General features: G+C 47.5%; 1 protein-coding gene and 2 long non-coding RNA genes across 3 annotated transcripts; 2 read left to right on the top strand and 1 right to left on the bottom strand.

The window, feature by feature from the left end:
• The first annotated feature begins 30265 nt into the window (after positions 1-30265).
• Positions 30266-37138, top strand: LOC119272869. The gene is made up of 7 exons (XM_037554229.1): positions 30266-30452; positions 35419-35733; positions 35803-36015; positions 36108-36200; positions 36318-36401; positions 36589-36976; positions 37077-37138. Exons 2-7 carry the CDS (start codon positions 35419-35421, stop codon positions 37136-37138), a joined length of 1155 nt encoding a protein of 384 aa, XP_037410126.1. The 5' UTR covers positions 30266-30452.
• Positions 37139-37499: 361 nt separating this feature from the next.
• On the top strand, positions 37500-38797 carry LOC119270190. Its single transcript, XR_005133977.1, has 2 exons — positions 37500-37543; positions 38529-38797. It is a non-coding gene; the product is annotated as an uncharacterized LOC119270190 (long non-coding RNA).
• A 1770-nt stretch (positions 38798-40567) lies between these two features.
• Positions 40568-41002, bottom strand: LOC119272853. Its single transcript, XR_005134799.1, has 2 exons — positions 40883-41002; positions 40568-40792 (listed from the first exon to the last, which is right to left on the bottom strand). It is a non-coding gene; the product is annotated as an uncharacterized LOC119272853 (long non-coding RNA).
• Between the last annotated feature and the right edge of the window lie 31087 nt (positions 41003-72089).

Genomic DNA, 72089 nt, shown 5'->3' on the forward strand with positions numbered 1-72089 from the left:
AAAAGCTACAACTATTTTTTTGGTTTTTCTTAAGGTTTATTAAACACACAAGAAGAAAGCATAAAAAGGAAAATAAACTAGCATGGATGATACAATGAAAAAGTATGAGCACCGACATCTAGCAATGAGTGTGTGAACATAAATGTAATGTCGGTGGGAAATACGTACTCCCCCAAGCTTAGGCTCTTGGCCTAAGGTGGTCTATGGCCACGGCTGGCCTAGCGGATATCCATAATAATAGTTGGGGCCATACTGTGATGTAGCGGCTATCGCCTGCTGAGCTATAGCGTGGCGACGAGCGGCCTCCGCTCTCCTCTCATACTCATCTGCCTCCTCTCTGGTAATAGTATATCCTCCTCTTGCCTGATAATCAAAGAAAGCAGGAGTAGGGAGAGTAATACGGACAGCACGACGTCTGTCAAAGATTAGTTGGTACTGGAGAGGTGATTCATTCCTCTCAACAAACTGGTGGTGAACCATAGCATTAAAATCTAGATTAGCAGGTGGTAATTCAATATCATATTCGCGTATATCTATACCAAGAAAATTAGCTATGCGGGTTGCATAAATTCCACCAAAGAAATCTCCATTACGTCTATTAAGATGCAACCTACGTGCAACAATGACTCCCAAATTATATGATTTCTCTCCTAACGCAGCACTCCTAAGAATACTGAGGTCAGGGACACACATCTAACATGTCTCATCTTTACCATTTATGCATCTACCTATGAAGAGAGCAAAATAATGTATAGCAGGAAAGTGAATACTCCCTGTGGTAGCTTGTGTAATATCCATAGATTCTCCCACAGTTATATTAGCAAGAAAATCTCTAAATTCAGATTTGCGAGGATCTCTTATACTACCCCATTGTGGAAGTTTGCAAGTAGTGGTAAAATCCTCTAAGTCCATGGTATAAGATTTATCATAAAGATCAAACAGGACAGTTGGAGAATTACGTGAAGTTGAAAATTCAAACCTCCTCACAAAGGAACTAGTGAGATTATGATACTGACTGCGCTTCTCTTCCTCGAAGCTCGTGAGATCAGCGTTACGCAAATATGCGTTGCATTCTTCTTTTATTCCCGCTCGATCCATAAAATCTTTAGAAGGCCACTCACAAGGACGCACTAGAGCGTCTCTTGGTGGCTCTTCATCAGCATCACGCATTGCAAGCCTGGATCCTTGCTTCCTTGAAGAACCACCTTGGAACATTTTCGTAAGCATTTTTCTTCCTCTGAAAAATTCTGATTTTTTTAGTAACTTCAAAATAAAAGTAAACCAAACTCAATAATATTGATAGCAACTACTCCTACAAGTGCCTAGGGCCTATATCATGCATCAAAACTACTTTTGACCATATAAATTTGGCATGCAAGCTCAAGAACAGAGCCACCTAAGCAGCAAAAATTTGAAATGAATAAAGCACTAGAACAAAAACTAATTGGACCAATGGAGGAGTAACATACCAAGGAACAATCTCCCCAAGCAGTTTTCTGAGAGGTTCTTTGAGCAAGGAGATCGAAAATGACAGCAAAACGAGCTTGGATTTGGGTTTGAGCTGGTTATTCGTGTTTGGGGGAGGAAGATGAAGTGTATGGGTGAAGGAATAAGTGGAGGAGGGCCACCATGGGCCCACGAGGCAGGGGGCGCGCCCTAGAGGGGTGGGCGTGCCCTCCACCCTCGTGGGCAGGTGGCTGGCCCCCCTGGTGTGTTCTCAGTTCCATCAATCCTCAAATATTCTAGAAAAAATCATATTTAATTTTCAGGGCATTTGGAGAACTTTTATTTTAGAGGTATTTTTATATTGCATGGATAATCAGATAACAGACAGACAAATATTTATTTTTATTTTATTTAATATAAATAACAAAAAGTAAAAGTGGGATACAGAAGGTTGTCCTTCTAGTTTCATCCATCTCATGATAATCAAAAGGAATCCTCTAACAAGGTTGATCAAGTCTTGTTAACGAACTCATTCCGAATAACATGGAACGAGAGAAATTTCGAATAACACTATGTTACCTCAACGGGGATATGCACATCCCCAATAATAAGAATATCATATTTCTTCTTGACAGTATGAAGAGGAAATTCAAAACCTCCAAATATAATCGATGGAATTTTTCCAATGGAGTTGATACTATGAACTTGAGGTTGTTTCCTCGGAAAGTGTACCGTGTGCTCATTACCATTAACATGAAAAGTGACATTGCCTTTAGTGCAATCAATAACAGCCCCTGCAGTATTCAAAAAGGGTCTTCCAAGAATAATGGACATACTATCGTCCTCGAGAATATCAAGAATAAAAAAGTCCGTTAAAATAGTAACGTTTGCAACTACAACAGGCACGTCCTCACAAATACCGACAGGTATAGCAGTTGATTTATCAGCCATTTGCAAAGATATTTTAGTAGGTGTCAACTTATTCAAATCAAGTCTACGATATAAAGAGAGAGGCATAACACTAACACCGGCTCCAAGATCACATAAAGCAGTTTTAACATAGTTTCTTTTAATAGAGCATGGTATAGTGGGTACACCGGGATCTCCAAGTTTCTTTGGTATTCCACCCTTAAAATTATAATTAGAAAGCATGGTGGAAACTTCAGCTTCCGGTATTTTTCTTTTATTTGTAACAATTTCTTTCATGTACATAGCATAAGGATTCATTTTGAGCATATTAGTTAATCGCATACGCAAAAAGATAGGTCTAATCATTTCAGCAAAGCGCTCAAAATCCTCATCATCCTTTTTCTTGGATGGTTTGGGAGGAAAATGCATGGGTTTCTGAACCCAAGGCTCTCTTTCTTTACCATGTTTCCTAGCAACAAAATCTTTGTTATCATAACGTTGATTCTTTGATTGTGGGTTATCAAGATCAACAACAAGTTCAATTTCTACATCATTATCATTACTAAGTTGAGCATCATCATGAACATTATCATTAACATTATTACTAGTTTCAGGTTCATTACCAGATTGAGTTTCAACATCAGAAATAGAAATATCATTTGGATTCTCAGGTGGTTCAGTAACAGGTTCACTAGAAGCATGCAAAGTCCTATCATTTTTCTTTTTCTTCTTTTTAGAAGGACTAGGTGCGTCTATATTATTTTTCTGAGAATCTTGCTCAATTCTCTTAGGATGGCCTTCAGGATACAAAGGTTCCTGAGTCATTCTAGTAGTTCTAGTAGCCACTCTAACAACATTATCATTATTCTTACTATTCAATTCATTGAGCAAGTCATTTTGAGCTTTAAGTACTTGTTCTACCTGAGTGGTAACCATAGAAGCATGTTTACTAATAAGTTTAAGTTCACCTTTAACATTAGCCATATAATCACCCCAAGTGTTCAAGCATATTTGAATTTTATTTCAATTGTCTACCAAAATAAGCATTAAAGTCTTCTTGCTTAGCCATAAATTTATCAAACTCATCTAAGCATGGGCTAGCAAATTTAGTAAATGGCATTTTTGCTTTATCATATCTATAGAGAGAATTTACCTTTACTACCTGTGTCGGGTTATCAAGACCATGAGTTTCTTCAATAGGTAAAGGATTTGGATTATATGTTTCTTCAACAGGCGGTAAATTAAGTCCATGCATTTCTTCAATAGGAGGTAAATTCTTAACATCTTCAGCTTTAATAACATTTTCTTTCACAGATTTCTTTGCCTCTTGCATATCTTCAGGACTGAGAAATAGAATACCCCTCTTCTTCGGAGTTGGTTTAGGAATAGGCTCAGGAGGTGTCCAATTATTTTCATTTGTCAACATATTATTCAATAGAATTTCAGCTTCATCCGGTGTTCTTCCCCTGAAAACAGAACCATCACAACTATCCAGGTAATCTCTGGAGGCATCGGTTAGTCCATTATAAAAGATATCAAGTATTTCATTTTTCTTAAGAGGATGATCAGGCAAAGCATTAAGTAATTGGAGAAGCCTCCCCAAGCTTGTGGGAGACTCTCTTCTTCAATTTGCACAAAATTATATATATCCCTTAAAGCAGCTTGTTTCTTATGAGTAGGGAAATATTTAGCAGAGAAGTAATAAATCATATCCTGGGGACTACGCACACAACCAGGATCAAGAGAATTAAACCATATCTTAGCATCACCCTTTAACAAGAACTGAAATATTTTAAGGATATAAAAGTAGCGAGTTCTCTCATCTTTAGTGAATAGGGTAGCTATATCATTCAGTTTAGTAAGATGTGCCACAATAGTTTCAGATTCATAACCATGAAAAGGATCAGATTCAACCAAAGTAATTATATTAGGATCAACGGATAATTCATAATCCTTAGTAACAAAGATAGGTGAAGTAGCAAAAGCAGGGTCGGGTTTCATTCTAGCATTTAGAGATTGCTTTCTCCATTTAGCTAATAATTTTTTTAAGTTCAATTCTATTTCTGCAAGCTAAAATAGCTAAAGAAGCATCTTGATCCAAAACATAACCCTTAGGAATGGCAAGTGGTTCTTCATCATCACTTTCATCAGTATCATCAGATTCAATATTTTCAATTTCTCTAGCCCTAGCAAGTTGTTCATCAAGAAAAGCACTAAGTGGCATAGTAGTATCAGGCATAGAGGTAGTTTCATCATAAATATCATGCATAGCAGAAGTGGCATCATCAATAACATGCGACATATCAGAACGAATAGCAGAAGCAGGTGTAGGTGTCGCAAGCTTACTCAAAACAGAAGGTGAATCAAGTGCAGAGCTAGATGGCAGTTCCTTACCTCTCCTCGTAGTTGAGGGATAGATCTTGGTTTTTGGATCTCTCAACTTCTTCATAATGATAAGAAGATATATATCCCAAGTGACTCAAAGAATAGAGCTATGCTCCCCGGCAACGGTGCCAGAAAATAGTCTTGATAACCCACAAGTATAGGGGATCACAACAGTTTTCGAGGGTAGAGTATTCAACCCAAATTTATTGATTCGACACAAGGGGAGCCAAAGAATATTCTCAGGTATTAGCAGCTGAGTTGTCAATTCAACCACACCTGTAAACTTAATATCTGTAGCAAAGTGTTTAGTAGCAAAGTAATATGATAGTAGTGGTAACGGTAGCAAAAGATAACAGTAGTAAAAGCAATGTTTTTGGTATTTTGTAGTGTTGATAGCAATAGCAACGAGAAAGTAAATAAGTGAAGAACAATATATGGAAAGCTCGTAGGCAATGGATCGGTGATGGAGAATTATGCCGGATGCGGTTCATCATGTAACAGTCATAACCTAGGGTGACACAGAACTAGCTCCAGTTCATTGATATAATGTAGGCATGCATTCCGAATATAGTCATACGTGCTTATGGAAAAGAACTTGCATGACAACTTTTGTCCTACCCTCCCGTGGCAGCGGGGTCCTTACTGAAACTAAGGGATATTAAGGCCTCCTTTTAATAGAGAACCGGAACAAAGCATTAACACAGTGAATACATGAACTCCTCAAACTACGGTCATCGCCGGTAAGTATCCCGATTATTGTCACTTCGGGGTTAACGGATCATAACACATAATAGGTGACTTTTGACTTGCAAGATAGGATCAAGAACACTCATATATTGAAGAAAACATAATAGGTTCAGATCTGAAATCATGGCACTCGGGCCCTAGTGACAAGCATTAAGCATAGCAAAGTCATAGCAACATCAATCTCAGAACATAGTGGACACTAGGGATCAAACCCTAACAAAACTAACTCGATTACATGATAGATCCCATCCAACCCATCACTGTCCAGAAAGCCTACGATGGAATTACTCACGCACGGCGGTGAGCATCATGAAATTGGTGACGGAGGATGGTTGGTGATGACGATGGCGACACATTCCCCTCTCTGGAGCCCTGAACGGACTCCAGATAAGCCCTCCTGAGAGGTTTTAGGGCTTGGCGGCGGCTCCATATCGTAAAATGTGATGATTTCCATATCGTAAAACTCAATATATGGAGGTGGAGTTGGAGTCGGAGAGGCAACAGGGGGCCGACGAGGTAGGGGGGCAGGCGCGCCCCCACCCTCGTGGCAAGGTGGTGGGCCCCCTGGCCTCCCTCTTTTGTAGGTATTTTTCTTATTTTCTGAAAAGTCGCTCCGTGAAGTTTCAGGTCATTCGGAGAACGTTTGCTCCTGCACATAAATAACACCATGGTAATTCTGCTGAAAACAGCGTCAGCCGGGTTAGTTCCATTCAAATCATGCAAGTTAGAGTCCAAAACAAGGGCAAAAGTGTTTGGAAAAGTAGATACATTGGAGACGTATCATCATATTGTTTGGAATATATATCCTTTAGTAGTCAGGACGATCCTACATGGTTGCTTGCTGGGGTTGCTCTCTTCAGTCTTCACACTCTCTCGTACAAAACGACTGTGGCCACATCTCTAACATCCAGGCGGATCAGGCTGTTTGGTTTTAGGACTAGCATTGCCACACATTTTTGCCAAACTTGACTAAGGTTAGTTCATCAAAATGAGAGCCACAAGTTGGCAAGCCTAAGGGAATCTTGCCACACTTTTTTTGTGTATGCCATGTGGGGTCCAAGTGTGGCTTACCTAAGGTGTGGCTTGAACCAAACACTCACCTAAGTTGGTCACACTTGCCTAACCTTAGGTGTGGCAATCTTTGGCAAAGTTAGGGGCTGTTTGGTTTTAGGCCTAGCAATGCCACACTTTGCCATACAATGTTGCCAAACTTGCCTAAGGTTAGTTCTTCAAAATGAGAGCCACAAGTTGGCAAGCCCAAGGAAATCTTGCCACACTTTTTGTGTGTATGTCATGTGGGGCCCTAGTGTGGCTTGCCTAAGGTGTGGCTTGAACCAAACACTCAGCTAAGTTGGTCAAACTTGCCTAACCTTAGGTGTGGTAATCTTTGGCAATCTTAGTCGCAAACCAAACAACCCCTTAGTCACAAACCGAACAGCCCTCGGGAAGGGGTGGATGCTTTTAGTGTAGATGCGGTCACCGTCGCCGACGATGAAAACCCACTGTCGGCACGTCCTGATCAGGGGTCCCCGCCGTTCTCTCTCACAAAGCCGGTGAGGTTGCCTTCGTCCATTCCTCACTGCTGTGACGTGGGCAGTTGCCTCCTCCCGCCGCCCTCCTCTAGGTTGAGCTACGTCCCGACATCCCTCAGGTACAACTCCCTTTACAGCCGGCTTGCACCACTGCTCCAGTTGCCCACATCACTTCACATACCTCTACTGGCTTCTACGTACTATATTTGTGATGAGTTTATGTCTCATAAACTAGTCCCAGTAATCTTATTCTAATCACACTTCTTCAATTTCTTTGCCACAGGGATGCTCATCTCAATTTTGGTGAAACTGCACAAAATGATCCGATGGTCAAAGGGTTGCAAACTTCATTTCTTCGGAAGCTCCAACTTTGCCAGCAAATTAAAGCCTGGTTAGGCCTTCTTTTGTTCATATGGTAGGAATTTATAGGAATAGGGAAATCATAGGAAGTGAGATGACATGCATGTTAATTCCTATAGAGAAAGAGATGCCATTTGGTGCATAGCATAGGATTTTTTCCATTGAGTCTAGGCTAATGTTTTTTCCCTCCAAAACGTGAAGTATTGGTTCCTATCCTACATAGGAATAGGAATCCATTCCTACAAACCAAAGGGCTTCAAAGGAATTTTTCCTTTGCAAATCCTATCCTATAGAATTCATACAAAAATCCTACAAACCAAAGGAGGCCTTAGGGTTTATGGTTCAAGGGCTAGGGACTGCATGGATCGTTTTTTTCTTTAGCTGTCTCTGTTCCAAAATAAGTGTCAACTTTAGTAGTAGTACAACTTTTACTAAAGTTTGTATAAAGTTGAGACACTTATTTTGGAACGGAGGGAGTACATATTGGCTATGATCTCTCAATCATTGAGATCCAATAGCATGCATGTTAGTCTCCTTTGTATTTGATGAAATGTTGCAACGGGCAACCTTGGACGGAAGATACATGAAACAGAAGCTGGAAGCTTCATAGCATTGTACAAATTTATCTCGCTGATAAATTACAGTACGTACTATACTAGTACTATGTAAAGAGTTAGGTGCCGCACTGTGTCCAGAAAATATGGTGATAGTGTGAGGTGGGCCATGTAATAACTAAGCCTGCGTGTTTTCACTGCTGAGGGAGTCCTAGATTAGGGGCTCTCCAGACAGCCGGACTATATCCTTTGGCCGGACTGTTGGACTTTGAAGATACAAGTTTGAAGACTTCGTCCCGTGTCCGCATGGGACTCTAGTTGGCATGGGCGGCAAGCTAGGCAATACGGATATGTATATCTCCTCCTTTGTAACCGACCTTTTGTAACCCTATCCGCCTCCGGTGTCTATATAAACCGGAGGGTTTTAGTCCGAAAGACAACATACAATCATACCATAGGCTAGCTTTTAGGGTTTAGCCTCTTTGATCTCGTGGTAGATCAACTCTTGTACTATTCATATCATCAAGAACAATCAAGCAGGACGTAGGGTATTACCTCCATCAAGAGGGCCCGAACCTTGGTAAACATCGTGTCCCCTGCCTTCTGTTACCATCTGCCTTAGACGCATAGTTCGGGACCCCCTACCCGAGATCCACCGGTTTTGACACTGACATTGGTGCTTTCATTGAGAGTTCCACTGTGCCGTCACCATAAGGCTCGATGGCTCCTTCGATCATCGCTAGCGATGCAGTCCAGGGTGAGGCTTTCCTCCCCGGACAGATCTTCGTATTCGGCGGCTTCGCACTGCGGGCTAATTCACTTGGCCATCTAGAGCAGATCGAAAGCTACGCCCCTGGCCATCAAGTCAGATTTGGAAACTTGAACCACACGGCTGACATCCGCGGAGACTTGATCTTCGACAGATTCGAGCCCATGTCGGATGCGCCGCACAGTCGCAATGAGCATGACATAACTCTGCCGTCGGACAATGTTCGGGAGATCGCATCCACAACTACTCCGGCCGTTAGCCCAGAGCAAATCGCGCCATCCAAGAGCGGAGGGATAGACCCCTCCATGGAGGCCGCACTCTCAGTGGCGATAGAGCCAAATACTGACTTCACCCCTTATGAGAGCCGTGTCGCCGAACCACGGGATTCATCTCCGGCCACGGACTCCGAGCCGCTCACATCCGTGCCCGTCGAATCCGACTGGGCGCCGATCATGGAGTTCACCTCCTTGGATATCTTTCAGCACTCACCTTTCGGAGATGTGCTAAATTCATTAAGGTCTCTCTCCCTGTCAGGAGAACCTTGGACGAACTACGTCCGGCTAGAATGGGATGCGGACGACGAAGAAATTCGCTGCCCACCCACCACCCACTTAGTAGCCACTGTCGATGACTTAACCTACATGCTCGACTTCGACTCCGAAGACTTCGACGGTATGGACGATGAAGCCGGAGACGAACAGGAACCACCGCCCTCAGGGCGCTGGACCGCCACCTCATCATATGATATATACATGGTGGAAACCCCCAAGGAAGGCAATGGCGACAAGACAGTGGAGGATGACCCCTCCAAGAAGCAACCCAAGCGCCGACGTCAGCGGCGCTGCTCTAAGTCCCGCCACAGCAAGAGCAGCGATACCAACACATGAGATAATAACACTCCGGGTAGCGCCGAAGACAAGAACAATCCCCTCTAGCATGGTGTAGAGCTAGAGGACGAACAAGCTAGCCCTCCAGAGCAGACAACAGATGGAGAACCGGAGGATGACAATTACATGCCTCCCTCCGAAGACGAGGCGAGCCTCGGCGACGATGAGTTTATCATGCGTGAGGACCGCGTCGAGCAAGAGCGCTTCCAGCGCCGGCTTATGGCCACGGCAAATAGCCTTAAGAAAAAACAGCAACAGCTTCAAGCTGAGCAAGACTTGCTAGCAGACAGGTGGACCGAAGTCCTTGCGGCCGAGGAGCATGAACTTGAACGCCCGTCCAAGAGTTACGCAAAACGCAGGTTGCTTCCTCACCTCGAGGAGGAAGCATTGAAACCTCATTCACCAGTGTACGATGTAGCTGACCGGCCACTACGTGCCCGAGCCAGAGAGGCGTTTCAGCCTAAAGTTCAGCCCGCACCCCGTCGCCACTCAGTCAAAAATACTAAGGCCCGGGGCAACACAGAGGACCTGCGAGACATATTGGACAGTAAGACAAAAATCGCAAGGTCAATATATGGGACACGGGCACGTGCGCCCACACAGGACGATGATCGTCACGCCGGATAGACCAACAGTAAATCCGGTCGGGCCGAATACTGCAGACAAGACTCATACGAACTACGTCGGGATATAGCCCAACACAGAGGTGCCGCACACCCCCTATGCTTCACTGATGAAGTTATGAATCATGAATTCCTGGAGGGTTTCAAACCCGTAAATATCGAATCATACGATGGCACAACAGATCCCGTTGTATGATTGAGGATTTCCTCCTTCACATCCACATGGCTCGCGGTGATGATCTACATGCCATCAAGTACCTCCCACTAAAACTCAAAGGACCAGCTTGGCATTGGCTGAATAGCTTGCCAGCAGATTCCATCGGCAGTTGGGAGGATCTGGAAGACGCATTTCTTGACAACTTCCAGGGCAATTATGTGTGGCCACCAGATGCTGATGACTTGAGCGACATAACCCAGCAGCCAGGGGAATCGGCCAGACAATTCTGGACACGGTTCCTAACTAATAAATATCAAATTGTAGACTGTCCGGATGCAGAGGCCCTAGCGGCATTCAAGCATAACATCCGTGACGAATGGCTCGCCCGCCACCTCGGCCAGGAGAAGCCGAAATCTATGGCAGCCCTCACAACACTGATGACCCGCTTTTGCGCGGGCGAGGACAGCTGGCTGGCTCGCAGCAACAACACATCAAAGAATCCGGATACCTCGGATACCAAAGATGTTAACGGTAGGCAGCGTCGTAATAGACCAAAGCGCCGCAATAACAGCGATAACACCAAAGATACGACAGTCAATGCTGGATTCAGAGGCTCTAGATCCGGTCAGCGGAAAAAGCCATTCAAAAGAAATACCCCGGCTCCGTCCAGTCTCGATTGCATAATGGATCGCTCGTGTCAAATCCACGGCACTCCCGACAAGCCAGCCAATCACACCAACAGAGAATGTTGGGTGTTCAAGCAGGTCGGCAAGTTAAATGCCAAAAACAAGGACAAGGGGCTGCATAGCGATGACGAGGAGGAGCCTCGACCGCCGAACACAGGAGGACAGAAGGGTTTTCCCCCACAAGTAAAGACAGTGAACATGATATACGCAACCCACATTCCCAAGAGGGAGCGGAAGCGTGCACTAAGGGACGTCTATGCGATGGAGCCCGTCGCCCCAAAGTACAACCCATGGTCTGCTTGCCCAATCACCTTCGATCGCAGGGATCACCCCACTAGCATCCGTCATGGCGGATCCGCCGCACTAGTCCTAGACCCCATCATCAACGGATTTCACCTCACTCAAGTCCTTACGGACGGCGACAGCAGCCTGAACCTGCTTTATCAGGATACAGTGCGAAAAATGGGTATCGATCCCTCAAGGATCAAACCCAGCAAAACCACCTTTAAAGGCATCATCCCAGGTGTAGAGGCCCATTGCACAGGCTCAATCACACTGGAAGTGGTCTTCGGATCACCGGATAACTTCTGAAGCAAAGAGTTAATCTTCAACATCGTCCCGTTTCACAGTGGCTATCATGCACTGCTCAGACGGACAGCATTTTGCAAAATTCAATGTAGTGCCGCATTACGCATACCTCAAGCTCAAGATGACAGGACCTCGCGGGGTCATAACAGTAAATGGAAACACAGAACACTTGCTCCGTACGAAAGAGCACACTGCGGCCCTTGCAGCAGAGGCACAAAGCAGCCTGTTTAGGCAGACCACTCATTCGGCGTCAAGGCCCCCGGACACCTTCAAGCGAGTCCAGAACAAGCTGCAACAGGATCGCCTGGCACGATCAGAGCTCGCCTAGCAATTCGGCCCCCGTCCCAGTCCCAGTGAAGCAACCAAATCCATGCCGTGCGTACATAACTACGCATTAAAAATAACATGGATATAGGCGGGGGCACGATCAGGACACGCCCCTCATTGTGGCTTAACCACACTAGGGGCTGTATACCTTCGACATTCCTTTTCTCTTTCAGGGCCTAACTCTCTGGAAGCCCTTTTCAGCAGTATGATTGCCGGGCACATTCTGGAAGCAACAACCAAGGCGGCAAGAAGCTAAGATGAACACAGGAACCGCCAGGTGGTCTCTAGTAATAATTGATATACCCGCTTTTCACTATTTTATGCGCAGCTTGCCCTGGGATAGGACATTTCGAATTGTCCTACTTTATGCTTATTTCACTATTTATACCAAGTACGCTTCGACGTATCATTTAAATAACAATGCATATCATTAATCTGTCATTGCATTATTTAAGTTTTTCTCTTTCTCTTACATGTCCATTTACGACAATCCGCACCCGCACGTGCGGGTACGGGTCAGTTCGCCAGGGGTCCTCGTTTATCCAATAATACGGCGCAAGAAGTCCAAATACTTTCGACAGTGCGGCACCCCAAACTTATAGCATTATATGCATCAGCTCCATATCATGTGTTTGGTCAAATGTTGGGTTGCACGGCTCCCATGCTTTGGTACCTTACGTTCCGCTATATCGGCTAAGGTAGCGGTGGGAGAACTACTGCGATTGTGTCCCGGTTCTTCCGGACGAGCACCTCAGTAGAGAAAGCCAAAAACTGACTGTCATGATAAGGCGAGAGACTGGTCGCTGTTCGAGAGGTCTCAAGTCCTTAACGACTTTTTCCGCTTCGGGCGAGGAGTCGGCCTTGTCCGGCTTAGGCATGTATAGCGCCCGAAATCGGCCCTCCGAATACCAGGGGCTTCGCCAAAAATTTAAAATCATAGACTTCTATGGCTAAGTGAGAGTGATAAAGCATTATAGTCTGATTGCCTAGTTCGTTGCGCTGAACACCTCCCTTGAAGGACCCAAAATTGGGGTAAAGAGTGTTCAGATTTACCCCGAACACCCCAATACTAGTTACATGGGGGTAGAAGCCGACGACTGGCCAACTCTCAGATTTTATAAACGGCTGCACAGAAGGTAATATTTTAAATTAAGAAAGTGTCACATGGCGCAAACAAACTCGTTTAATATTACAGGATCACATGGGCATGTTCATTCAAAAATTACATCCTTGGCACACTCATCTGCCAGTAAGCGGGAACCCTTCAGGACACTCTCATAATAATTCTCGGGGCAGCGATGCTCCTTGCCCTCCGGCGGCACCTCCTTCACCAGCTTCACGGCTTCCAGCTTCGCCCAGTGCACCTTCGCCCGGCGTGCACCCTCGATGCAGACGGACCGCTTGATGACTTCAAGCCGTGGGCATGCCTCCACTAGCCGCCTCACCAGGCCGAAGTAGCTGCCGGACTGGGGCTCGCTAGGCCACATCCGGACTATAAGGTCCCACATGGCCTGTTCGGCCGCCTTGTGAAGCTCGACCAACTGCTTCAGCTGGTCGCTCAAGGGCACGGGGTGTTCGGTCCCAGTATACTGAGACCAGAACAACTTCTCCGTTGAGCTCCCCTCCTCAGTCCGGTAAAACACCGCGGCATCCAGTACACTGTGGGGAAGATCTGCAAACGCTCTTGGAGAGCTCCGAACTCGGGTAAGAAAAAGGAAAGTCTCCTTCACGTGCTTGCTTTGCATAATGAATGCCTTACCCGCTGCTATTTTCTTCACCACGTCAATCTCCTGGAGGGCCTTATGGGCTTCGGCCTTGGCGCTCCGGACGCTTTCAAGCGCCTGCGCAAGCTCGGACTCACGCGTCTTAGAGTCAAGCTCCAAGGACGCATGCTTTTTGGTGAGAGCCTCGAGCTCTTGCTGCACCTCGCCTACTCGGGCTTCTTGCTTCTCCCGTTCAATGCGTTCTTTAGCCACTCTGTCCTCGGCCTCAGACAATGCCTTCCTCAGGGTCTCCACCTCGGTCATGGCCCCTGAAAAATTCATGATGATCCTATTACTTTACACCCGAACTTCTTTTTAACTATATAGACAGGTGTATATCTTACCTTTGCTCTCTTCGAGCTGCCTCTTGGTAAGGCCGAGCTCATCCTCGGACCGCTTCAGGTCCTGCTTCAGCGTAGAGACCTCCGCAGTACGTGCGGCAGCGGCCAGCAGTGAAGCCTGCACATACACATAGACATACTCTAATTAGACTCATGAGTTATCATTTGATCCTCTGTTCGGTTTTTCTTTGCGAACGCCGAACAGAGCGTCAGGGGCTACTATCTATGCGGTAATATTTTCTTATATTTTATTTGCTTACCTCAAAGCCTGTTAGGAGGCTGGCACAAGCTTCAGTCAGTCCATTTTTGGCGGACTGAACCTTCTCGACCACCATACTCATGATAGTGCGGTGCTCTTCTTCGATGGAAGGCCTCGCACACGACGATAAACACTGAGATGTTGAGGATGAAATTGGGGGCCAGATCATGAAAATCTAGCCCGTAGTAGAACATGATCCTGCGAACAAACGGGTGGAGAGGGAATCCTAGTCCGCGGACGAAATGGGTAAGAAAAACTACCCTCTCATGGGGTTCAGGCGTTGGGACGATCTGCCCCGCATTCAGCAGCCGGTGCGCGATATCCGCATCCAGGTATCCGGCTTCCCGTAACTCTTTGATGTTCTCCTCCGTGACGGAGGAGACCATCCACTTGCCTCCTGCTCCAGACATGCTTGGAGTGGTTTGAGAAGAAGAACGCGAGCTTGGGCACTAGAGCTCGAGTGTGCGGGAATGGGTAAGCGAGGAGGAAGAAGGCGTGGGTGAAAAAAGTAAATCTTTGTCCCTTTTATAAGGGCGGAAGAGGCAATGTGCCTCCCCACTTGCCTAGCAAAACTGCTTATTCCCCAGTTGCCGTAATTGATGGCGCGGTTGGGTTACCCACGTCCGTATTGATGAGAATCTCGTGATAAGGGGAACACGATCTCTGCTTTGACAAGACGTGTCAAGAAAACCGCCTCGCGATATGTGCGGAGCTGGTTAAGAAAGGCGGTTCAAATAATAACCGGGCAATGGCGTGATGTCATGCTGTCAAAACGTGTCAACAGATTAGATTCATGGAAATATTATTCTCTCTACGGTGGTATGTGGAACTTATTTTGCAGGGTCGGACACTATCCTTGTATTCAAAATCTTCAATGGTGTATTCAGAGGGGGAACCCTCCTTGCAATGCCAAAGACAACACTGCGCGCCGGACTCATCGTCATTGAAGCCTGGTTCAGGGGATACTAAGGGAGTCCTGGATTAGGGGGTCTCCGGACAGCCGGACTATATCCTTTGGCCGGACTATTGGACTATGAAGATACAAGTTTGAAGACTTCGTCCCGTGTCCGGATAGGACTCTACTTGGCGTGGACGGCAAGCTAGGCAATACGGATATGTATATCTCCTCCTTTGTAACCGACCTTGTGTAACCCTAGCCCCCTCCAGTGTCTATATAAACCGGAGGGTTTTAGTCCCAAGGACAACATACAATCATACCATAGGCTAGCTTCTAGGGTTTAGCCTCTTTGATCTCGTGGTAGATCAACTCTTGTACTATTCATATCATCAAGAACAATCAAGCAGGACGTAGGGTATTACCTCCATCAAGAGGGCCCGAACCTGGGTAAACATCGTGTCCCCTGCCTCCTGTTACCATCTGCCTTAGATGCACAGTTCGGGACCCCCTACCCGAGATCCGCCAGTTTTGACACTGACAACTGCTCTCGCACTCCTCCGCTGAGAATGGAGAAAATTGTAATCTAGTAGTACCTCTTTTCGCTGAAAGCGTGGGACATCCAGCAGTCCTACCACCTCAGTAATAATGACCAATGATCCGTCAAATCACATAGAACCAGCAGTAAGTTGGACGGATGAAGCAACCATCAGTCTTGAATCCACTTCTCCCTTCAACGCAGGCGCCAGTGAGAGGTCGCGTCCGCTCTGCCCGGGCATGAATGCGGCACCGATTCTTTGGAGCGGCTCTAACCGTTTTGGGCGGGAAGTGCGCGCGGGCAATGGAGGGGCTTTGGGTGGGCCAGGCTGGTCAGGAGCGGGCGTGGTAGCTGTCCCGCCTGTCTTGACTGGACGCCCGGAAATGAGAGTATGCACCGACTCTCGTGGCTAAATCACACACCACACACCATCTCTCTATAGGAGTAGGTCGATGTGTCGCTTTCTCTAAGACTACCACAGTGGGAGTAACATTGGTGATAATATCCCACTTATCCAGGCAAAATAGATGATGTGGCATGTAATAAATGAAGAAAGAGAGGCATGTGGTAACATATCTAGTTGCTGTAACATCACACATATCAAGAAAAGATGAGTCTACAACGTAATAAATGCAGTGATGCATGACACAATACATATGTTACTACCCACTGTGGAGGTAGTAACATAGACTAGCAACATATGCATGTTACGACTCTAAGTTACTCCCCACTGTGACTAGTCTAACACACACATATGTTGTTAAACACACACACACGCCGAGGTAAAATGAGTCTATATCTCAATTAATGAAGACTTGCATGTTACCAACCATATGTTACTACCTACTATGAAAGTAGTAACATAGACTAGTAACATATGCATGTTACTAGTCCAAGTTACTCACCACTGTGACCAGCCTAGCAATGTAACCAAACGCTCCTTACTCTGCCTTGTTATCTCCCCCGAAAACCCAATGCAAGGAGCGCAACTACGCATTGATGCATGCGAGTTAATACGTGGCCCTGCATGGTAGCTAAAACGACATCTCTTAGTTGTTGTGATTAATTGTTGCGTTTAGAGACAGAAATCAGGGCTTTGATTGGAGGAAGGACCGATCAAGTTTCTCCTTCTCCTCCAATCTGCTTGCACCTCGTTTCGAAAACAAAAATCTGCTTGCACCTTGATCCCGATGCACCTTCTAACGTGACTTATTACACCTAGACGGAGGGAGTAGTACGAGATACGGTGGCACACTGACTTAGGTCGAATACAAGTGCCCAAAATTGTGTGCATGTTATAATAAGGATTCACTTAAAATAGTACATGAGCGAACAGAGGGATCAATTGGACAGTGTTGCCGAGCAGTAACGAGATGTGTGAGGTAAGATACACCGCTGGCGCTTTTAATTTTTTCTTATTAATTTGTTTGTTTCACCCTCTGACTGGTGGGACCAAATGTACTACGTGGAGAAAAGTAAGGTGACTAAGGCTGCATTATTTCTATACTACCAACACTGTTTTAAATCCCAAAAGACCTTACCACCAAAGCCACATGACACGATTATGATTTAAATCCCAATGACTCCCACACAAAAAAAACACGGCATGCTTGTCACACAAATGCAGGAATGTATTAAAGGTCATTTTCCTCTCGTCAAACATAACGCGGAGGTGGTGTAGATGGTTAGCCTGTTCGCTCATCAAACTTGAGGTCTCAGTTTCGATAACTACACTTGAGCATAATTTTGTTTTTATTCGACTTCTTTCTTCCACCCAATGATAGGTAGGCCCCGCATGACAGAGAGAGAAAGTGAACTGGGGTAGTGCCAAGAGGATTCTTTGACTTGTCAAAATGGATGGATACATAGCTATATGATCTCATAGTGAACGTATAATCACCTCATCACGTATACGCTGCAGCCTCATCACTTGTTTTCTAGGGTTTGCACTCTTCATACTCTCTCTCCGGTATATATATACATGTTGGAGCCTCGGCGCTTGTAGTTGCTCTCTTCACACTCTCTCACCCTCTCCAGATCGAAACAAGACTTCGTTGGCCTATCTCTCTCCCCTCACTGCTGGTCAAAGAGCCGGCAGGATCCGTCCGCCGGGAAGAGAAGGAGGCTTAACGCTTTCGCCATCGGCGAGGGAGGGAATCCACTACCGGCGCAGCTGTTCTCTTTCACCCAGTGGCGGCGCGGGAGGGCCTCCGACCCCTTCTTCCTTGCCGCCATACATAGTGTGGGTCGAACGGCCTCCGGTCACCCACCGAACCACACCCCAAGAACCTTAAGGTATAATTTACTTATTCCACATGCATTGCACTAGTTGCATGTGGGATTTTTCTGCTTCTGCACTCAAATCTAGGTGTTGGATCAAATAGGAAAGTAGTGGGGAAAGTTGTATAGCATGAATCTAGGACGTGGTTCAAAGAGGAAAGGAAGGGGGAAAGTACTAGTACAGACTGGCTATCCAGCACCTACGTTGGTCGAAAAGGGGAAACAATGACAAACGCAGTATGCACATCTGTAATGAACTGATCTTTTGTTTTGGGGGACAAGGTTGTAGAGTTTGAGCGGGACTAGATTTTCTGCGCTCACATAGGGAAAGGTGTCGAAAGATAACAAAACTGGGACCAACACAAATATGCTCGTTGGTTGTTTTTGTTCTTTGTTGCAACAGACTATGCATCACCCCTTCATACATCGGTAGATGCACATGGTGCTTGTGCGTCCACTATCCCGTGCAACTCTTTAGCTGTTGTTAATCAAAGGCCCTGTTTGGTTAAAAACTCCCTAGTCCCTACCTGCTTGGTTCCAGGGACTAAACATGGACTAGAGGTTATTAAATGACATGCTAAAAGACCATGTTACCCCTAGTAATGAACTAATAGAGACAAGCTGCGATGCGGGGCAGGGGCAACTATTGGAAAAAGTCCCCAAAAGACTCTCCCTAAGGGTCTTCTTTCTTTATTCCCTAAAAGTCCCTCCTGTTTGGTTTAGATGGGACTGACACGAACTTTATTTAGTCCCTACACCAAAATGTCCCTGTAAAAAACACCCTCTAATAATGCCGCTGGAGAATTGATGCAATGCCACAGTTAAAAGCAAATTACATGTTTAATGAATTTTATTGTTAATATAATCTCTCTGTTAATATTAATCAATGCCACCATTTGAGAAATGCTACTGTCTTGCTTTCTTTCCCATTTAGATAGGTTCGATGCTTCTTTTTGTTGGCTTCTGTGTCGTCCACCATTATTGACCACTAGTTGTTTCCTTTGCGCCTCTATGTAAATAGGGTTATCTACTTCACCTGGTTGCTATTGTGACCTTTTGTTGAACTGAACAAAACACTTTTGTTTTAAGAGTGTTTTGTGCGGTTCAAGCAAAATGTCACACCGACAACGTTGCTTGATGGCTTGATCTTAGTGGAACTGCACAAGAGGATATCTTACTTCCTATCCGTGTTGGCAAATTTGGTTCAGATCTTCTTCTTTTGAGTTGTTTGAATTCCGCGTCATGAGAGGTCAGTACTAGCCTTCTTTCACATGATTGTGCGGTGTGCTTTCATATGTTGTGCTACTTGTACGCTAGTGTTGCTTGATTTTAGGGAACTTCACAAATGGAAACAAGACTTCCAATCTATATGTGCACCGTAATATCCCATTGAGGTAAGATAAGGATATTTCACAACTCTTGGCCTGTATTTTTCCACTTTCATTTGAAAATTAACGTTGTTGTTTAGTGCTATACTTGTGCTCCCTAATTGACATGCCGAATCTTACATTGAAGGCGAAGCTTGTCTGTTATTGAACCAAGTGATGAAGGGGAAGAACAAGCGGAAGAAAAAAAATCAACTCCCGATGCTGTAATGAAGCACTGGAACTGTGATGACACAAGTAATGATATAGTTTTGCATCTTAATTTAGTGATATGGCTGGAACGAGCAATTGTTTTGCCACTGATTTGATGCCACTCTTAATGTAATATATAATTATCTCTACTTGTGCAAACAAGGATCTTCTTTGAAGATACCATATATTTTAGTTGAACTGCACAAGAAGATGTTGGAAACATTAAACTAATCGAGGAGTATATAGTAAGCATGGCAACCATAATAGATAACAATAGATGGTTCCGGAGAAGTGCTTGATCTATATGCTCTACACAATAAGCCTTCTGACAAAGGTTGGTACTCGCCCACGGATTTCATCCATATGATTGAGCTTTGTCATTTCCATTGGTGTTGTGCTACAGTTTAGATACTGTCATGAGAAAGTGGTATTGTCCTTGAGAAATGCTTCATCTGTGTTGTTTTAAATATTTCCTTTCCTTTTTTTGAGCAAACAGGGATGCTAGAATTTAGTTTTTCTCTTGTCTTTGCACAACAGGATCATCCTCCTCTGAAGAAGAATATGGAGTACGTGAAGTGCGTAGTTCCGATTATGCCAAGATAAAGAAGGCAAGCCTCTCTTCTTAGGAAGGGAGCAGTTGAAGGATGGTTACATTATTGCCCACAAGAACAAACTAACTTTAGCTCAGAAGGACTCACGTATCTCCATCTTTGTTGCTGTGATGGCCAGTACAATGTTGTTTTACGATGCCTTCCGGTGAGTTCCATTTTTTAAATGTGCTCTGCATGGATCATGTAGGTTGACTATTTAAACTGTCAATTCATAGTACAGTTTGCTTTATACTAATCACTTTTTTGTATTTATGCAAACATGGGTGCTTAGCTTGATTTCAATGGGAACTGCACAAAATGTTCACGAATACATCGAATATTCTCGAATCACTCATTTCCACCACAAGAAAGGAGGTGCCGATATATTCAAGGCGTTGCAACATATAAAGGCGAAATTATACAAGCTACGCGCGAATTTGGTTGATTTTGGTGGAACTGCACAAAAAGAACAGCTCGTTTATTTAGCACGAGGTGCCATGTTAATGTCCGAACTGATGGAAAACCCTGCCCATTACACAATCGTAGGCATTTGATAGTTTGGAATGGGAAAACCTTGTCAAAGTTTGCTCATTGATGTACGCAAAACAACACGCATTTGACATTTTGGAATGGGACAACCTTGTCAAATTTGCTCATTGATGTTAGCAACAAGACATGCGTTTGATATTTTCAAATGGGACGCCCTTTGCTGTTAGGAGCATCGATCGATTTTTCTTTATTCTTTAGTTGTGAAGTAAATATTAACTCTGACATGTGAATCGCTGAGATGCATAATCATTGATTGTTTTGAATTTTCCCTATGAATTGTCAGGCTTGTGTGTTGATTTCAATGTACAGGAACGCTAAATTTTGTACTCCCTCTGTTCCTTTTTACTTCGCATATTAGATTTCTTTCAAGTCTGTTGATTTTACTTGTGAATGTTGATACTTTTTTCTATAAGATTGGTCAAAGTAGAGATACTTTGACTTCAGACAAAACTTATATGCAGACTAAAAAGGACCGGAGGGAGTACATGTGAAACTGCTGCAAACGAGGTGATCACCCTGGGAATAATGCTAGTACGTATTGTTTTGCAAGTTCTTCCAATGCCAGTGATACAAGAATTCAAACAAATCGAACTAAATTCATTCATACACTCCCAGATTTCATATAAACATGCTGGATTTCATTACATTTCATACATTCTTCAACTAAAAAGGGGTGTGCTGAGCCGAACAGAAGCTTATTCTCTAGTGGACTGAGCTTCAGTGACATAACATCAGGTGTAGTTGTGTCACTTACATGTGGGCCAGCTGCCTCTTGGGCCCACATGCCAGTGACCCAACTGCACTGTAGTTAAGTAATTGAAGCAGCGTCCTTCTCCAACATAGCTCTCCGACTCCACGTCGCCGCCAAGAAGCTAATCGGCCATCAATGGTCAACCCGCCTAGCTTGGCTTCAATTGGAGGGTAGTAGGGATGGCCTTACTTGTACTCCAGTGGCGGCGACCTACCGTATTCTACTCTTCCTTGTTTTCTGTGTGGCGCGGCCTCGTTGGCAGTAGGGCAGGGCCTCAACGGAGCCAGCGATGTCCTCTGTCTCGTTGCTGGCGGGGCGACACCTCGGCGGAGTGGAGGAAATCCTCCCCCTCATTGTCGGCAGGGTGGGGCCTCGACTGAGCCAGCGATGTCCTATGCCTCCTTGTTGGCGGGGCGGGGCCTCGGCGGAGTAGGGCCTCCGCCTCGGTGGAGCCGGCAGTGTCCTCTGCCTCGTTGTTGGCGCCGCGGGGCCACGGTGGAGTAGGGCCTCCGCCATGGTGCCGGCGGGGCGAGGCCTCAGCGGAGCCGGCGGTGTCCTCTGCCTCATTGTTAGCGCCACGGAGCCTCGGCGGAGCAGGGCCTCGTCGATGCCAGCGGAGCGGGGACTCGTCAGAGCCAGCATTGTCCTCTGCCTCGTCCTCTGTCTCGCCAAACAGCGCGGCGACAGCATCCTCACACCACAGCCGAACCAGTGAACCCTCGTACTTCTCTCCGCGTGGGCATCCACTGCCGCGTTTTCCCCGGCTCCGCATCGTCCCCTTCCTAGGCCTCGCCGTCCTCCACCGCCTTGGTGCTCTTGGCGCGGCGTGGTTAATGTGGTCAACGGCCGACTTCCATTGGAAGAGTACTGTATGTGGAGAGGCTGACAGCTGGGTCCACGGCCGCAGTAAGGAAGTGTCTCCTTATTACGCGAAAAACAATTAATTCTCCACCTGACAGCAGGGACCCACCGGAAGGGCCACCGTATTTCACAAAAAATGTTTCCCCCTGACTGCTGGGACCCACGAGCTACATCTTCGCACACAAGAAAGTGCGTCCATATTACGGGCAAAAAAATGATTTGCTCCCCTGATTGCTGGGACCCACCAGCTACATCTTCGCACACAAGGAAGTGCCTGACAGTCGGGACCCACCTGGTCAAAGCGTACGTAGCTTTGTCATTCTGGTTGCGAACATGTACGTACATACTGGTCGATGTAGAGGCGCGCACGTAGCATGTACACATACGTATAGCGGCCAGGGTGCAAGAAAGAAAATACGGCCACGCACGTGCATACGGGCAGGGTCTCGAACGCCTACTCGCGCATACGTACGGCCAGGGCTCGTGTACATGGCTGGGTCGGAACGGAGAAGTTGCGCCGTCGTCGTGTTCATGGGGAGGCAACGGAATGTGTCTTGTTCATCGGGAGGCAACGGAACGCGTGTTGTTGATCGGGAGCCAACCGGCTTGGGCGGAATAGCCGATGGAAATGAGGCCTGGCGTATCGCAGAACGGAGGACACGTCCTTGTGTTCGACCAGCCATGGTCGAAACGGGATCTTGTTCATCGCGTGGGGTCTGGTGTACCGCAAAACAGAGGAAACGGACTTCTGTTGGACCTCCTACGGTCGAAACGGGGTCCTGTTGACCAGGAGGGGTGTGGCATACCGCAAAACGGAGGAAACGCACTTGTGTTGGAGCGCTACGGTTGAAACAGGGGTCCTATTCATGGGGAGGGGTGTGGCGTACCGCAAAATGGGACTCCATAGGATACTGTTCATCTCCACCGTCGACCTCCTACAGCCTCCACGGGCTAGTATTCATCCACCGTCGACCTCCTACATCCTCCACGGGCTAGTATTCATCCACCGTCGACCTCCTCCAGCCTCCACCTGCGACTGTTCATCCATGGGCTCCTGTTCATCCAGCCTCCACCGGCTACTATTCAACCAGCCCTCTCCACGGGGTCCTGTTCAACCACCCCTCCACGGCCTACTGTTCATCCAACCCTCCACTGGCTACTGTTCAACAAGCCCTCCACCGGCTACTATTCAACCAGCCCTCCACGGGCTACTGTTCAACCAGCCCTCCACGGGGTCCTGTTCATCCAGCCCTCCACGGCGTCCTGTTCATCCACCGGCTCGATCGATCAGGGTACTGTTCATCCAGCGGCAACAGCCTCTACTACCACGGGTTCCTATTCATCCAACCCCCACCGGGAACTGTTCGTCCAAGCCACCCAACAACGTTCACTGTTCATCCAGAGGCATCATCGATCGGCTTCAGTTAGCAGTAGTAGCAAAGGAATCGCTCGGATTCAGTAACGCGTAGCCTATAGTGCAATTGCTCGGGTTCAGTTAGAGCCCAACGCCTTACTCGGCTTCAGTTAGAGCACAACGCCTCGCACACACGCGCGTACGTACGAGAGAAAGGCACATCGTTCGGCCCCCTACAACCCACCGTACCAGGAACTCCCCGATATTTTCCGTGCCCTCGCTTCTACCACTGTTTTTTCCGTCATGGACGGCCCAAAGAATGTCATGTAGCTACGTCTCCGGCCCGCCCAGGACGAAAAGCCCATTTTCTGTCATAGAAGTAGGAGCCCACCACATCTATGATGATACCGGGTTTTGTCACAATTATCGTCATAGAAGTTCCATAAGTATGACAGAAAAAATTTCGTTCGGCCCAAAATGTCAGGGATGTGTCTTTTTTTTTGTAGTGTCATCGACTTCATCTTGAACCACTTCGTAGTTGGAGAGTTGAATGCTTGCATTTCCCTTGTAAATGGAAACAACATGTTGCCATTCTTCCTTGGCCATGGTGAAAGGTCAGAGATGCGCAATATCTTTGGGAGGGATGGCCTCTTGGAGAATGCAAAGTGCGGACTCGTTGAATTGATGATCCGCGGCTTCTCTAGGAGTGAAGTTGTTGGGTCATGCGGATAGAAATCTTGCTCAATAATTCTCCAAAGGTTAGTAGAAATATGATTTAAATGACGTTTAAAGTGATAGATCCAAGAGGCAAAATCTTCATTTTTCACAAACTTGGGAGGAGGACCAACATGATTCAAATGAGTGGAGGGAACCGGTCCTTAAGTAAGCGGAGGTTCAACATGGGCTAAGATGCCATTTCCACTTCTAGCACTAGATAAAGGAACTTTGTCACTCGTAGCGTCCCTCTTGTCGGAGTTAGCATCCGTCACCTTATTAGCGGGATCACCCACTTTCATTGGTGCGATGGATAATTTAAGGCCTTCTAAAAATTTATTAATCATGGAGGTTTTCAATGTGTCCAAAGCCGCATTTAACTCCTCATGAGAGACTGAGGAACCCCCATCGGCCGTAGATGAGGACGGAATCATACCGAGGTGCTCCTCCCCACCGTCTACGGTGTCAACCATACTCTTCGGATGGCAAAGTCCTTAATAAAGTGACGAGGCTCTGATACCAATTGAAAGGATCGATATAGTTGACTAGAGGGGGGTGAATAGGCAACTGACAATTTTTAACCTTTCTTTACCAATTTAAACTTTGCATAAAAGTAGGTTGTCTAGATATGCAACTTAGTGAGCAACCTATATGATGCAACAACAACAAGCACACAAGCAAGCAAGGGATACAACACAATATAAGCTTGCACAAGTAAAGATTAGAGATAACCAAGAGTTGAACCGGTGGAGACGAGGATGTGTTACCGAAGTTCCTTCCCTTTAAGAGGAAGTATGTCTCTGTTGGAGCGGCGTGGAGGCACAATGCTCCCCAAGAAGCCACTAGGGCCACCATATTCTCCTCACGCCCTCACACAATGTGAGATGCCATGATTCCACTATTGGTGCCCTTGGAGGCGGCGACTGAACCTTTACAAACAAGGTTGGGGCAATCTCCACAACTTAATTGGAGGATCCCAACAACACCATGAAGCTTCACCATAATGGAATATGGCTCCGCGGTGACCTCAACCGTCTAGGGTGCTCAAACACCCAAGAGTAACAAGATCCGCAAGGGATTAGTGGGGGGAATCAAATTTCTCTTGGTGAAAGTGTAGATCGGGGCCTTCTCAACCAATCCCTAGAAAAGCAACAAGTTTGATTGGCTAGGGAGAGAGAACGGGCGAAAATGGAGCTTTGAGCAACAATGGAGCTTAGGAAAGGAAGAGGTCAACATTAGGAGGAAGAAGACCCCCCTTTATATAGGAGAGCAAAAATCCAACCGTTTTTCTGCCCAGCCCGCAGTTAAGCGGTACTACCTCTCCTAGGAGCGGTTCTACCGCTTAGCCGGTACACCACCGTACAACCCTAAGACTACACAGAGTGTAGCAACGGTTGTGCCGCTGGAGCGGTACTACCGCTTGGGTCTTAGGCCTGGAGAGCCAGCAGTAGTAGAGGGTGCCATGGGCGATAGTACGGTGCCAAGCGGTAGTACCGTCCTAGTGCCACTTTACTACCGCTAGAGGCAAAGCGGGAACAGAACCTTGCACACGAGAACACCCCCCAAGCGGTAGTGGAGATGGTGGTACGGGCTGTAATACTGCCTAAGCGGTACTACCGCAGTACTACCGTGAGAGACAAATGGGCAACCAAAAGTTGCACCCGCGGGGAGGCCCTAAGCGGTAGTACCACGGAAGTAACAGTGGTACTACCGCGTAAGCGGTACTATCGTGGGCACAGGCGGTACTACCGCTGGCAAGATGCTGAAAACACCACAGAAAACATAGGACGGGCTCCGGAGATGGGAAGGAGGCAGTGGGTGCATTTGGGGTTGTGTACGTGTTGATTCCACCCATACCTTTCCGAAGCGGACCCCCTCTTAATAGTACGGCTTTCCTACGATTCAAATCCACTGAAAAGAAACGTAGAAAAAACCGCCGTCTTCGAAAGGCTTCGAGGGGCGTTGAATCGTCTAGTGCCTAGCCATGAGATATCTGAAATGCTCAATGCACACGATTAGTCCACAAATTCATTGTCATCAATCACCAAAACCACTTAGGGAGAAATATGCCCTTACAATCTCCCCCTTTTGGTGGATTGATGACAATACGCGATTTGCTCAAAGAGATATATAATGAGCATACGCAAACCCAAGAATCTATAAAAGATAGACAGACCCCCCCTAGATGTGTGTATTCAAAAGATGTGCTTTGGACTGCACAACACACATACTAGGATCAACACTCCCCCTATATTTTATAGACTGGGCAATCCTTGCAATGATATAAGGGACATTTAAGCAAGGAAACTAATAAGACAAAAGATCAGACATTCACGCACATAGAGACATAACAAGATTAACCCGGGTAGAATATGTCTTACACCATATGATAGAGAGTCTCACACCAAAACAAAGCAAATGAAGGAAAAGAGTTCACAAGCAGAAACACAAGGGCAACAACAAGAACCAAGCTTGTGACTCAGCAACACCCTGTAGAAAGACAAACCCCCGGTCCTAAACCTCTCCCCCTTTGGCATCAAGACACCAAAAAGGAAGAGAGATACCTAACGCAACTCCAGATGGCACTAGTCTCCTCACATGGAGTCGTCAGACTCCTCCTCAGAATCAGACCCATCAGCAGACATCTCCTCAGACCCATCAGACTCCTCCTCGATCTCCTAATCCTGAGTTGGAGCAGAAGTAGAAACATTGGGCTCATCCGAGTCCGTCCAGTGATAGTACGAAGAAATCCATTTGTCCTCCGGAGTGATACGGTCCTCAGAGCCATCTTGAACTAGGATCTCAAGCTTCCTCATGATCGCCTTCCTGTCCTGACGAGCATTCTTGGCACCCACATGTGCCAAGTACATCTTGTGTTGAACATCGTTCTGAAGGCAAAATAGCTTCTTCACCTTACGCTTGAGCTTGGCCGCCCAACTTGACTGACTAGAAGAATGCTCTGAGCCGGGAGGAGGACCACCATCATCACCTTGATCCTCCTGAGAAGCAGAAGATACAGCTGCCTCAGGATGAGCAGTGGAGGCCCAAAGCTCCTTCTAACGCAAGTAGAGAACGTCATGAGGAGTCAAGGGTCCGGGCTCAAGTGGTATACCAGGGAAAGTGGAGCTCCAGGTAGACTGAATCAGCTTGAAGATGAAAGGAGCATAAATTGGGCATTGATCTCCATAGGTAGCACTCACTAGCTCCTTCCACATGACGTGAGAGACATCCAGGACGACATCTGTGCCCTTCTCAGAGTGGCACAACAGGAGCATATCCACAAGATGGCCATGCACCATGTCCAAGTTGCCAATGCGAGGAAAAAGAGTTTGACGGAAGATGCGATGCATAATGTCAAAGAAAGGCTTGAGCTCCTTCTTGACTCCCTTCTCAATGTTGGTGATAATCATGTGAGGTTTCAGCTCATCCTTGTGAGTAGCCCCCCCCCCTCGTGGTGAGGACGAAGGCCAAGAGGCTTCCTCAGCCCCTCGCCAGGATATCCAAGAAGAGCCATAAACTCAGCCCAAGTGGTGCGCAACTACCTGCCATTGGTCATCCAGATCAAAGTGCGCTCTGAGTTGGCGCCATACCAGATGGTTGCAAAGAACTGAGCAACCAGATCTGCATCAAAGTCATAGTTGAAGGTCATGAGAGGGGCGCGATGTTGAGTTGTTCACAGAGGGCACGAGTTTCTCCAAAGTATGTCTGGTACTTCTCCATATGTTCCATGTTGATTAACTTGGTCTTGACAAACATATTCTTCCTTCCCTTGATCCGATCAAAGTACACAAGTGATTGGTCCTTGTTCCAGAATGGTGAGCCAACCAGACAAGGATCCTGAGGAATGAGGTAGGGGTTTTGCTCACGATATTGCCAATACTCATTCTGCTTTAACGCAGTTGCGGTCTTGACCGGTTCCTTCTTCTTACGAGCAGCGGTTGACATGACATTTAACTTGCCCTTGTTCCTGGAAGATTGACGATGGGCAAGCGGAGGTGTGGGGGCAACCTCTTCTTCATCTTTGAAATACACAATTCTGGCATGATAGGTGCGACCATGCTTGGAAGGGGGGTTCACATTCTTGCGACGGACCTTGGAGCTACTACCACCAGGGTCCATGGCTAGAGGAGGTGGTGGGGAACGATTCCACTGGTCGAAATCATTGAAGACGGCACGGAATCGGCCAGCTGGAGCGGCGGCTGGGGCTATTCTTCGGCGCCTGAGAAAGAGAAAGAGACGGGGGAGGGCGAGTGAACGGGTATGGGGGAGTTAGAACTCCCCCTGCCCGATACATACCCCTCCCGCGTCCCGCTAAGCGGTAGTACCGTTGGGGGCAACGGTAGTACAAAATGCCATTGTAACTTTCATGACTTGGAAAAATGCCATTACAAAAACCCAAGTTGGAGATATGCCACTACAACTTTCTCATACCTCTACCTATGCCATTTTTTTACGTAGGGCATCTCCAACAGTTGCAAGATAGGTGTTGGTAAATTTGCCACCTAGGACATAGTGATGATGTGGCATGTATTAAATGTGAAGAGAGAGCAAAGTTGTATATAGATTAACCAACAATCTTTGCACAAGCTTCAAGATGAAATAGAGAGCAATCGAATTTATTTTCTCACCATCTATTGGATAGCTTACATACAACCCATTGGAGTAGTTGTATGATAGCTTGTTAGTTGATGACATGGATATTTTACCAACAAAATTAACATACAACCTGTTGGAGATGCCCCTAAAATAATATCGGTTCAATAAATGCTTGTATTTCAATGTGTATTCAATACATCGGGAGGTGGCACGGCCGTCGAGGTGGTAGTGGGGAACAGCGGAGGAGCTCGGCACGATAGATGCAACATGCGGCGGCTGCGGCTGTAGCGCGGCCGCAACGGCTCGGAGCATGCTCCCGCCGCTGCATGCGCGACAGGACAGAGCATGGCAAGCTTGGCTTCTTGGGAGACCTTGTGCATGGCGGGGTTCATCTTGAGCCCTTGCAGCAGGGCCGTCCTGGAGCACGCCGGGCGCGCTGGGCTCGCCGTTGAATTCGCCGAGCTCGAGTTCCTAGGACCCTTCAACCTGTGGAGGTCGTGAACTTGTTCCCGCTGCAATGCGCCGTGCTTGTTCCGGACTGGAGGCTGCGCGGCAACGGCATCGAGCCGGTGGCGGGGCCGTTGAGGCGGTAGCAGGGAACGGCGGAGGGGTCTCGGCATGGAGAATGCAGCATTTGGCAGCTGTGGCATGGAGCGGCTTCGTCGTGCTCGGCCAGCGGGGTCGCAGGTGAAGCCGCACGGTAGTGTGGCGGCATGGAGACACGAGCGGCGACCAACACCTGCGCACAGCAGATGTGCCACACGGTCGCAGCGAGCGCGTAGGCACTACAAGAAAATATATCATTTGCCACCAGATATTTTGTCACCAAGCGGTTTGGTGGCTGAAGATGTACTAATTGCAACCAGCTAATTAGTTCCTTGGTCACCATAGGCCTATGTGTTGTACCCTCACGACTTTGTATCCAGTGGAGAAATAGCAACCAAGGGCTAGTATGCAAAAAGGCAAGTCACCTTCCTAGCGTCTCCCCAAATCCCCCAAATCAGATCGACATCCCTGGCGGCGGCCGACGCGTTCCTTGGTGGCTGACTCGTTCCTGCCGGCGGAGGGGGCGGCGGAAGGCGGAGGGCGCGCTCCCCGCGACGGCTGGCGTTTTCCTCGCGGCAGAAGAGAGGGGGGCTCTTCCTTGCGGCAGCGGCGGGCGTGTTCCTCGCGACGGCGGCGGCGACGGGCGTGTTCCACGCGACGGCAGCGGCGGGCTTGTCCCTTGCGGCGGTGGTGGCAGCTCGGCTGCGTGGGGGAGGTGAAGCAGCGGCGGCAGCGGCCGCGTGGTCGAAGGGAAGGGGCGCCTAGGGTTCCTCCTTCCCCAACCCCAACCAGCTCTGCAGGAACCGACGCCCCAAGCTCGCCAACGAGATCTCGCTCTCACCGTCAACACCAGAAAAAGCTTCAACCCGTAAGACTGATCTCCTCTCTGTCCTTGCCTCCTTCCCTGTGTCTCTCCATTAATTTCCTTGGAGTACTTGATGGCTAGATCATGCACTTCAAGTGTTTGTGGAAATGTGTAAGTAAAATATACATGTAGCTTACTGTTTGTGATTTGGAAACTGGCTTGGCCTACCATGTAGAGTTCGGTTGTGTGATTTGAATATAATGTCAATATTGGCTTGGTCCGGTTGATGTGTTGTGTAGAATAATGGCAATACTGAGAGTTAGATTATCCTGAGAGTTAGATTATCCTCTTCAAAACCAGAGTAGTAGAATAATGGCAATACTGCCGTGCCCAACCGGGCCATAATATACATATAGTCTTGGTTTTGCTTGTAGTAAAATATACAGCATAATGTTACTGCATATTGATACTTACAACATCAGGACTTGTAGTATATGTTAGTAGTACAATGTTTAGAAAGGATATGCAGTTTTGTGATGACTATCTTCAAATACTGTTTTGTGAAGACTGTCTTTGTATAATGTTGTAGTATAATATTTGAAGACTGTCTTTGTATACAATTCTAGTATAAAATTATAGAGTTCCATGGCTGCTGTTGTTGTGATATTATATTTTAGTATAATGTTACTACATATAAAATAATTACATAAGCAAGCTGCGTGTTTAGTTTGATAAAGTGCAAGTTTTCTTTTGAAAATACAGTGGCAATGTGACATATATATGGGGTACTGTAGGATTGTTATTTTGATAAATATAAGCCTGATTTAACCGAAATTCAGTAGATCAATTAGTTTATCATGTCGGGTGGACTGGTTGAAAATGATTGACATATCTAGCCTGATTCCTTTCGTGATTGAGGTGTTTACCGGCAGATATAATGATTTGTAGCTAATGTGGTTATGTTGTTATATTTTACATTTCTAGTACTTTGGTTCACTTGTAGAGTGCTTGTGCAGGAAAAGATATAGTATGGATAAGAGTTGGATGAGGTTGCCTGATAGGTTTTCAAGTGATTACATTTCAGGGGTGAATGCATTCATTGATTTTGCTTGTCAACATAACAGCGGCAATGATAAGATGCGTTGCCCTTGTGAAACTTGTATGAATATAAGTCAGCAGAGTGTCAGTCAAGTTCGAACCCATTTGTTATTGTATGGTATACAAACTTCATACACAAAATGGATATTCCATGGAGAACAAGTTAGCAATGATGAAGACCAAGTTGATGAGTCACTTGAAAATGAGGAAGATCTTGATGATTTTGATGGATTTGATATGGTCCAAGATCTGCTAGGAGATATCCATAGAGCCACGGTTGGGGTTGATGAGCAAGAGAACCATAATCCTGCTGGAGGTAGCATTCCGGAGCCCAATGAGTCATCGACCAGATTTGACGGCTTGCTGAGAAGTGCACAACGTGAGCTATACCCGGGCTGCAAAGGCCACTCGGTGCTATCCTTTGTTTTAAAGCTGGTACACCTCAAAGATCTTAACCATTGGAGCAACAAATCTTTTGACATGTTACTCAAGCTTCAAAAGGAGGCTTTGCCAGCTGGTAACTCGCTTCCAGCCACGTACTATGAAGCAAAGAAGATGTTGAGAGATCTAGGGCTAGGTTATGAAAGTATTGATGCTTGCAAAAATGATTGTGTTCTATTCTGGAAGGAGCATGAGGACAAGGATGAGTGCCCAGTTTGTAAGGAATCGAGGTGGAAGACACAGAAGGGCAAGGGGAAGCAAGTACCTCAGAAAGTGTTGCGCTACTTTCCCTTAATCCCTAGATTACAAGGGTTGTTCATGAACAAGGAAATAGCTTCAGATTTGCGTTATCATAGGGATAAGAGAGTTGTCGAACCAAATGTGTTGAGGGGTCCTCCGGATGGCGATGCTTGGAAACATATGGATAAGAAATATCTCTGGCTGGAAGAAGACCCTCGCCATTTGCGGCTCGGGGTTGGCACCGATGGTTTCAACCCATTTGGAATTATGAGTAGCTCATATAGTGTGTGGCCTGTCATTGTAGTTGTGTATAACTTGCCTCCATGGAGAAGCATGAAAGAGCCCTTCCTGCTCATGACATTATTGATCCCTGGGAAGAAGTCACCGGGAAGGGACATTGATGTGTATTTGAGGCCATTGGTTGAAGAACTAAAGCAATTATTTAATCCAGGAGTTGTTACTTTTGACGCTGTTGAAGGAGGTACTTTCAATATGCGTGCAATATTGCTATGGACTATCCACGACCTTCCAGCACTAGGTTCAGTATTTGGGTATTCTACAATGGGCTACAAGGCATGCCCTGTTTGCCTAGATGGAACCTATTCGCAACCACTTCGAAGCAAAATTGGTTTCTTAGGCCATAGGAGGTACTTGCCTATTCGCCATAGGTGGCGCAAAAGTAAGGCCTTCAATGGTAAGAATGAGAAAGTGTTGCCACCAAAACAACTATCTGGGAAAGACATTTTTGAATTGTTGCAGAAGTTAGATCATCTCCAGGGCTTCAAATACGGAAAACACCCTGGAAATAAGAAAAGAAAGGCATCTTCAAAGGACATGCCAGGGAAAAATTTCACAAAGATGAGCATCTTGTTTGAGCTACCATATTGGAAGGATCTGAAATTGCCACACAATCTTGATGTCATGCACATTGAAAAGAACATTTGTGAGAGCTTATTCGGGACTTTATTAAACATAGATGGCAAGTCCAAGGACACACTTAAGGCCCGCAAAGACTTAGAAGACATGAATATCAGAGAAGATCTACACTTGAATGATACGGGAAGTAGCGTAGAAAAGCATCATGCATGGTACACATTAACCAGAGATGAGAAACTTGAGTTTCTGCAATTCCTAGAATCTATTTGCTTCCCAGATGGATTTGCTGCAAATATATCAAAAGGTATAAGTAAAGATGGGAAAATAACTGGGTTGAAGACACACGACTACCATATTCTTCTTCAGAGAATACTCCCTATTGGAATGCAAGGATTTCTGCACAAAGATATATGTGATGCACTTCTGCAGCTTGGTAGTTTTTTTCGCCAATTATGCTCCAAGACATTGAAGCTGGATATCTTGGATAAGTTGGAACAACAAATAGTAATTGTGTTGTGCAAACTAGAAATGATTCTCCCACCTGCATTCTTTGATATCAGCGTGCACTTAGCAGTGCATCTACCACAACAAGCAAGGCTTGGAGGTCCTGTACAATATAGATGGATGTTCTTCGTTGAAAGGTAGCTTGTTCTTCATAACATTAGTCCTTCCACCCTTTACAGTTCTATTAGTGTGTAAAAATGTGTTGTAGTAAGAAAATTTGGGCTGCAGGTTTCTTGGTACTTTGAAAGGCATGGTGAGCAATAGGGCACACCCAGAGGGTTCAATTGCTGAAGCTTATGTTATGAAGGAGTGCTCAACATTCTGCTCCATGTATCTACATGGAATTGAGACAAGGTTCAATAGACAAGAGCGGAACTTTGATGGGGAGAGACAACCACTTGATCGTTTCTCGGTATTCTCAACTAGTTTCCGTGCTTTTGGCCATAGGGATGACCTTATGTTAACACAAGATCAGTATGATTCTTTGTCTTGGTATGTGCTAAATAATTGTGAGGAACTACAAGAATACCTATAGTAAGTATACATGTTATAAACTTTAAGTTATAATTATACATCCTCAACTAGTTAGAAACTCATCCCTCGACATTTCTTTCTAGTGAGCATGAGGATGCCCTACTGGTTGAAGGTGCAGATAATATTGAAAATAGGCAACGTGAACAGTTTGGTTCATGGCTGCGCCAAAGAGTAAGTCCATGCTATTACTTGAGTTAACTTGCAATGGCTTCGCCAATCATGCTAGAACAATCCAGGCAATGGCTTCCATGAGTTAACTTGCATTACTTGTGGAATTTAGGTGATCAATCTGCGCAACCAAGGAGCATCCCTAGTGTCTGACTGTTTGTATGCATTGGCAATTGGACCGCATAAGAGAGTACACAGATTCTCAGGATGCATTGCTGGTGGTGTTAGATTCTTGACAAAGGAGCGTGAAGAGGGTCGTAAAAGTCAGAACAGTGGTGTATGCACAGAGGGACAACATAAGGGGCAAAATATCACATATTATGGTATTCTTAAAAATATATATGTCCTGGATTACCCCAATGATCGACATGTTGCTTTATTTGAGTGTGAATGGTATGATTTAGAGAGTAACAAGCCTGTGAGGATCGATGACGACTTTGTTAGTGTTAATACAGGAAGCAAGTGGTACCAAAATGACTCCTTTGTACTAGCTAGTCAAGTGAGCCAAGTCTTCTATGTACGTGATACAAAATTGAAGGGAGATTGGCTAGTTGTGCAGAAGGCTCCGCATCGCCATCTTTTTGATCCAGAGGTTTGGAATCAAGTCAATGAAGATGATGCTAGCGATGATATTGCATTTCAAGAGGAGGAAGCTACCAATGTTTCCATAGATGAAACTTTTGAAGGCAATATCTCGTGTCGACATGATGTTGCACCAGAAATTGTTACTGATCCAAAAGAGTTGGCATCTTTGAAGGAGAGCCATGTCTCTCAGGATAATTCTGAAGAGGAACCAGAGTAGTAGAATAATTATGTGTTGTATCGGGTTATATGTCTCCTATTTCAGGTTATGTTAGACTACATGTGTCCCGTGTCAGGTTATATTAGAATAATGGTGTTCTATTTCAGTGTATATCAGACTATATGTATCCTGTTTCAGGTTATATCAGACTATATGTATCTTGTTTTAGGTTATATTAGACTATATATGTCCTGTCTCATGTTATTTCGAATTATTATTGATACTTATGATTTATTTATGTTGCCACAATATATCTAATTACTATGTAACTCGTGGTTTATTTCTGTTGACGTAGCAAATCTGATTTCCCTATCTTCCTAATATAAACAATCTGGGTATTGTTCCATTCTTTTAATTCTATGGTAGATGGGACCTGGACGAACAGTCCGGCCACCAAGAAATGCCCCGCAATCTCAAGGTCAACATTCTGGGAGTACCTCAGCATCAAAATCCAGGAAGGTACGTGGGATAAATAAGGGAAAGGGCTTGGAGCGTTTGATCAAAAGGGCAGGTCATCCACTAAACTTGACCATCTCCGAAGAGAGAAGACCTATTGGAGAAAATAATGAATTACTTTCCAGAGAGATTGGACTTCTTACACGGTACCATGCACCTATCCAACGTGCCGGGTGGCATAGTCTGACTGAGGATGATAAGGAGCCGTTGTATGAACTTCTAAAGGTATGTAAGATTATCAAACTTTCTAACTTAGAATATGTATAGTTTTAACTTTGAGTTCTTTCTTCGTAGCTTAAGTTCAATCTTGATTTCACCCAAGATCATATCAAAGGCTGTGTGGATCTGCTATTCTCTTCAAGCTACAAAAGTTTCCGTCACAAGTGTTATGAACATTATGTAAAATCTGGTGATGATGCTAGAAGCAATCCATATCCTCCCCTTATTGATAATAGAGTTGGAGACTGGATTTGGCTCTGTGATCATTTTGAAACAGAAGAATTTAAGGTATGGTAGTCTTTGAATGGATGTCAACAGTTTTGCATCTATCTTATCACTTGACCCTGCCTTATTTGTTTACAAAAAACTACCATATGCAGAAACGGTCCACAATTGGGAAGGCTAACCGCTCAAACCTACCTTATGTTCACAAGAAGGGAACAAAGTCATTTGTAGCGGTTCAACATGAATTAGTAAGTCACTATTACTTATCTTTATCTTGTGTCACAATTGTGGTGAAAGCAGAATATCAAAACTTGTAGCTGTCTTATTATATTCATGTCTTTTGAATTTGAATCTTGTATTATCAGAATTGTGGCGATATCAGACTATACAAGGAGTGTTACTCTAGTGATAAGAAGGGATGGGCATCAGAAGATGCCAGGAATAAACATGTAAGTACCATGTAACAAATTAATTTCTGTTGAGAGAGATTAAGCAATGGGAATACTTAGATACAAATGAGAACTAGAGAGCAAGAAATTGTTCTTGTACTTTTAAGTAGTAGTGATGGCAGAACTAGATGATGCACTATTATTAGGAAGATGTGCATGATATAGGTACAAATAATTATTAATGCAGGAAGAAATGTTGCAAAAGCAAAAGGAACCTATAGAGGAGGGTGAAGTACCTTTAACAGAGCAACAGATTTGCGAGCATGTGCTAGGTAAGGCATATGGTTACGTCAGAGGTCGGGGTCATGGACCAAAACCAAATAGAAGGGCTTACTCAAGCACATCAAGCTCAACTCAGCATGTAGTGGAAGAATTGGCCTCTACAAAGGAGATTGTTGCTACGCAGCAAACTCAAATTGAGGCTCAACAATCTCAACTTGAAGCTCAACAGAAGAAGATCGATTGGCTACAAAGTGTCGTGTCTAACTTGGTTGGCATTTCACCTCCTATGGACGGCACTAGTGCAACAGGGCTAGGTTTCACAACTGAGCGGCCAATGCCATCTGACGGAATAGGTATGCAACACATCAATCTCAACTATTTTTGGCATTTTTTATTCACTAAAAATACATGTAGCATATTGCCTTTTATAAAGCATTCCAATTTCTGCCACAGGTTCGCTGATGTCTAACACTGTAGAAAGGATGTCAAGTTTTCCAAGATCATTTGCAAGGTAATGTTATTTTTCCCATGCACTGGTATTTTAGATGATGCCTCCTACACCTGCAGCTTGCTTAGATATAGTAGTGTACTTGGTATCGAGATCTTCTAATCAAGATAGTTCTTGCTAATAATTCTGTAACAGAAAATGAAGATACTCATCATGAATATATGGACTTACAAATTCTAATGTATAGCTAGTAATACATGTATACATTTTCAACAGTCATTTGAGGCCAGGATATAGACCTGCTCCAACTTCTTCTTCTTCTGGCAATGGTATGATCAGTTTGCCTCTGCTTCAAACAATCAAAATACTATGTGATTTGGCAAATTTCTTCATGATCTTAATCTTGATGGTCCAAATTTGTGAATCACAGGCTCTCTGGTGTCGGATGGAGGGTCCAGGTATTCATGATCAGGTTGCTAGCTTTATTTTATGTTGTTTACCTCACCAACCAAACACGCTCCTGCAGTGCTTTCCCCTGGCCGACACGATTCAATGCTGCACTTTCCCTGCTTTTCGTGCCTGCTACCACATCTCAAGAAAGGCACATTGCATTGCCGATTAATTCTCTGCCTTACCTAGTCATTCTATTAGTTAATCCCCGGCACAAGCTTGTCTTTCTCGTCTTGAGCGAATGACACGGCTTGGCACTAGTTAACTTGCCATTTCTTCATTGACGATTAGCTAGCCTTAAACACTACTGGCCTCTGAATTTTTGGGTGTGCCGGTGCACCTAGATCCACCCTGTTGCTTCTTCAAAATGCCAGATCAATCTACTTATCTGACTGAATTCTCTTGACCACATTTACTCTCGCTTAGTCGAGTTCTGCCACCACCCATGCACTCTGGTTATTAACACCAGTTTAAGTTAATTTAATGTGCTCATTTTTATTTGATTAGTTTGCTGCGACACTGATAATATTAAGTGTACGTAGATTAGCTCAAGTCTTGGATGTAATCACGTATGCAGTCTGTTTACTTTTGCTAGACCTGACCTGACCATGTTCCTTAATGTTGGTTTCACACGATTCGTTAGTTCATTATCCAGCGACGTTTCTTGGTGGACAATTGGATAGTTATTGGTTTCTGACCCATGGGAGTTGGAGAATAATGTGATTCAGAGTTAGCTATGTACAAATGTATAGTAGAAATTAAAAGTAGGTAGGTGGCAAAGTAGGTAGGTGATTCAGAGTTAGCTACGTACAAATGTATTTCCTGTGTATGTGTGCAGTTTTTCTTCCTGTGATGTTGTTGAGCTTTTGAGCTATGGCAAAGCTGATCAAGTGACTGACAATTTGGTGTCTCTAGCTTAGTTTATTGGCATGCTTGCACTCTTTCTGATGTTTGTTATGTCTGGTGTTGTTAATGAAATAACATGTGCTCTGGCCACCATTATATAGGAGATGACCTTGGAGGAGCAGCGGAAAGCAATACTCGCGCTAAAGACTGAGAAGAGAAAACTAGTTGGATCTAAAGAAAATTCAGTGTACAAATGCTAAATGTAATGTTTGGATCATATTGGGGTTTACTGATTGGATCATATGTTCAGATCAGTACTAAACGTGGTACTGTACTTTGCAAATGCTAGAGTGGTATTTCCTACTTGCAAAACAAAATTCAGTTTAGCATGTAATGTTTGGATCATAAGTTTACAAATGTTGATTCTGAACTTCTAAATGTTGATTCTGAACTGCCAAATGTCTAAAATTCTGAGATTTCTTGCATACTGCAAATGTCAGCGTGTGACAATATATTGTACCTATGATATAGTTTCTTTCTCATGCCTGTAGTTACCAAGGTTTACAATTTTTTGGTTACAAAAGATGTCTAGTCTCCAACATGTAGTTGGTCTCTGCATTCTTTTAGTCACCAAGCCTTGGCTGGTCACTTGATATCTCTAACCACTAACCATGTACATGGTTGCTGTACATTTTTAGCAACCAAGTCGTCCATGGTCTCTAGATGTCATCAGTCACCAAGTCTCCCTTGGTCCCTAGATGCCATTAGTCACCAGATTTGGTTGGTAGCTATTGGTATGACATTTAGTGACCAGGGTTCTCAATGTTGGTCGCTCAATATCTATAGCAACTAGACTATAGCCACCACGAAGCGACCAAGTAGTGTTGGTACCAATAGACCACTAGCCACCAATTTTGTACCTTTAGCAACCGATCACCTTGGTGGCTAAAACTCATGTCTCTAGTAGTGAGGTGCATCCGCACCCGCCTCCAGCCGTATAATGCTATGTGAATAAATACGGGGCGTATAAGGGCAGTATTTAGACTGATATTACAGAAAATGGCATAGGTAGAGGTATGAGAAAGTTGTAGTGGCATATTTCCAACTTCGGGTGTTGTAATGGCATTTTTCAAACCTGTGAAAATTACAATGGCATGAATCCAATTCGCCCTTAAATAAATATCCACATATCCTCTTAAATTATCACTGTAAGTAATGAAGTAGAAGAATCCACATTGCACAACTACACTCATTGGATCGCACACATCTATATGCATGATTAGCAATAAGTTAGTTGCTCGTTCCTTATGGCCCGTGAACGGCGTATTAGTCACCTAAATTTTACACAAAAGTTCGCGAGTGTCAAATGATTCAAAGTCAATATGCCTCCAAAATCCGTCACCATGGAGTTTCTCTTACGACAATTGCTAATATTGTCCGTCCGTTCGACAAGTGTACTCGGGCCCATCATAGGTTTTGACATCATTTCTCTTCATGTCACATGTCTCACCACTCTGACTCATCCTAATCCGTACCGTACCTGGTTGTTTGCCTCTCAAGTATGTGTGTGTGTGTGTAAAATGTAGCCATGTTCAGTTCATGGTATGCTCCTGGATGTGTAAAACGAGAACCGTCTGCTTGTGCTTGGTGTGCGAAGTAGCAGGCTAACAACACAACACCGCACACAGTAATAATAGGCTAAGAGCATAACATGGCACATTTAATTTATTTAAATAAATTATAACTGAGCACTTTTTCTGCCCTCTCAACCCGTCAAGGCTTCTGGCCATCAGATCTACAAGTTTAAGAATTTTTGGCTGTTAGATCGATTTGCGAAAGCTCATAAGTAACCACATATCACTATACGGGATGGGCCGCTGCTCCTGTAACAAAATGGACGACCTGCCATTGTTTGGGCCTACTGGGCTTTAGATGTCCAAGACACCAACTGAAAAAATAGGGAAGTGTAAGCAGCCGCACGTCCCTCAAACTCGCGGAAAAAGGTTCTTCTCTACTGTCGATCTCACGGCGGGCGAACCGATCTCGCAGCCGCACTTTTCAACCAATCTTGCGGGCGGTTGATATTGTTCAGTAATTTGCTAATGTTGCCATTGAAAACTAATAGACGATGGCTGCAATGAGCAGTGTTAATCATAATCAAGAAAAAGCGGGCAAAAAAGAGCAAGTGAACATTACACCATCAAGCATAAACCTTTATTTTATTGCATGACTAGCAGACCGATCAAGCATGCCTAAATTGGTAGAGCAGTGCAGTTCTCGTAGCACCTGCATACAGTCACGTAGCAGCGGCCTCTGTCATAACCCTCTCTCTGGCAGACCACATTGCAGGTGCCGTGCTTTACACACATGTTGCCATCCCAGGTTTGGCTATCATGATCTTCACAACCATCAGATCTCATCTTTTCTACATCCATTAGCAAACAATAAGAATCAAGTAATTAAGTTAACTTGGATTAGTATGAACTGGAGATGTGTAGGTTAATTGTGTTCCTACTAGACGAAAGGAGAAGCAGCATCACCAACCACAAGCATATCAATGTCTTGTTGGTTCCCACTGGTCCTTTACCCATGTTCGTCATGTGTCGATGATGTATTTTCAGATATCCTTCCAAACTCGAGTAGATGAAAGTATGAGCACATTCATGATTTCATATATATAGTTAAATTACGTGGATACTAACATGGTTATTTTTATGAGATATTAATTTTTGGCATCAATGCTTATCCTAATGGTTATGTTTATTTACGTCCTATGTTTGTTGAAGAGCTAAACTTAGCTAGTATTGTGTTTAAATTTACGTGTCGATAAATAATAGCTCGTTTATAATTATACATGCATTTTTACCCCTTTTATGTGAAGATTTGATTTAGGCATTTATTTCTCTCCATAGTTGATATAGGAAATTAAAAACTTTCTCCTAAACCTTCAGGATAACTAAAGCATTAAATTGGTACCAATTATAGCTGGTCAAATGGGCTAGGCCAACTAGACCGGCCCAAGAGCACGCCGGCACGGCCCGCCGTGGGCCAGGCACGACACAGGCTAAATGGGTCGGGCCCAGCAAGCGGCACACACTGGGCCGTGCTTGGGCTGCTAGGCTGAGCACGCGGGCCAGCACGGCATGACCCGATTATGTTTTTTTATTTATATATATCTCCATATGGCCCAACATGTAAAAATAGGCTAAAAACACGCAGTGCGCCAAATAGCAGTCAGATTAGCGTGCCTGGCGTGCCGGTGGGCCGGCCCGATTAGCAATCGGGCCATGCCTGGGCTGCAGTAGGCGAGCCGGGCCGGGCCGGCACGTTTGGCCAGCTAAGGTCCAGTAGCATATATGTATTGATGTCACAACCTGTTCTTAAGATCAAAATGGATTTGAATGAGACTAGTCTTTAGGAATTTAGGGCCCTTAGAAAAAAACTGCTAAACAAGGCCCTAACGTTCAAAATAAATATGACTATATCATAATTTCACTTAATTATATAACAAGGACGGAAGTACGTATGCAAGCACGGTGAATCAAAAAAATGAATGCATGCATGTTCAACAATCTGAAGGGTGAACACATAAAAGGTCATACATTGAGTTCTAATTCGTAACGACAAAAGGTAATCACATTAAAAATTATGGGTATGTCACAAGGAGCAAATATTCAGGCGAGCGCAAGCTAGGCAACACAGAAAATATAACCGTTACACATCTTTATGCACTACTCTGTGGGACAGGATGAAGACACTCGATGAGACTGACTAGTACAAAAGATTTGGACTTTATGCTTTTCGGTGAGACCATATGGAACAGCTCGGTGAGACTGAATGGTGATGACCTAATCACTTTCCACAATGCGGTGACAATAATCGAAACCACTTGGAATTTCCGAGATGAAATCGATAGGTTACAGAAGGTTGGAAAGTGCTCTTCGATAAGACCGAAGGGTCATCTCGGTGGGACCGAGTTGCTAGGGTTTAGCCAGTGGCTATGTCAAGTGTATCTCGGTGGGTCTGGATGTATGTATTTCGGTGGGGCCGAGATAGGTTTTAGGGTTTGGGAGATAGATGAATGTGAGAGTGTGGTGGAGGGTGTCAGATTTCGGGTTCCGGCAAAACCCTTGAGGTTCGAACAGTGGGGTGCGCACGAAGATCTCTCCCCCCTCTAGCTCGCGCCCTCACCACAATATCAAGGCTCAGCACGTCCAGCTCACAGAACAAAGGGAAAAAAGATTTATACTGGTTCGGGCCACCGATGTGGTGTAATACCCTGCTCCAGTGTGGTGTGGTGGATTGCCTCTTGGGATGAGGATAAACAAGTACAAGGGAAGAACAGCCTCCTGAGGAGAGGTGCTCTTGTGCTTGGTGAGCTTGTGCGTATGAGGGTGGAATGGATCTAGTCCAAGATGAGATGATATTCGATCCGATCCCTACCTACGGTGGTGGATAGTCCTATTTATAGAGGCCCTGGTCCTCTCCCCAAATATTAGGAGGGAAGGGATCCCACAACAGCCAGTTTCAAGGGGGACAACTAGTACAAGCTATCCTGACAAAAGGTGGTCTTCGCCTGCCAAAGGCTCTGGTGGTGACGCCGTCTTGGGCTCCACGGTGACCTCCGTCATGCCGTCCTGCTGGCCTTGGTTTCATTGCACATATATGGAAACCTTTGCCTGATGCCTCGGGACTCCTCGTCTGCGCTAGCCCCTTCAGCGCCAAAGAGGAAACGAGGACACTCTGCGCGCTAGTGCCCGCCTGACCTTAGTCGTCATGGCTTGTGTCATAGGGACCTCGCGAGGTGCCCCTTGGCTTGATCTCTCCGCCCCTCGCGAGCCAGCCTGGTGAGGCCACCCCCGAGGAGGTCTTGCGTCGTTCGCCTCGCGAGGCTCGGTCCCTCTCGAGGCTCGGCCCCTCGCGAGGGTCTTGAGTGTTTGCTGCTGAAGATGGGTCGTACAGGGCCACTGGCGGAGCCACACCGTGGGCCGCAGGCAGGCAAGTCTGGGGACCCCCATTCCCAGGACGCCGACAGTAGCCCCCGGGCCTAAGGCACACTTGAACTTGGCTTCGAGGCAAAGCCAAGGGGCCAGTGCGGAGCGCCACGGGACCTAACAGCCCGCGGCCCTGACTGACACGTGGCGATTGATGGGACGTGGGCGTCTCCGCTTCCCCGAGCTGCCTTGGCAACTTCCCGACTCGACGAGTCCCTGTCGCATGCAAAAAAAAGGTCATTATTACCTTATATCATGGGGATTGCCGGTTGGCCTTCTCCCTCTATAAATGAGGAGGGGACGGAGCCCCCGTCGCTCATCCCTTCTTGCTCCGCTCGCTTCTTCTCCCTTGCTTCATCGCTAGCAGCGACACTCATGGCGCCAATACGGAGGTTCTCGGCCGCAGAGAAAGGAAAAGCCTCCCAGCGACGAGCCCGGGCCACTTCCGCCGAAGAAGAGGCTGGCCCACCGCCGCGACGTAGTCGTGAGGCCGGAGGTGTCGAGGCCTTGGTGCGAGCTGCTACCTCCCGGGTATCCGCTGCCTCTGTACGCCCAAACCGAGGGCTCCGGAGGGAGAGGTGGCGAGCGGCTCCGCCCACGCCCTGCTCGTGGTCGCCGCATCGTCACCATAGGAGCCCACGCTGCGGACTCCTCGCGCGAGCTCGTGGTGTGGGCGGCGATGCCTCCGCACACTTGGATTCATTTTCCGCAGTTGATCTCCGCCGAGATGCCACCGAGGGGCCCCTCGAGCTTTGGCTGCAGCACGCCGACTGCGACGCCCCAGCGGCTGGAGCGGAGGTTGAAGCCATCTCCCTTGGCAAGGTCTTCATGACCCGTGGCTGGGGCGAGGTTGCTCGAGTCTGCCGTGCGGAAGGCATCCTCGCCATCCATTTCGAGTACGATGGCGCCTCCATGATGTTCTTCAAGGTCTTCGACGAGGAGGGTCGCCGCTTGGAGTGTTGTCCTAAAGGGGGTCGTCAGGACGGCGCAGCGGCCAACGCTGAGCCTGCCGCTGGATTCGCCAGCAGCTCCCCCAGCAGTAGTGGCGGCTCCTGGTGGTCCAACGGTTCTCCGAAGCCCGACGAGACTCCGGAGACGAGCGAAGACAGCTACGTGCCCCCGAGATCTCGCCGCGCCCGGAGCAAGGCCGCAGCGTCCGGCAGCCGCCGTCGCTGATCTGGATGGGTTTGGCGCCGGCCTCCCGTGGCCCACTATTGACGATAGCGTCGGCCGCACTGGCGCGTGTAGATAGGGCTCCTAGAACTTCCTTCTTTTGTTCCCTGCGAGGAATCAAGATGGACCACGTGGGGGCATGTAAATGGTCTGTAATGTCTTTTGTTGATATTATCCTTATTATGAAAATTTGTGAACGCATGTCCTGTTTCGGCTCGGTTTCCCCTTTTCCAACCCCGCGGCAGCTTGGTGCTCTATGCCGACAGGTCCCGGTCCCCAGCCAGGCTGCAGCCGTCGCTGGTATGCCAGGTCGCGATGCCGTGGTTGTCGGATTTTGAGTTCTGGCATACCCTTGAGGTTCGAACACTGGGGTGCACGCGGAGATCTCTCCCCTACCGATCTACGTCCAATCTCCTCGCGTGATCTAAGCTGGAAACAACGAACAACACAAGGGACACGAGGTTTATACTGGTTCGGGCCACCTTTGTGGTGTAATACCCTACTCCAGTGTGTGGTGTGGCAGATTGCCTCAGGGGCGGATGATGAACAGTACAAGGGAAGAACAGCCTCACGAGAGGTGTTCTTGAGCTGGTGCGATGAACTGTTTGGGTGAGTTCAGTCGCCTCTCTATCTCTCTCTGCTAGGGCTCTACCAGATCTCTAGATGTCCTCCCTCTACTCTGTGGTGGCTAGCTCTATTTATAAAGCCCCTGGGCCTCTCCCCAAATAATGAGCGGGAAGGGCGCCAACAATTGGCCATTTTGAAAGGGAACATCTAGTACAAGTTATCCTGACCAAAGGTGGTCTTCGGCTGCCAAAAGCACAGGTGGTGACGCCGTCTTGGGATCCACGGTGACCTCCCTCCTGCCGCTCTGCTGGTCTTGGTCTCGTTGCACCAGAATGGTAACCTTTGCCCGATGCCTTGGCCTGTGCTTGCCCCCTTTGCACCAAAGGGGAAACAAGGACACTGCGTAGGCCGGCGCCCGCCTGGTCTCGATCGTCATGGCTTGCGTCACCGGCTCCTCGCGAGGTACCTCTGCCTTGATCTCTCCGCCTCCTCGCGAGCCTACCTGATGAGGCTGCCTCTGAGGAAGCTTCCGGTCGTCCGCCCCGCGAGGCTTGGCCCCTCGCGAGGGTCTTGAGCTTGAGCTGATGAAGATGGGCCGCGCTGGGGCCCCACTTGAGCCATGCCGCAGGCCGCAAGCAGGCAAGTCTGGGGACCCCCGTTCCCAGAACACCAATAGTAGCCCCCGGGCCCAAGGCGCGCCCGGGCTTGTCCTAGCAGGGGAGCGGAGAGGCAAGCGCGAAGCACCGCGGGCCCAAAAAGCCTGCGGCCTCGGGCGCCGCGTGGTGACTGATTGGTCGTGGACGTCTGAGCTTCCCCACGATGCCTCGGCGACTGTCCATCTGACAAAAGAGGTGCCCGGGCCAGACCTACTTGCTTTGTTCTCGTTCGCCTCGCCCCAGATCCCCTTTCTCTCTGCTCCTTCTTGCTCCCGAAATCCTCTAGATCTGTCTCAATCCTTCTCATCCGGCATGCCATGGCACCTCGCAAGTCCCCGAACGAGGCCTGGTACTCGCCGGCCCTGGATTCCCTGAACCCGTCGGAGAAGAACCTCGCCCTTACGCGCCTGATGACGGTGGCGCAGGGCAGCAAGGGGGCGACTGTGCTCAAGGCCGGCTCCGACCAGCCTGAAGGCAAGGGGAGCACCTTCTATCCGCTCTTTGTGAGCGCCATCGTCACTAGTCTGGTGCCTCCTTTCTCTGAGTTCTTCTTTGCTGTTCTTCACCGGTGCAATTTGCAGGCTCAACATCTCCACCCCAACTCTGTTCTTCTCCTGGCGATTTTTGCTTACTATTGTGAGGCTCACGTCGGGGTAAAGCCCTCGGTGGCCTTGTTGCGTCACTATTTTTCCCTCCGGGTTTCTGGTAGCCATATCTCCGCATGTGCGAGCTTCATTGCATACTCCAATTCCAATGCTATCTCGAAGCCTGGGAAGAGGATCGAAGGCTTCCGGAGCAAGTGGGTCATGGTGGACATCGGGCGCATCCACCCCCGTCTGGTGTTGCCTACGGGGCAGCCCAAGGCTATCGACGCGTGGCCCCGCGCGGAGCTCTTCGACCCTCGTGTGAAGGCGGTGCTGAAGAGGCCAAGCTACTTGGGGGCGGCGAAGCTGACCGGGGCCACGCTCCTGAGTGAGTTCTTGGAGCACCGGGTGGCTCCACTCCAGGAGCACTTGCTTCCGTTGTGGAGGGTTGGGGAAGCAGACGACGTCTTGCGCCTAAGCTCTGAGGCCTTGTCCGACGACAATCTGGTCGCGGCCCTCCATTCCTTGGTTGGGGGAGACGTGGCGAGCCCGGTGGGCGCCCCCGTCCCCCTGTTCCTTCTTGACGACTGGGAGCAAGTGGTGAACGCCATGCCCACCTTCAATGGTCAGGGGCTGGTGCCCGCGGAAGCTCCCGAGGATCTTGCGGCGCTGGCGATAGTGAACGTGTCCTCTGGCAGCTCCAGCGGGAGTGAGGGGGAAGAAGAGGCGGAGGAGGAGGAGTCTGACTCTGAGGCGAATGGTGAAGAGTCGGGGGAGTCCTTCCCTCGGCGCAGGTCTCGGGCCCTTCGCTCCATGCCGGATGATGACAATGCCGACGCCAGGCGAGGAGGGGAGGACTCTCCCTTGGTCACAAGGAAGGGCAGGTCGGGGCTGGTTCCCCTAGGGTCCGCTCTGGTCCCTGGGCGGTCTGAGGCCAGTCCCAGCCCTCCCGACGTGCCTTCTGCTTCCGGGCCTCCCGAGGCTGACCCCAGCTGCAGGCTCTCGGGCTTCAAGTTTGGTCGGAGGTTGCTTGAGTCCGCGAGCGACGACCAGTAAGTGCTCAATTTGTGCTTTGCTTGGTTTCTGCCGCCGAGGCTTGACGTCAATATTCTTTTGTCAGGTCGGCGCCTACGGCGAAGAGGTTGAGAGGGGCTTTTGCGGCCCTGCTTGGGGCGAGTCCATTTGCCGGGATGGCGCCTTCGTCCGCTGGGGAGGATGATGGTGAGGCTCGCGCCTCCCCGGTCCGATCGTCTTTGCGAGGCCGACTGCGACGCCTTGACGAGGAGTCAGCCCCCGTGGCCCCGCTGACCCTGGAGTCGACTGCGCTCGATGCTGCAGCCGGGGCAACCAAGGCCCAGGGGGTTCCTTCCTGCCAAACCGTGATCACGCTGCTGTCCTCTTCGCCCGCTCCACCGGTTCCCGCTTCTTCCGCTCCCTCTGCCGCCGTCCTGGACTAGGTCATTAGCAAGCTGAGCCAGCTGTGGGATGATCTTCTAAGCGCGGACCCTCGCCTAGTGGCCGGGCGCCTGGAGCTAGCTTCTGGCTGGGCCCGTTCCACTGCCTTTGTTCGAGCAGCGCTGAGCCAGGCCGTGTCGGCCTCCGATGGGGAGAAGCAGGCCGCCAACCAAGCCAAGGCCGCTCGCGACGCTGCCCTGGGTGACGCTGCGGCCGCCCAGGCTCGCTGCAAGGCGCTGGAGGACGACCTGCAAGGCCTACGCAGCGAGCTCGCCAAGGAGGTCCACGGCCGCCAGGAGAAAGAGAAGGAGATGAAGGCTCGGGAGGCTGCCGTCAAGGACCGGGACGCCAAGCTTGATGACCGCCACGGCCGATTGGAGATGCTGGAGCAGTCGCTGAAGGCGGAGAGGACCGAGCTATACGCCAAGGCAAAGGTCCTGGTGGAGGATCGGGTGGCCTTCGTGAAGATGGAGAAGAAGGCTCGTGCCGTGCTGAAGACGTTTTACGAGAGTGGCTTGGAGGAGCCGTTGGCCGGTGCGGAGGATGGCCCCGCCAAGCTGCTTCCCTTCCTGGTCCGTGCGCTTGAAGATGTTGTGGACGGCCTTGGCCCAATGGCCGAGGCCGAGGCGCGTGCCCTGTCTTCTGCGGCGCTGACGCATGTCCTCAGCCACGTCTACCTGCGCGACCCCAACATCGACTTCGACAGCCTGCTGGAACCCATGAGCGGCGACCTTGCCGCCGCTGCCGCTGAGGCCGTGAAAGGTCGAGCTGAAGCTTTGCTGGGGAGGTTCCACGCCTTCAGCATCTTGCCCGGGCGCGGTGCCGCCAGCTCCGCGGCCCCAGGAGGCGGAGTCGCCCAGCGTGACTCCACCACAGGCGGCGGCGCCACTGAAGAGTGATCCCTTCGCGGCTTCTGTCATGTTTTTATTCCTGCAACATGCACCATGCCTCGCGAAGGCGTTTAAACTTGTGTTTGGCATCGTAAAACAATCTATGGCTTCTAATATTTTCTTTGGATTTCCTGGATTTTGCATTTTTCTTTCCTACTTGCTCGCGGCTCTACGTCGGCTGGGCCCAGCCCCGCGCATACCTCACCCAGCGTTAGCCCCAACCGGAAACCAGGACGGGACTAAGGAGTGAGGGGCTACGTGGCAAGTTAGGCTCCTGAGTCACGATGCTCAGGAGTCCCCCTTGACGTGCAAGCAACAAGTAGGAAAGGGGGGAACAAGGAGTGGATTGGTCGTTCTGCATCGGCAGGGCCCGGCCCCGCGCATACCTCACCCAGCGTTAGCCCCGACCCGAAACCAGGACGGGACTAAGGAATGAGGGGCTATGTGGCAAGTTAGGCGCCTGAGTCGCGATGCTCACGAGTCCCCCTTGACGTTCAAACGGGTTCCCATACCTTGGCTCCGCTCGGGGAGGGGCGCGTGACGACCAGGTCCGAGGGACCTGGCTGGGTGGCGTGCGCTCGGGCAAGGCCCGGGCGTGGCCCTCGTGTCCAGCCCCCTCGCGCGGCACTCCCGAGGGGAGGCGTTGCGATGGTGCCGGACACTGAGCTCTGGGCTCCCTAAGGTTGGTGCGGCCGTAGGCCGCCCTCAGTTGTTTATCACCAGCGCGGAGCATAGCGCTTCCGTATGTGTACGGGCATAGCCGCTCCTCGGCAGTGTCGTCAGCCAGCACGGAGCATGGTGCTTCCACTAGTACGTGGGAGGGGGCTCCCCTCCGGGAGGAGCCCCCGGGGCGTGTACATCCCCTCCCTGACGCGTGACCGGCACGGTAGGGCTAGGAGAGGTGTATCTGGGCACCCGTGAGCCAGCACGGGACTCACGAGGCCCTACCTCGAGGCGGGTTGCGCCTGGCTCTGGGCCTTTATCCATGGTGTGTTCCTGCAGGGTGGTTAGAATGCAAATGCTCTACGTCTTCAGGTCCCGGCCCTTGAGTGAGCTCAGCCACCGCTGGTATGATAGGTCGCGATGCCGTGGGTCAAGGCCAGGGGGTGAGGGCTGGAGAGCCAGTAGGAGCCCATGAGTCACGATGCTCAGGTACCCCCCTTTTAACGTGCAAGCGCTTTGCATGAAAGCGGAGAAGTCCACGAAAAGCAGCAGGTGACAATTAAGCACGAAAGAGCAAATTCATTTTAAGTAAATGCGGGAAAAGCAAACGTCGTTGGGCCAGGCCCGAGCAGCTCGGGGTTGATGCAGCCCGAGGGGCGCCCCCAACAAGGTAGGTAAAGAGCATAAGCAAAATGGATACATGCCGCAGGGACGAACACACGCGACCTGGGAATGATGCGGCCCTGTGGGCGCTCCCAGCTAAAAACGGAACTTAGAAAGATGTCACATGGTGCCGTTGAAGATGAAGTGATGCTGAAGAAGTGGGTGATGCGCGATGAGGACGTCGACCCTCACGAGCCCCCAGGCCCAGGAGCCTCGGGAGGCTCCGGGGGCACAGGCGGGTCTCCGAGGGCCATCTCCATCTTCGCCAGGACCGCACAATGCCTGACCTCCTGAGCCTCCAGAATGCTCCTCAGCAGGCGCTGATGAGAGGCGACCGCATTCGGCAGGCTGAAAGGCATGCAAACGTAGCTGTGAGGTGGACCCTCACAACGCCCCACGCACGAAGGCCAGAGGCACTTCTGAGACGCGGCTCGGTTGAGCCCTGGCATGTCAATGCAGACGCGCAGCCCACCATCCTCGCCTGGATGTGGGGCTACGGTGGGCAAGCAGCAGCTGCCGCGCATGACTCTCGACTCCTGTAGCTCCTGGGTGTTTCTTGCGATGAACTCCTAAGGGTTTGGTCTTCCTTGCCTTGTACCTTCCTAAGGGAAACGTGCCTTGAAGCACTCCTCCAAGTGGTGCCCGAGTGCCTCCCTCGCGACCTTGGCAAAGTCGGTGGCTCTCCAAGAAAGAGCCCACGAGCCCTGCCTGAGGAGGGCACCGGGCGCGCCTTCCTATGCGAGAGAGGGTGGCGCTTCCTGATTAGGTGCAGATCCTAACGCAACACCTTCGGAGGCGCCTGCCTCCTTATGGCTTGGGCCAGGCAAAACCTTCTTCTTCTTAAGGGTCGCCTCGGGAAGTCTTCCATTCCTGTGGTCCCGGTCTTCGATTGATGTGGCTTGGAACACGCGCTCTAGTGAACACATTGTGTCCCTTTCTTCACAGGGTACGGTGATGACTCCACCACTTCCTGGCATCTTGAGGACATTGTATCCATGATGAGTCACTGCCATGAACTTGGCCAGGGCTGGGTACCCGAGGATGGCGTTGTATGGCAGACGGATGCGGGCGACATCGAAGTCGACAAGCTCGGTGCGGTAGTTGTTGCGCTGCCCGAAGGTGACTGGAAGGCGAACCTGCCCTATTGGAACAGTGGAACCATCAGTAACTCCTGAGAAGGGCTTGGTTGGCTGAAGCTGATCGTACGACACTTGGAGATTGTCGAACGTCTCTACGGACAGGACATTGAGTCCTGCTCCGCCATCAATGAGGGTCCTGGTGACCTGCACATTGCTAATGACCGGGGAGCAAAGCATCGGGAGGGCTCCGGCCATTGCCGCGCACCTGAGCTCATCTGCTGAGCTGAACGTGATAGCGCACGCAGACCACCTGAGAGGACGTGTGGCCTCAGGCTTGGGGAGGACTGCATTCACCTCGCGAGCAAACTGCTTGAAGATGCGTTGTGAGGCTAGGGCCTGCGCGCCACCCAAGATGCAAGCGATTGCGCGCGGCTCCTGGAAGCCCCCAGCCCCCTCGTCTTGATGTTGGTCTTCATTCCTCCTTGGCGGTGGCGGCAGAGGAGGAAGGCCTGCATTGCCATACGGGCGATTTTCACGAGGCTGATCTCCCCAGCCTCCCTCACAAGGTTGGTCCTGCCAGCGATCCTCGCGAGGTCGGTCATGCCACCCTTGGCGAGGGCCACGGTCTTCCCATCGTGCACCACCTCTTCCTCCTCCTCGGCCATAGCCCATGTCGTTGCGCTCGGGGCATCGGCCGATATGTCCATCTCTCACGGCCCTGAGCTCTTGACATTCGTTGGTGTTGTGGGTGTGGAGGTCGTGGTACACGCAGTACCGGCTGCCCTTGGATGACTCGGGCTGATCCCTGCCTCGCTTGGTGTCTGGTTCCGCTGCTAGCACGACAGCCCCCTTGCGCTTCACGTCCTTGGCCTTGGGCTTCTTCTCTTCTGGGTCGGCAGCCGGGAGCTCGAGGAGGGAAAGGCGCCCTTCCTCAGCCCTAGCACACTTGGTCGCCAAGTTGAACAACTCCAGGGATGTGCACAGGTCTTCATGGATTGCTAGCTCCTTCTTCATATTGATGTCGCGTACGCCATCGGAGAAGGCCGAGATGATGGCTTCTTCAGTCGCCTTGGGGATCTTGAGGCGAGCGTTGTTGAAGCGCTGGATGTATTTCTGCAGGGTTTCCCCTTGCTGCTGCTTGATGCGGCGTAGATCGCTCACGGCCGGGGGCCGGTCGCGAGTGCCCTGGAAGTTGGCGATGAAGCGAGTGCGCATCTTGTCCCAGGAGGAGAACGTGCCAGGAGCCAGGTTCAGGAGCCAGGTGCGGGCCCCGTCCTTGAGCGCCATGGGAAACCAGTTCGCCATGACCCTTTCGTCTTTGTTGGAGGCTTCGATGCATAGCTCGTAGAGCTGTAGGAACTCCGCGGGGTCCGCCGTGCCATCGTAGCGAGGGGGCAAGTCGGGCTTGAACTTGCCTGGCCATGCGACGCCACGTAGCTCGGGGGTGAGGGCACGGCAGCCTGATGTGGCCACCGGCGCCTTTTGCTGGTGTTGGGCTTGTTCCTGGGGATTACCGCGCGCCGCCGCTTGGAGCAGCGCGGGGTCTTGGCGTGGAGGTGCAGGGACGCGATCTTGGCACGCCGGTGCTGGGAGCACACGAGCACCTTCTTGGGGACGAGGGATCTCTTGGCAGCTCATTTCTTGTTGCGCAAGTGCCGGACGCGGAGGGTCTCGCCCTGGGGCTGCATGCCTTGGAGACAGGGCGCCTTCTTGGGAAGGAGATGGTGAAGGCACCTCCTGATCCTCGCCTCCTGCGCGGAATGGAGGGCGAGGCAGCGAGAGGGACGGCAAAGGGGGAGCCCCCTGCGGCGCTGACGAGCTCGGTGATGCGGGCGAGCCAGTCCTCGTAGAGGTCGTCGACGGGGCGGTAGTGTAGGAGCTCTCTTGCCAGGAGGAGCGCAGCGTGCGCGTCCGTGGGGGCGCGACGGGCATGGGACGACAAAGCGGCGGGAGTCAGCGCTGGGGTGGCGGTGCGGCCCTTCCGCCGTACTGAAGGATGCTGGGACGAGGCCTGCTGCTCGTTCCCCGTCAGGCCGGTGGTGGCGTTGGCGGCAGGCAATAGGGAACGACAAGGGCGTCCACCGACGGGCGCCGTCTGGGCGACGCGGGTGGCGAGAGCAGCCCAGCGCTCGGCGCGAGCCCGACGAGCGTCAGCCATGGACTCGACAGAAGGTCGCACGCGAACAGCGGAAGAAAGATTCCGGCGCACCCCTACCTGGCGCGCCAAATGTCGGATTTCGGGTTCCGGCAGACCCTTGAGGTTCGAACACTGGGGTGCGCGCGGAGATCTCTCCCCTACCGATCTACGTCCAATCTCCTCGCGTGATCTAAGCTGGAAACAACGAACAACACAAGGGACACGAGGTTTATACTGGTTCGGGCCACCGTTGTGGTGTAATACCCTACTCCAGTGTGTGGTGTGGCAGATTGCCTCAAGGGCGGACGATAAACAGTACAAGGGAAGAACAGCCTCGCGAGAGGTGTTCTTGAGCCGGTGTGATGAACTGTTTGGGTGAGTTCAGTCGCCTCTCTCTCTCTGCTAGGGCTCTACCAGATCTCTAGATGTCCTCCCTCTACTCTGTGGTGGCTAGCTCTATTTATAAAGGCCCTGGGCCTCTCCCCAAATAATGAGCGGGAAGGGCGCCAACAATTGGACATTCTGAAGGGGAACATCTAGTACAAGTTATCCTGACCAAAGGTGGTCTTCGGCTGCCAAAAGCACTGGTGGTGACGCCGTCTTGGGCTCCACGGTGACCTCCGTCCTACCGCTCTGCTGGTCTTGGTCTCATTGCACCAGAATGGTAACCTTTGCCTGATGCCTTGGCCTGTGCTTGCCCCCTTTGCACCAAAGGGGAAACAAGGACACTGCGCAGGCCGGCGCCCGCCTGGTCTCGATCGTCATGGCTTGCGTCACGGGCTCCTTGCGAGGTACCTCTGCCTTGATCTCTCCGCCTCCTCGCGAGCCTGCCTGATGAGGCTGCCTCTGAGGAAGCTTCCGATCGTCCGCCCCGCGAGGCTTGGCCCCTCGCTAGGGTCTTGAGCTTGAGCTGATGAAGATGGGCCGCACTGGGCCCCCACTTGATCCACGCTGCAGGCCGCGGGCAGGCAAGTCTGGGGACCCCCGTTCCCAGAACGCCGATAGTGGTCAAGGCCAGGAGGTGAGTGGCCCGAGGTCCAGTAAGAGCTCCTGAGGCGCAAGGCTCAAGAGGTCCCCTTTAGCGTGCAAGCAGCTACCGAGAGGTAGGAAAGGGAGGCGATGTCGCCGCAGCAGGGCTGCGAGAGGGGGAATCTTATGCCATAGTGCTTGGTCGACCCGGGCGCGAAACTTATCTTGGCAGTCCAGAGTCGGTTCCTTGTGCTATGCCAGACTCGTGTGTCGACGGCTGTAGTGTAGCTAGGTTAGGCCCATGTGAGCCTCCCCTCTTCTCCACACTCTTCTATGTGCTCTACATCCTCAGGTCCCGGCCCTCGAGCGATCTTAGCCGCCGCTGGTATGCCAGGTCACGGTGTTGTGGTCAAGGCCAGGGGTGAGGGATGGAGAGCCAGTAAGAGCTCGTGAGTCGCGATTCTCAGGAGCCCCCTGATGGTGTCCTGGACTAGGGGGTACTCACCACGTCACCTCTTGTCTTGTTTCGTAAGTGGGACAAAAATGTTCTCGGAATGGGCCGAGATTTGTCAAGTGGCCTTGGTACATCACCGGTAGACCGCCTGTCAATTTGTGTTCCATTTGGAGGTCATTTGATGTCCCAACGGTTAACCGGGTAACCGCAAAAGCCTCTTTTGTATTGCAGCCCAACACCCCTCCTAAACAGCCCAATAACCCATCTAACCCCCCCCCCCCAAGCTCTCCGTCGTTGGATCACGATCGTGTGGGTGAAAACCGCGCCTCATTTGGACTCTCCTAGCTCCCTCTACCTATAAATAGACACCTTCCCCGAAATTCCGGGTCCAAACCCTAGCTTTTTCCCATCTCCGCCGCCGGACACTTCTTCTCCACCGACGGACATGTCCGCTCGCCGCCCCGAGCCTACCATGCATCTGGTTCGGTAAGGATGTTTTCAACATGTGGTTATGCTCTATCCTTTCATGCATATGGTTGCAATGATGGAGTAATCTAGCTTGTCATTACCATGCTCTATTTTTGCTAAATATTGTTCCTGGCAGATTGTTAGCATGTTAATCAATATTGTCACGTGTTGTGCTAGTGATCCATGCATCCTATGAACTTGTTCTTGCCGTGTTTAGATTCATGAATATGTATTCTTACTGTGGGTATGCTTGTGTTGTCATGTAATGCTTTGTGGGGAGTGGCATGAGCTTTCAAAGTTGCTATCATGAATCTGTTTCTGCCATGTTCTGAAATTCCACCAAGTCTGAATCTGTTTATAAAACTTGCCATGTTTGCATGGGTGCTACATCATTTTCCATGCCTCTTTGGGTTATGATCAGTAAGGAAGTTTTATTCTATGTGTTTAGTACTAGCATGCCATGCCTTTTTTTGCCATGTTGTTTTCGTGTAGCATGTTGTTTGCTTGCTCTAAACATTGCTTCGTGATGTTGTTTTTGACATGTTAGTAATTTCTCTAAGTCTGTGAAGCTGATATCATTTGCATTTTTGCCATGCTATTTTGAGATTGTTCTAGTGAGAACTAGCAGGAGCGTAGTGTTCATGTTTTGAAGAGCTTCATGTGTACTTTATGATCATATGCTTTGTTGCTATGTTGGAGTGCAGTAGCTTAGTTTCTTGTTGCATTCTAAGTGCTATCGTGTTGTTAATCGCAGATTTGCGTCATTCTTGTTTTGCTTATGATTTGCAAACCATGCATCCGTTTCCGGTGATCCTTATATCGACTTCGATCGAAATCACCTCACCTTTCTAGAGGCATACTTGTTATGACAAGTTGATGCCTTGATCATCGTTTCCCTTTCGGAGCACCCATATGCATTGCACCTTGTCTTGCATATCATGCCATGTATTGCATCATGTTGCTTGTGCATTGCACAGTGATTGATTGTTGTTCCATTGCTTGTGTTCTTGCTTTGGATAGAGCCAGGAGACGATTACGTGAATGAGGAACCTGTTGAGTACGCTAACGAGGATCAAGCTTTCGACAACTCTGAGAAAATTGCAGGCAAGATGACCAAACTCTCGATATCACTTCTATCTTTGCTTGCTAGTTGTTCGTTCTATCGCTATGTCGCTCTACCTACCACTTGTTTATCATGCCTCCCATATTGCCATGTCAAGCCTCTAACGCACCTTCCTAGCAAACCGTTGTTTGGCTATGTTACCGCTTTTGCTCAGCCCCTCTTATAGCGTTGTTAGTTGCAGGTGAAGTTGAACTTTGTTCCATGTTGGAACATGGATATGTTGGGATATCACATTATCTCTTGTTTAATTAATGCATCTATATACTTGGTAAAGGGTGGAAGTCTCGGACTTTTGCCTGGTGCTTTGTTCCACACTTGTTGCCCAAGTTTCCGTCATACCGGTGTTATGTTCCTTGACGTTGCATTCCTTACGCGGTTGGGGTTATGGGCCCCCTTGATAGTTCGCTTTGAATAAAACTCCTCCAGCAAGGCCCAACGTTGATTTTACATTTGACAACCTAAGCCTTTTCCCTTGGATTCTGCACACCCGAGGGTCATCTTTATTTTAACCCCCCAGGGCCAGTGCTCCTCTGAGAGTTGGTCCAAACAAGAGCCCTTTGCAGCGCCACCTCGGGGAAACTTGAGGGCTGGTTTTAGTTGTACGGATTGCTCATTTGGTGTGCCCTGAGAACGAGATATGTGCAGCTCCTATCGGGATTTGTCGGCACAGTCGGGTGGTCTTGCTGGTCTTGTTTTACCATTGCCGAAATGTCTTGTAACCGGGATTGCGAGACTGATCGAGTCTTTCCCGGAGAAGCAATATCCTTCGTTGATCGTGAGAGCTTGTGATGGGCTAAGTTGGGACACCCCTGCAGGGTATAAACTTTCGAGAGCCGTGCCCGCGGTTATGTGGCAGATGGGAATTTGTTAATATTCGATTGTAGAGAACTTGACACTTGACTTAATTAAAATGAATCAACTGCGTGTGTAGCCGTGCGGAATCCGGGAAGTGAACACGGTCTTGTGTTATGCTTGAACGTAAATAGTTTTAGGATCACTTCTTGATCACCTCTAGCTTCACGACCGTTGCATAGCTTCTCATCTTACTCTTATTTGCGTATGTGAGCCACCATATTTGCTTAGCGCTTGCTGCAGCTCCACCTTTTTACCACATCCTACCCATAAGCTTAAATAGTCTTGATCTCGCGGGTGTGAGATTGTTGAGTCCTCGTGACTCACGGATACTTCCAAACAGTTGCAGGTGCCAATGATACCAGTGCAGGTGCTGCTACCGAACTCAAGTGGGAGTTCGACGAGGACCTTGGTCCTTACTATGTTTCATTTCTTGATGATCAGTAGTGGAGCCCAGTTGGGACGATCAGGGATCTAGCATTTGGGGTTTATCTTCCTTTTCTTTTGGATTTGACTGTAGTCGGTCTTTGAGTGTATTTGGATGATGTATGAATTATTTACGTATTGTGTGACGTGGCGAGTGTAAGCTAACTCTATTTATCCCTGTCTTATTTGTTACATGGGATGTTTGTGAAGATTACCCCTCTTGTGACAAAACCACCATGCGATTATGCCTCTAAGTCGTGCCTCGACACGTGGGAGATATAGCTGCATCATGGGCGTTACAAGTTGGTATCAGAGCCATCTCCGACTTAGGGGCCCCCTGCTTGATCGAATCGCTGACGTTGTTGAGTCTAGAACAAAAATGTTTTGAGTCTTAGGATTATATATATTGGAGAGTAGGATTCTTTTTACTCCTCAGTCCCTTCATCGCTCTGGTGAGGCCTCCTGACCTACATGTTTTGACTTTCCTCTCCTCAAATTTCACTAAAAATTTTAGGTTCACGCGGGTATCTTGGGATCGTTCTAATTTTCTTGTGACGAGAACATTGTTCTTGGTGCCTCCTGGCATTTAGGGGTTGTGGCAGTGTCCCAGGGAGTTGAGCTCTGAGGTGTTGTCGTCACAATTTTATCGTTGCAGTTCTGGAATAAATGAGTTCGCCGACACCGAAAATCTCTTTTATGCAGTTGTTGGTGAGATAACCTCGACGCCACCCAGTACTGGGGCGGGAGTTCGGGAATATTGCCATAACTCGTATAATGAATGCTTTTCGAAGGTTGAGGTACATCATTTCTGAAGGTTTCTTGGTTATGTGTTGAAGGATGGATACAGTTGGAGCGTAGGGCTTGTTAGTCGTGTGATATATATTGTGCCTCCCTGTATCCCCAACACTAGATTGCATAACCAGAAAGTTTCAGGAGTTTATAGGTGGGAATTTAAGTAGCTCTAGTTATTCTTCCCGCATATATTTGGTTTGTGATTGGGTAATCCTTACCACTTATTTGTTCGAGCCATACCTTGTTGTTTCATTCATCTACCTTTATCGAAGTGGCTTCTCACCTTAATGGACATGTGATGTTAACTTTGGAATTCATTCGTTCATCCTTGTTCGAAAGTTTATTGTGAAGACTATATGTTACAGTTTCTATCCATTGATTCAACTTGTCTATCTGTCTATCAAGATTCTATTGGATGTCACCCTCTTCAGGATGCCTTCTCCAATGCGTCTGAATCCGGAACGCAATGATGGGAGTCATGCGAACCCTCCGCCACCACCTCCACCTCCGGAGGCATGGCAAGTTGTCATGCCATCCACCAATGCCAACACCCAGATGCTTTTGCAACTCTTGCAAGAGTGCAACCAAGGTCAAGGCAACCAAGGAAATCAAGGCCAAGGGAATTTCAACAATCAGCCTCAGTTTGCTACCCTCAACCAATTCCTTGAAAACCAGCCAAAGTCTTTCAGCAACTGTGTCGAGGCCACAGACGCTGATGATTGGCTCGTGGACATCAACAAGCATTTTGAATGTACCAATGTCAGGCCTGAGGACTTTGTCAAGTTTGCTTCATTTCAACTCAAGGACCAAACTGCTGATTGGTATCAACAATACAAAGATTCCAGAGGAGGTCGTGTGATTACCTGGGATGATTTCTGCCGAGACTTCAAAGCTCATCATATTCCGACAAGTGTTGCTAAGAGCAAGCGTGAGGAGTTCCGCAATCTCAAGCAAGGCAGCATGTTCGTGTACCAATACAATATCCAGTTTTAGAAACTTGCTCGCTTCGCTAAACAAGACGTTTCCTGATGAAAAGAGCATGATCTATCAATTCAGAGGTGGCCTCAGAGAAGATCTGCAGTTAGCTCTCGTTCTTGTTGAGCCGACTAAGTTCGATCAATTCTATAACATGGCTCTCAAGCAAGAAGGTGCTCAATGAAGGAAATATGCCCTAGAGGCAATAATAAAGTTATTATTTATTTCCTTATATCATGATAAATGTTTATTATTCATGCTAGAATTGTATTAACCGGAAACATAATACATGTGTGAATACATAGACAAACAGAGTGTCACTAGTATGCCTCTACTTGACTAGCTCGTTAATCAAAGATGGTTATGTTTCCTAACCATGGACAAAGAGTTGTTATTTGATTAACGGGATCACATCATTAGGTGAATGATCTGATTGACATGACCCATTCCATTAGCTTAGCACCCGATCGTTTAGTATGTTGCTATTGCTTTCTTCATGACTTATACATGTTCCTATGACTATGAGATTATGCAACTCCCGTTTGCCGGAGGAACACTTTGTATGCTACCAAACGTCACAACGTAACTGGGTGATTATAAAGGTGCTCTACAGGTGTCTCCAAAGGTACATGTTGGGTTGGCGTATTTCGAGATTAGGATTTGTCACTCCGATTGTCGGAGAGGTATCTCTGGGCCCTCTCGGTAATGCACATCACTTAAGCCTTGCAAGCATTGCAACTAATGAGTTAGTTGCGGGATGATGTATTACGGAACGAGTAAAGAGACTTGCCGGTAACGAGATTGAACTAGGTATTGGATACCGACGATCGAATCTCGGGCAAGTAACATACCGATGACAAAGGGAACAACGTATGTTGTTATGCGGTCTGACCGATAAAAGATCTTCGTAGAATATGTAGGAACCAATATGGGCATCCAGGTCCCGCTATTGGTTATTGACCGGAGACGTGTCTCGGTCATGTCTACATTGTTCTCGAACCCGTAGGGTCCGCACGCTTAAGGTTTCGATGATAGTTATATTATGAGTTTATGAATTTTGATGTACCGAAGGAGTTCGGAGTCCCGGATGAGATCGGGGACATGACGAGGAGTCTCGAAATGGTCGAGACGTAAAAATCGATATATTGGACGACTATATTCGGACATCGGAAAGGTTCCGAGTGATTCGAGTATTTTTCGGAGTACCGGAGAGTTACGGGAATTCGCCGGGAGAAGTATTGGGCCTTATTGGGCCATACGGGAAAGAGAGAGGGGCTGCCTAGGGCAGGCCACGTGCCCCCCCAAGGCCTAGTCCGAATTGGACTAGGGGGAGGGGCTGCGCCCCTTCCTTGTTTCCTACTCCTACTACATGGAAGGACTCCTAGTTGGACTAGGAAAGGGGAATCCTACTCCCGATGGGAGTAAGACTCCCCTAGGCGCGCCATAGAGAGGGCCGGTCCTCCCCTCCTCCACTCCTTTATATACGGGGGCAGGGGGCACCCCATAGACACACAAGTTGATCCACGTGATCATATTCTTAGTCGTGTGCGGTGCCCCCTTCCACCATAGTCCTCGATAATATTGTAGTGGTGCTTAGGCGAAGCCCTGCTGCTGTAGTACATCAAGATCGTCACCACGCCGTCGTGCTGACGGAACTCTTCCCCGACACTTTGCTGGATCGGAGTCCGGGGATCGTCATCGAGCTGAACGTGTGCTAGAACTCGGAGGTGCCGTAGTTTCGGTGCTTGATCGGTCGGGCCGTGGAGACGTACGACTACATCAACCAAACACTTCCATTGTCGATCTACAAGGGTACGTAGATCACACTCTCCCCCTCTCATTGATATGCATCACTATGATCTTGCGTGAGCGTAGGAATTTTTTTTGAAATTACTACGTTCCCCAACAGTGGCATCTGAGCCTAGGTTTTATGTGTTGATGTTATATGCACGAGTAGAACACAAGTGAGTTGTGGGCGATATAAGTCATACTGCTTACCAGCATGTCATACTTTGGTTCGGCGGTATTGTTGGACGAAGCGGCCCGGACCGACATTACGCGTACGCTTACGCGAGACTGGTTCTACCGCCGTGCTTTGCACACAGGTGGCTGGCGGGTGTCAGTTTCTCCAACTTTAGTTGAACCGAGTGTGGCTACGCCCGGTCCTTGCGAAGGTTAAAACAGCACCAACTTGACAAACTATCGTTGTGGTTTTTGATGCGTAGGTAAGAACGGTTCTTGCTAAGCCCGTAGCAGCCACGTAAAACTTGCAACAACAAAGTAGAGGACGTCTAACTTGTTTTTGCAGGGCATGTTGTGATGTGATATGGTCAAGAGGTGATGAGATATAAGTTGTTGTATGAGATGATCATGTTTTGTTGAAGTTATTGGCAACTGGCAAAATCCTTATGGTTGTCTCTCTATTGTATAAGATGCAAGCGCCCAATAACTGCTTTACTTTATCGCTATGCGATAGCAATAGTTGCAAGAGCAATTGTTGGCGAGACGACTACGTGACGACACATTGATATAGATCAAGATGATGGAGATCATGGTGTCATGCCGGTGACGATAGAGATCATAACGGTACTTTGGAGATGGAAATCAAAGGCGCAAGATGATGATGGCCATATCATGTCACATATTTTGATTGCATATGATGTTTATCTTTTATACATCTTATTTTTCTTAGTTTGACGGTAGCATTTTAAGATGATCTCTCACTAATTATCAAGAAGTGTTCTCCCTGAGTATGCACCGTTGCGAAAGTTCTTCGTGCTGAGACACCACGTGAAGATCGGGTGTGATAGGCTCTACGTTCAAATACAACTGGTGCAAAACAGTTGCACACGCGGAATACTCAGGTTATACTTGACGAGCCAAGCATATACAGATATGGCCTCGGAACACGGAGACCGAAAGGTCGAGCGTGAATCATATAGCAGATATGATCAACATAACGATGTTCACCAATGAAACTACTCCATCTCACGTGATGATCGGACATGGTTTAGTTGATTTGGATCACGTAATCACTTAGAGGATTAGAGGGATGTCTATCTAAGTGGGAGTTCTTAAGTAATATGATTAATTGAACTTAAATTTATCATGAACTTAGTCCTGGTAGTATTTTGCAAATTATGTTGTAGATCAATAGCTCGCATTGTTGCTTCCCTATGTTTATTTTGATATGTTCCTAGAGAAAATTGTGTTGAAAGATGTTAGTAGCAATGATGCGGATTGGATCCGTGATCTGAGGTTTATCCTCATTGCTGCACAGAAGAATCATGTCCTTGATGCACCGCCAGGTGATGGACCTATTGCAGGAGCAGATGCAGATGTTATGAATGTTTGGCTAGCTCAATATGATGACTACTTGATAGTTTAGTGCACCATGCTTAATGGCTTAGAATCGGGACTTCAAAGACATTTTGAACGTCATGGAACATATGAGATGTTCCAGGAGTTGAAGTTAATATTTCAAGCAAATACCCGAGTTGAGAGATATGAAGTCTCCAACAAGTTCTATAGCTAAAAGATGGAGGAGTCACCATCACCAAGTTAGTAGAACTTCGTGATGAACTATGATATGCAAGGGATAACGGAAACAATTCCCAAGCTCTTCGTAATGCGGAAATTGATAAAGGTAGAAATCGAAAAAACATCAAGTGTTGATGGTAGACAAGACCACTAGTTTCAAGAAAAGGGCAGAGGGAAGAAGGGGAACTTCAAGAAGAACAGCAAGCAAGTTGCTGCTCAAGTGAAGAAGCCCAAGTCTGATCGTAAGCCTGAGACTAAGTGCTTCTACTGCAAAGGGACTGGTCACTGGAAGCGGAACTACCCCAAGTGATTGGCAGATAAGAAGGATGGCAAAGTGAACATAAGTATATTTGATATACATGTTATTGATGTGTACTTTACTAGTGTTTATAACAACCCCTCAGTATTTGATACTAGTTCAGTTGCTAAGATTAGTAACTCGAAACGGGAGTTGCAGAATAAAGACTAGTTGAGGGTGAAGTGACGATGTGTGTTGGAAGTGGTTCCAAGATTGATATGATCATCATCGCACACTCCCTATACTTTCGGGATTAGTGTTGAACCTGAATAAGTGTTATTTGGTGTTTGCGTTGAGCATGAATATGATTTGATCATGTTTATTGTAATACGGTTATTCATTTAAGTAAGAGAATAAATTGTTGTTCTGTTTACATGAATAAAACCTTATATGGTTACACACCCAATGAAAATAGTTCGTTGGATCTCGATCGTAGTGATACACATAATCATAATATTGAAACCAAAAGATGCAAAGTTAATAATGATAGTGCAACTTATTTGTGGCACTGCCGTTTAGGTCATATTGGTGTAAAGCGCATGAAGAAACTCCATGCTGATGGGATTTTGGAATCACTTGATTATGAATCACTTGATGATTGCGAACCATGCCTCATGGGCAAGATGACTAAGACTCCGTTCTCCGGAGCGAGCAACTGACTTATTGGAAATAATACATACTGATGTATGCGGTCTGATGAGTGTTAAGGCTCACGGCAAGTATCGTTATTTTCTGAACTTCACAGATGATTTGAGCAGATATGGGTATATCTACTTGATGAAACATAAGTCTGAAACATTTGAAAAGTTCAAAGAATTTCAGAGTGAAGTGGAAAATCATCGTGACAAGAAAATAAAGTTTCTACGATCTGATCGCGGAGACAAATATTTGAGTTACGAGTTTGGTCTTCAATTAAAACAATGTGGAATAGTTTCACAAACTCATGCACATGGAACACCACAGCATAATGGTGTATCCGAATGTCATAACCGTACTGTATTGGATATAGTGCAATCTATGATGTCTCTTACCGATCTACCACTATCGTTTTGGGGGTTATGCATTAGAGACAGCCGCATTCACGTTAAATAGGGCACCATCTAAATCCGTTGAGACGACACCGTGTGAACTATGGTTTGGCAAGAAACCTAAGCTGTCGTTTCTTAAAGTTTGGAGTTGTGATGCTTATGTGAAAAAGTTTCATCTCGATAAGCTCAAACTCAAATCGGAGAAATATGTCTTCATAGGATACCCAAAGGAGACAGTTGGGTACACCTTCTATCACAGATCCAAAGGCAATACATTCGTTGCTAAGAATGGATCCTTTCTAGAGAAGGAGTTTCTCTCGAAAGAAGTGAGTGGGAGGAAAGTAGAGAACTTGATGAGGTAACTGTACCTGCTCCCTTATTGGAAAGTAGTTCATCACAGAAATCTGTTCCTGTGACTACTACACCAATTAGTGAGGAAGCTAATGATGATGATCATGTAACTTCAGATCAAGTTACTATCGAATCTCGTAGGTAAACCAGAGTGAGATCCGCACCAGAGTGGTACGGTGATCCAATTCTGGAGGTCATGTTACTTGACCATGCTGAATTTGCGAACTATGAGGAAGCGATGATGAGCCCAGATTCCGATAAATGGCTTGAGGCCATGAAATCTGAGATAGGATCCATGTATGAGAACAAAGTGTGGACTTTGGTGGACTTGCCCGAGGATCGGCAAGCCATTGATAATAAATGGATCTTCAAGGGACACGGATAGTAGTGTTACTATCTACAAAGCTAGAATTGTCGCAAAAAGGTTTTCGACAAGTTCAAGGTGTTGACTACGATGAGAGTTTCTCACTCGTATCTATGCTTAAGTCTGTCCGAATCATGTTAGCAATTGCCACATTTTATGAAATCTGGCAAATGGATAAACAAAACTGCATTCCTTAATGGATTTATTAAAGAAGAGTTGTATGTGATGCAACAAGATGGTTTTGTCAATCCTAAAGGTGCTAACAAAATATGCAAGCTCCAGCGATCCATTTATGGACTGGTGCAAGCATCTCGGAGTTGGAATATACGCTTTGATAAGTTGATCAAAGCATATAGTTTTATACAGACTTGCGGTGAAGCCTGTATTTACAAGAAAGTGAGTGGGAGCACTACAACATTTCTGATAAAGTATATGTGAAAGACATATTGTTGATCGGAGATAATGTAGAATTATTCTGCAAAGCATAAAGGAATGTTTGAAAGGAGTTTTTCAAAGAAAGACCTCAGTGAAGCTGCTTACATATTGAGTATCAAGATCTATAGAGATAGATCAAGACGCTTGATAAGTTTTTTCAATGAGTACATACCTTGACAAGATTTTGAAGTAGTTCAAAATGGAACAGTCAAAGAAAAAGTTTCTTGCCTGTGTTACAAGGTGTGAAGTTGAGTAAGACTCAAAGCCCGACCACGGCAGAAGATAGAAAGAGAATGAAAGTCATTCCCTATGCCTCAGTCATAGGTTCTATAAAGTATGCCATGTTGTGTACCAGATCTATTGTATACCATACACTGTGTTAAGAGAGGGAGTACAATAGTGATCTAGGAGTAGATCAATGGACAGCGGTCAAAATTATCCTTACCGGAATAAGGATATGTTTCTTGATTACGGAAGTGACAAAAGGTTCGTCGTAAAGGGTTACATCGATGCAAGTTTTGACACTGATCCAGATGATTCTAAGTCTCAATCTGGATACATATTGAAAGTGGGAGCAATTAGCTAGAGTAGCTCCATGCAGAGCATTGTTGACATAGAAATTTGCAAAATACATACGGATCTGAATGTGACAGACCCATTGACTAAACTTCTCTCACAAGCAAAACATGATCACTTTTTGGGTCTTAATCACATAGCGATGTGAACTAGATTATTGAATCTAGTAAACCCTTTGGGTGTTAGTCACATGGAGATGTGAACCAATCACATAAAGGTGAACTATTGATGTTAAATCACATGGCGATGTGGTCTAGATTATTGACTCTAGTGCAAGTGGGAGACTGAAGGAAATATGCCCTAGAGGCAATAATAAAGTTATTATTTATTTCCTTATATCATGATAAATGTTTATTATTCATGCTAGAATTGTATTAACCGGAAACATAATACATGTGTGAATACATAGACAAACAGAGTGTCACTAGTATGCCTCTACTTGACTAGCTCGTTAATCAAAGATGGTTATGTTTCCTAACCATGGACAAAGAGTTGTTATTTGATTAACGGGATCACATCATTAGGTGAATGATCTGATTGACATGACCCATTCCATTAGCTTAGCACCCGATCGTTTAGTATGTTGCTATTGCTTTCTTCATGACTTATACATGTTCCTATGACTATGAGATTATGCAACTCCCGTTTGCCGGAGGAACACTTTGTGTGCTACCAAACGTCACAACGTAACTGGGTGATTATAAAGGTTCTCTACAGGTGTCTCCAAAGGTACATGTTGGGTTGGCGTATTTCGAGATTAGGATTTGTCACTCCGATTGTCGGAGAGGTATCTCTGGGCCCTCTCGGTAATGCACATCACTTAAGCCTTGCAAGCATTGCAACTAATGAGTTAGTTGCGGAATGATGTATTACGGAATGAGTAAAGAGACTTGCCGGTAACGAGATTGAACTAGGTATTGGATACCGACGATCGAATCTCGGGCAAGTAACATACCGATGACAAAGGGAACAACGTATGTTGTTATGCGGTCTGACCGATAAAAGATCTTCGTAGAATATGTAGGAACCAATATGGGCATCTAGGTCCCGCTATTGGTTATTGACCGGAGACGTGTCTCGGTCATGTCTACATTGTTCTCGAACCCGTAGGGTCCGCACGCTTAAGGTTTCGATGACAGTTATATTATGAGTATATGAGTTTTGATGTACCGAAGGAGTTCGGGGTCCCAGATGAGATCGGGGACATGACGAGGAGTCTCGAAATGGTCGAGACGTAAAAATCGATATATTGGACGACTATATTCGGACATCGGAAAGGTTCCGAGTGATTCGAGTATTTTTCGGAGTACCGGAGAGTTACGGGAATTCGCCGGGAGAAGTATTGGGCCTTATTGGGCCATACGGAAAAGGGAGAGGGGCTGCCTAGGGCAGGCCGCGCCCCCCCCCCCCAAGGCCTAGTCCGAATTGGACTAGGGGGAGGGGCTGCGCCCCTTCCTTGTTTCCTACTCCTACTACATGGAAGGACTCCTAGTTGGACTAGGAAAGGGGAATCCTACTCCCGGTGGGAGTAGGACTCCCCTAGGCGCGCCATAGAGAGGGACGGCCCTCCCCTCCTCCACTCCTTTATATACGGGGGCAGGGGGCACCCCATAGACACACAAGTTGATCCACGTGATCATATTCTTAGCCGTGTGCGGTGCCCCCTTCCACCATAGTCCTCGATAATATTGTAGCGGTGCTTAGGCGAAGCCCTGCTGCTGTAGTACATCAAGATCGTCACCACGCCGTCATGCTGACGGAACTCTTCCCCGACACTTTTCTGGATCGGAGTCCGGGGATCGTCATCGAGCTGAACGTGTGCTAGAACTCGGAGGTGCCGTAGTTTCGGTGCTTGATCGGTCGGGCCGTGGATACGTACGACTACATCAACCAAACGTTTCCATTGTCGATCTACAAGGGTATGTAGATCACACTCTCCCCCTCTCATTGCTATGCATCACTATGATCTTGCGTGAGCGTAGGAATTTTTTTGAAATTACTACGTTCCCCAACACTCAACTCAAGTGTGAGGCTTCTAGGAAGAGAATTAGGGATGCAGTTCAATCTTTTTCTTCCTCACAAGCGGCAGCTAAGCAACAAAAGTTCTGGCTTCCTCCTCCTCCGTTTCGTTAGCCCTACCAGCAGAAGAACAAAGGTGGCCATGGATCTTCCCACCCACCCAACCCAGGCTATCAGAACAAGTCTAGACTCAATCTCCAAGGTCAAATGCTCCTTATCATCGTCCGCTCTGAGAGGTGACTTGCAACAAGTGTCAGCAGAAAGGCCGCGCCTTCTGCCTCCTCCTCCTCCTCCTCCTGTGAGATCATCTAGCAGTGCAGTGGTCAAGCATAATCCCAAGCATGCTAAGGTGAACATGATGAGTGCAGCTCAAGCGGAGGAATCTACTGATGTGATAATGGGTAATCTCTTAGTTAATGACATTCCTGGAAAAGTTTTATTCGATTCTGGTGCATCACATTCTTTCATTTCAAGACCTTTTGTGGCTATGCATGATTTGGTTACTCAAGTATTGCCGAGACCATTGTCTATTATTTCCCCGGCTCAGCAAATGACTTCTAGAGTATTCATTCGGGATTCTGTTGTCAAGATGGGAAATATAAATTTCTATCTTCTCCAATTGTTCTTGGTGACTCGGATATTGATCTAATTCTCGGGATGGACTGGCTTCCTAAGCACAAGGCTTAGCTTGATTGTGTTGCCAGGGAGATTCAATTGACACACTCTTCTGAGGATGTGATCATCTATGGTGCTCGTGATGAAACCATTCAGTTGTTTTCTCTCAATGAGAAGGCGAGTTAGATGCAATTTCTCAGATTCTAGTCGTTTGCGAGTACCAAGACGTCTTTCGAGAAGAGCTTCCGAGAATGCCTCCTCACCGGTCAGTTGAGTTCGTTATCGATCTTGAGCCTGGTACTGAACCCATTTGCAAGTGTCCATACAAGCTTGGACCAAATGAGTTGAAGGAATTGAAGAAACAACTCGATGAACAAGAGCGTCTGGGTTTGATCAGACCGAGTTCATCTCCGTGGGGTTGTGGTGTTCTTTTTGTCCAGAAGAAGGATGGCACGGACCGACTTTGTGTCGACTACCGTCCATTGAACAAGAAGACTATCAAGAACAAGTATCCACTTCCCAATATCGATGAGCTCGAACAACTTAAAGGTGTTAAAGTATTCTCCAAGCTTGACCTCCGTATGGGTTCTCATCAGATTCGCATTCATGAACAATATATTCCCAAGACGGCTTTCAGAACAAGCTATGGTTCTTATGAATATACTGTCATGTCTTTCGGACTTGTCAATGCTCCTCCAACGTTCTCTCGCATGATGAACTTAATCTTCAACCCATACACAAATGAATTTGTCCTGGTGTATCTCGATGATATCTTAGTATTCTCCAAGAATAAGAAGGATCATGCCAAGCATTTGAGATTGGTGCTCGACAAGCTCAGAGAGCATCAATTCTATGAGAAGTTTTCCAAATGTGAGTTTTGGCTTGATGAGGTTCTTTAGCTTGGTCATATCATCTCCGCCAAGGGCATTGCTATTAATCCCGAGAAGGTTTCTCCAATTGTGAACTAGGAACCTCCTCAAAATGTCAAGCAGCTCTGCAGTTTTCTTGGACTTGCAAGCTATTGCCGAAGATACGTTGAGAATTTCTCTAAGATTGCAAAGCCTCTTTCCAACCTCCTCCAAAAGCATGTTAAGTATGTCTGGACGCCTGAGTGTGACGTTGCTTTCAACACTCTAAAAGAGAAGCTAGTCTCAACTCCTGTCTTGACTCCTCCTGATGAATCCAAGCCATTCAAAGTTTTCTGTGATGCCTCATTGCAAGGTCTCGGCTCTGTGTTAATGCAAGAGAAGAAAGTTGTGGCCTATACTTCTTGTCAGTTGAAGCCCAATGAAAGGAACTACCCCACTCATGATCTTGAGTTGGCGGCAGTTACCCATGCATTAATAACATGGAGACATCTCTTGTTGGGAAGGCAAGTGGACATTTTCACAGATCACAAGAGCATCAAGTATATCTTCACTCAACCCAACCTCAACCTCAGGCAAACTCATTGGGTCGAAATGGTTCAAGAGTACAATCCGAGTATTGAATATACTCCAGGCAAGGCCAATGTCACTGCAGATGCTTTGAGCAGGAAGGCTTATTGCAACAGCTTAATTCTCAAGCCATTTCAACCGGATCTTTGTGAAGCTTTCCGCAAACTCAACCTCAAGTTGCTCCTCAAGTTTTTCTTGCTAACCTTAAAGTCACTCCTACTTTGTAAGACCAAATTCGTGAGGCACAACTCCTTGATACCATGGTGAAGAAGGTGAAACGTGGTATTGCCAAGGGCCAATCGAAATACAAGTCTATCGCATTGATGATAAAGGACTTTATTCTTCGAGGACCGGATTGTGGTTCCTAAAGGTGATCAAAGGAAGGTCATAATGAACGAAGTGCACAATTCTCTTCTTGCCATTCATCCTGGAAGTACGAAGATGTACCACGACCTCAAGAAGTCGTATTGGTGGACTCGAATGAAGCGAGAGATTGCTCAATTCGTGAATGAATGTGATGTCTGCTGAAGGGTGAAAGCAGAACACCAACGACCAGCTAGTCTCCTCCAACCTCTTGCTATTCCAGAATGGAAGTTTGACCATATTGAAATGGACTTCGTGACTGGATTTCCCAAGTCCAAGCGTGGGAATGATGCTATTTTCGTTGTCATTGACAAGCTTACAAAAGTGGCTCATTTCCTTCCAATCAAAGAATCTATCACAACATCTCAGTTGACAGAGCTATACACCTCCAGAATTGTCTCCTTGCATGGCATTACACAATTTATATCTTCAGACCGCGGAAGCATTTTCACTTCTAAGTTCTGGGACTCCTTCCAGAAGGCCATCGGCACCAACATTCGCTTCAGCACAGCTTTCCATCCTCAAACAAGTGGCCAAGTCAAGCGAGTAAATCAAATCCTCGAAGACATGCTCGGGGCTTGTGTCATCTCTTTCGGTATGAAGTGGTAAGGTTGTCTTCCATATGCCGAGTTCTCCTACAACAACAACTTCCAAGCGAGTTCGGGCAAGGCCTCATTCAAATTTCTATATGGCAGAAAGTGTCGTAGTCCTCTCAGTTGGTCAGTGACTGGTGAACGCCAACTTCTTGGCAACGACTTGATCACAAAAGCTGAAGAAATGTGTAAAGTCATCCGTGAAAATCTCAAAGCCGCGCAATCGCGTCATAAGAGTTACTATGATAGCAAGCACCGTGACTTGGCTTTCGAGATTGGAGACGATGTCTACCTCTGCATCTCTCCAATGAAAGGTACTCGATGCTTTGGTGTCAAAGGGAATCTTGCCCCGAGATACATGGGTCCTTTCAAGATCATGGGCAAATGAGGCGACCTCGCCTATCAACTTGAGCTTCCGTCCAACTTCGCAAATGTGCACGATGTGTTTCATGTGTCATAGCTTCGCAAGTGCTTCAAGACGCCCGAGCGCACTATCAAATTTGAGGAGATTGACCTCCAAGAAGATTTGTCCTATCATGAGCATCCTGTTGCTATTCTTGAAGAAACCGATCGCAAGACTCGCAACAAGTCAATCAAATTCCTAGAAGTGAAGTGGTCACACCATTCCGACCGAGAAGACACCTGGGAATGCGAGGATCACCTCCGTTCTGAGTACCCGGAGTCCTTTCAGTCCTAGATCTCGGGACGAGATCCTCTTGTGGTGATGGAGTGTTGTAACACCCCAGGTGTAACTTTCCGTAATTGTAACTCGAACTCTTGCCATTTTCGGCTATGTGTTATGACATTCCCTCTATGGTTGGGTTTTTGTCTTTTGTGTTGCATTTTGTTCATGTCATGCATTTCATCTCATGTCATCATGTGCATCGCATTTGCATTCGTGTTCGTCTCATGCATCTGAGCATTTTCTCCGTTGTCCGTTTCGCAATCTGACACTCCCACACGGACCCGGTGCACCCCTCTTGTCTTGTTTCGTAAGCGGGAGAAAAACATTCTCGGAATGGGCCAAGATTTGTCAAGTGGCCTTGCTACATCACCGGTAGACCGCCTGTCAAATTTTGTTCCATTTGGAGGTCTTTTGATGCCCCAACAGTTAACCGGGTAACCGCAAAAGCCTCTTTTGTGTTGCAGCCCAACACCCCTCCAAAAGAGCCCAATAACCCATC

The sequence above is a fragment of the Triticum dicoccoides genome, chromosome 3A (assembly GCF_002162155.2).
Source record: "Triticum dicoccoides isolate Atlit2015 ecotype Zavitan chromosome 3A, WEW_v2.0, whole genome shotgun sequence".
Lineage (NCBI taxonomy): Eukaryota > Viridiplantae > Streptophyta > Magnoliopsida > Poales > Poaceae > Triticum > Triticum dicoccoides.

Bases quoted from the DNA above. Each gene is read 5' to 3' on its own strand.
- LOC119272869 (XM_037554229.1), top strand. From the start codon at position 35,419: ATGGGACCTGGACGAACAGTCCGGCCACCAAGAAATGCCCCGCAATCT. The intron at 35,734-35,802 runs GTATGTAAGATT...CTTTCTTCGTAG, and splicing joins CGTTGTATGAACTTCTAAAG to CTTAAGTTCAATCTTGATTT. The intron at 36,201-36,317 runs GTAAGTCACTAT...TTGTATTATCAG, and splicing joins TAGCGGTTCAACATGAATTA to AATTGTGGCGATATCAGACT.